At 43.9% G+C, this 72089-nt stretch overlaps 5 long non-coding RNA genes across 5 annotated transcripts; 1 reads left to right on the forward strand and 4 right to left on the reverse strand.

The window, feature by feature from the left end:
- Window positions 1–4310: 4310 nt before the first annotated feature.
- Window positions 4311–8279, reverse strand: LOC307217317. The gene is made up of 4 exons (XR_013839560.1): window positions 8197–8279; window positions 6424–7707; window positions 6074–6332; window positions 4311–4934 (listed from the first exon to the last, which is right to left on the reverse strand). It is a non-coding gene; the product is annotated as an uncharacterized lncRNA (long non-coding RNA).
- A 79-nt stretch (window positions 8280–8358) lies between these two features.
- On the forward strand, window positions 8359–41991 carry LOC307216628. The gene is made up of 3 exons (XR_013839234.1): window positions 8359–8411; window positions 12653–12743; window positions 40790–41991. It is a non-coding gene; the product is annotated as an uncharacterized lncRNA (long non-coding RNA).
- LOC307216626 lies at window positions 12285–13788 on the reverse strand. Its single transcript, XR_013839232.1, has 2 exons — window positions 12795–13788; window positions 12285–12478 (listed from the first exon to the last, which is right to left on the reverse strand). It is a non-coding gene; the product is annotated as an uncharacterized lncRNA (long non-coding RNA).
- Window positions 17139–18792, reverse strand: LOC307216614. The gene is made up of 3 exons (XR_013839219.1): window positions 18664–18792; window positions 18047–18193; window positions 17139–17444 (listed from the first exon to the last, which is right to left on the reverse strand). It is a non-coding gene; the product is annotated as an uncharacterized lncRNA (long non-coding RNA).
- Window positions 41992–53337: 11346 nt separating the features above from the next.
- On the reverse strand, window positions 53338–56500 carry LOC307216603. Its single transcript, XR_013839200.1, has 3 exons — window positions 56397–56500; window positions 55286–55374; window positions 53338–53924 (listed from the first exon to the last, which is right to left on the reverse strand). It is a non-coding gene; the product is annotated as an uncharacterized lncRNA (long non-coding RNA).
- Window positions 56501–72089: the final 15589 nt, after the last annotated feature.

Here is a 72089-nt window from a genome sequence, read left to right on the forward strand (position 1 = left end):
CCTCACGCTTATTTTCAGACTCATTGGGATACACTGTTGTTTAATCCATTTAGCTGTATTGACCCTCATCACTTTTGTCTGCAAGCTTCCATGACAGCATCCCCCTCAGACAAAGAATTGTGGTTTCACCTCCACTTTCCGGAAACAGTTGAAGACATTTTTGTTTCGACAGGTTTTCCCAGCTGGATAAAGGGGTCTTTACCACAAGTGCCCACTTGTTAGGGTTTTACTCCTGTTCAAAGTGGAATGGGGAGTGGTTATTGGTTGGTTCTTTCCTCCAAGACCGTTTTATATTCTTCACCACCCATTTTCTTGTAGAACAATGAAACGCCCATGCACTGTGGCTTAGCTATAGCAAGATGATTCACCTACATATGAACTCAGGTCTGCAGCAAGAAAGCTTCTGGGGAAAGGTGAAGCTTTATAAATATTTGAAATCTTACTGTGAGCACGGGAAAATGTGACACATGTTTTATAATGCAATATCTACTGCAGCACTATTATTTCAGAGCTTGTCGCCTTTTGTCGACACTCCTCTTGCAATATATGCCATTATTTCAGAGCCAACAGTTAGCACTGTAGCGATGGTTGGGCAATGTGCACTTGCCCTGGACATAGCCTGGGCAGGTGCATGAAATGGGCGCCTTAATATAATGCAATATCTTGGACGTTGTTTTGCAAGAGAAGCGCAGTGGTTCGTGCTTCCTTTTCCTATCTGCTGCACTTTATCCTCTGCCCCAAACAACGTTATTTATCTCCCTCTCCCTGTTTGACTTCCTTCCCCCTCTTTCTGAGGTTCCTTAAATTAATTTTTTGATATCTATTCTTCATATCCAAATTCATTTAATTTACTCATTTAATTATTTACTTTAAACATATACTCTTATGAACTTGCAGGTTATTATGATTATCCTGCCATTGTTTTTATCTGTTTGCAGTTTAACTGTAAATATTCAATAAAGCATTTCCATTCTTTTATAAAAAGTTTGTTATCTTGATTTCATATTCTTCTGGTGTCGCCATTTCTGCATATTCCATAAGTTTTTGTAGACATTCTTCCTTTGCTGGGTCTTCTGCTTCTTTCCATTTACCCCATTCATTTCAATGCAAAGTAAACAGAGTGCTGCAGAAGGGAAGGAGGTTGTAATCAATTGCCTATCATTGGAGACTGAAACACCCGCCATTTCTGTTCCCATTTCCATCAGAATTCTCTTAAAACCCCTACTTGCAATTTGCCAGTGGTCTGAAGGACCTGTACAGTGGTACCTCGGGATAAGTACTTAATTTGTTCTGTGGTCCATTCTTAACCTGAAACTGTTCTTAACCTGAAGCACCACTTTAGCTAATGGGGCCTCCTGCTGCTGCTGCGCCGCCAGACCACGATTTCTGTTCTCATCATGAAGCAAAGTTCTTAACCCGAGGTACTATTTCTGGGTTAGTGGAGTCTGTAACCTGACGCGTCTGTAACCTGAAGCGTATGTAACCCGAGGATGTGGAACCTCAGGCCTCGGTGCAAAATGGAACTCTCCCCACCCAAGCCAATCTATCTGGGCCTTAGGACCAGGAAAACTGGGACTGGGAGGCAGACTAGATGGAAAATATCTGGGGGCCGGGTGGAGACTGATAGTCCAAAGGTGTGTGTGTGGGAATCCAGGGACCTTCCACCCTCCACAAATGTCCCACCTCTCTCTTTGCGCATATGAGGTAAACATGGGCACAGCAATCTCAGATTTGCAGCTGAATGTCTCGTTTTGCCCTTAGGTGGATACAAAAAATGTAATGTGTGAATTGTCCCTAAGTTGAACCCTGGGATGTTTAAATTTGGATTACTTGACTTGAGTGTATTTAAGTGCATGTTTTTAAAGACTTTGTCTAAATGTGATGCAAATCGGAGCTGATACTTGAGCATCTTCTTTGCCTTAGGTAAAAAAACGAGAATAAATGTGGTAGTTTTAGCTCTAGGGATTCCCTTGATTTGAAAATTCACTGTGCTTGTGATGGGATAGAAATCAAAGAAAACTGGAGACAAAGTTGGGGGAAACAGTTTCTTTTATAGGTAGGGTCTGGTGCCTTTAACAACCGCATGCCCAAAGTTCAATATATAACACTTTCCCCATCACTGCATCTTCATTAGTGCTGTACTGTATTTTTTTTTTAGAAGTCAGCATTTTTAGGGGAAAGTTACCTTTTGAAGGATGCAAGAAGATGCACTCCCCTGCCTTCTATGATTTTGTGTGTGTGTGAATGAAATGTTCACATTGTTCTCCAAAATGCTGCTGCTTCATTGCCTTATTTTTTTTAATAATGAATTTTATTAGTATTTTCCACACAACAACAAAAACACACAAGATATCAAAAGATAACAATACACAACACACAAAAATCAACATTCAAAAACTAAAAAAGACCAAACAAACAAACAAAACAAAACAAAAGAAAACAAACAAATCCATATCTTACAAGTTAATATTATAAACACTAAAACAACAAGACATTGACTTCCACCAATCCCACAGCACCTCCTTTATCTCTCATTCTGTCTTCCTGTCTTCCTGTTTTCTTTATCCTCTCTATCCTAACATCTAGATATAAATGTCCTTTCACTTCACAAGGTTATTCCCATTGCCTTATTTTTTTCATAAAAGGCCTTCACTGCATTAACTCAGCAGATCTGGAATTATGTAGATGTGATGACATCATAGACCTATGTAGCCAATTAGATTTGATGGTGGTATCTTGGAGGACAAAGGAAGCAGCGTTGCCCATGCTCTCTGACCCAGCCCCATTATTGTTTGTTGAAGCACTTCAATACCTGTACTTAAAAACAAAACAAACCAGAAATTCCCCCAAGGACATAAACTTGCAAATAGTTCCCAAGAAATGGGGTGGATGGATGGATGCGAAACTCATCCCCGGTTTTGGCTCTGTTTTAATTTGCATCCTGAGAAAAGCTTGATACGATTATTATTTTTAATGCAACTTCATAGGCACTCGCAGCAAAAATGATAGTAGCTCTTAAAAAAGAAGAAGACTCAATAGTACAGCAGAATGCTAAGAAAACGTGTCTCGCTGCATTCACATTTTCACTTGGCTATTAATCATGGGACTTCCATACTCAAAAGCAATGTATTTATAATTGGACCACATCTCTACAGTATAAACCCCACTTGGAAGATATCATAGATGCATGTTATTATTGGTGGATGAAACCCTTAGTCTCAAATCATGTTCCAACTGGCAATGAGAGTGACACTATAGGATGCTAATTTTCACACACTCCCTCAACTTCCACCCATGGATTGGGACCTGCTGGATACTTGAGAGTTTCCCTGTTTTTATTTTTAAAGATCCAGGCATACAGTAAAATTGGGAGGTTTCCAGAAGCTGAAATGGGGGAAAGGGCTTCTTTTCAAAAGTGGGATTCCTGCCAAATGAACCTCCTTCTTAGGCTTAAACTATTCCCCACGTTCCATATCACCCGAAACATTTATAAAATGCAGAAAAGGTGAGAGACCATCATGAATAAATAATCTGTAATAGCAGAGATTTCCTGATATGAAAAGAAAAGAATTAAGATGCTCTTGTTTTCAAACAGTACCCTGGCAACTGGGGATTTTTCTAGCTGTGAGCTAGAGAATTACAAATTTTAGACAATGATGTATTGACGAAAACAAACAAAGGCTGAATATCAGAAATACTCCAGGGGCTGACAGAAATCTCAAGAAGGCACTTTCTCTCTTTTTTTTTAAGGTAGTCCAGCTGACAATGACATTTGACGACATATATTTTCAGTCTTTCGGTAGTGAATTATGAAAACTGTGTAGTTTAAGTATGGGTGTCTTTGGATACTGCTGTTCAAAAATGGAGAAGAAAGTTTGGGGTGAAAATTGCTCATAGAACTACAATTTGTATTATTTCCAGAGAAGTAGATGTGTTAGTCTTTTGGAGCAAAAGCAGGGGGGCGTGTCATCTTAAAGATTAAAAATTATTAATAAACATGTAAGTCTGTAAGGTGCCACAAGACTCTTTGGTAATTTTATATTATATTTACTTTAGGATCTAGGGAAATGGTTGTTTTTTAAAAATTACCTTTTTATTCAAAATTAAAACAAAACATATTATCTAGAAACATATCATCCTTATTTCCCCCTTTTCCCCTCCCTCCCTCCCCCTCCCTCCCCCCACAGAACCCACCCACCCCCACCCCTGACTTCCCTCAGTTCCAGTCTTTGATTTCTCTAAAAATCCTGTTTTCTGCATGTTACATAGTTGTATAGATCCTCAAACTATTTAAGTAATAATTATCAATAAAAAGTTTGTGAATGTTTATTCAAAACCAGCCAAAGAGTCCAGTTCGCTTTGTTGCGTCTTCAAATACTTTGTAAAGGGTTCCCATTCATCTTTAAAGTCACAGTTATCCTTGTCCTGTAGCTTGTATGTCAGTTTTGCCAGTTCTGCATACTCCATCAATTTTTCTTGCCATGATTCTTTAGTTGGGGTTTCTTCAGTCTTCCATCCTTGTGCTACTAAAACTCTTGCGGCTGTTGTCGCATACATGAAGATGTTTTTCAGCTTTTTTGGCAGATCTTTCCCTACAGTCCCTAATAAAAATGCTTCAGGTTTTTTAACAAATGTTAAATGGAACATTTTCTTCAATTTGTTATATATCATTTCCCAAATTTTTTTAATTACCTTACAATCTAGGATCTAGGGAAATGTTTAATGGATGGCAAACTGCCAGCTGGAAGAATGGATCGTGCCTCCAAGTTTTTACTTTGGGAAGGACCAAAGCTCAGAGGTAGAGCATCAGTGTTGCATGCAGAATGTCCTGAGTTCAATTCCCGGCATCTCCAGGCAGTCACTGCCAGTCAGAGTGGGTAGTTCTAGCTGGATGGGCCAATGGTCGAATTAAGTAAAGGCAGCTTCCTATGTTTCTAGGTACAACAATTAAATTTGGGGTGTGATCAAATGTTTGCTAACCACTGATAAGGAAAATACATGTTTTCCACAAAGAAGTATTCCACACTTTGATGTGACAGTGCTGTATGTCGCATGCATGTCGCATGTGACAGCCATCTTCAAATATGTCACATGGAAGATGGAGCAAGCTTGTTTTCTCCTGCTCTGGAGAGTTGGAGTCAAACCAATGGCTCCACATTACAAGAAAGGAGATTCCGACTAAACATCAGGGAAAGCTTTCTAACAGTAAGAGCTGTTCAACAGAGGAATGGTCTCCCTCGGGAGGTTGTGGACTCTCCTTCCTTGGAGGTTGGGTGGCCATCTCTCATGGATGCCTTAGCTGAGATTCCTTCATTGCAGGGGGTTGCACTAGATCAGTGTTTCCCAACCTTGGGCCTCCAGCTGTTTTTGAACTACAATTCCCATCATCCCTGACCACTGGTCTTGCTAGCTAGGGATGATGGGAGTTGTAGTCCAAAAACAGCTGGAGGCCCAAGGTTGGGAAACACTGGACTAGATGACTCTTGAAGTCCCTTGTAACTCTACAATTCTACGATTCTATGTAAATACACACATCTGTATGTAGTTCCTTGCCTGAGAGCTCCAGTACTGCTAGACAGTGTTGAGTTTCTTATGGAGCCTGGCAGTCACAAGGCAGGCAGAGTCACGCAGCAAAACAAACAAAGCAATTCTGGCTCCATGACCTCTGTCAAGAGAATAAAACAGCCCTTGAGAATACAGAAGTAGGCTAGCCCCACTTGAGACCAAGGGTATTCACCATGCACGTGGCTTTATAACTCAACTTGGAGAGGATTTTTGACATATAGTTTCCCTAAACAACGACCACAGAGCCAGAAGTCAAAGGCTTATAGACTTTCCTTGAATCTCTTATAAACAAGTGTGAATTGATCCTGATGGGATTTCATTTTTGTTGTTGCTCTTTGAAAAAACTTCAGGGCAGGTATGAATGTTGTTTCTGGATCACAGCCCCTAGTCTGAGCATTTTGAATGCAAAGCATTCGTTCCCAAACTGTGTGACGGAGTATATTGTGGTGCTGTAAGAGAGCATTTAGGGTGCCATGGAAAAGAAATACAGCGAGCCCCAAATGCTCACCCACAAAGGAGGTTGCCACTGTGTCTCTGCATGATGTACTGCTCTCGATTTTCTTCCTTCCAGTCTGGCTCTTTGGGGAGGCAGATTCATTCTGTCTCTCTGCATGGGTGCAGATGGATCATTCAGCCACTCCTGATGCAGATGTATGGCCTACTTTTGGCAAGGTATGTTGAATGGGTTACTGCTCTGAGCTGGCCTCCTCCCAATCAAAAAACATATCTAGATCAATTACTCATACAGAGCAACAGGAAGTGGACTCCTCCTCTATATGTGGCTCATTCATTTCCTGTTGGCTTTTGTTTATTTATGAACCATCTTGGTATTTCTCCTTGAAGTCAAAGGTGGCATACAAATAACAGTAACGATAATATATTTTTTAAAATAAATCATTCCACTATGTAAAGGCCCACTATTTCAGCAATGAGGGTGAAGTGTTTGGCTAATTCTGTTTCAGGAAAAAAAAGACCTGTGGTCCTCACTGGTAGTTTGGGAAATATAACAGAAATGGGGGGGGGGGTCAGTTGGTCAGTTAAGTGGGCCTGCAGTTGGTCAGTCCAGTTCTTCAATAGCAAAAGCTCTCTGATTTTGTAACAGCAAAACTCCATACTCAAAACTCCATACTCTCGGACAGGAGATATAGAAGTAGAATCAGTACCAACAGGCTAAAAAATAGCTTCTATCCGTGGGCTGTTAGGCTGTTGAACGAAAAATAACATAGCGAAATTGACTTGCGAGGTGGTGTGTTGTTCGATAAGAGATTGAGTGGGGTTTTTTGGGAGGGGGAGGCTCGTTTAATTTCATTGTACACAGGTTGTACAATGACAATAAAGGTATTATTATTATTATTAAAAGAAACAGGCCCAAGCACAACACAGCAACAGTGGCAGCTGCACCAAGTGAGAGGCCAAGTTGACCAGCACATAGCTACTGGGACAAAGCTACTGGGAGACTTGAAAGTGCAACCATATTGATTTTGGACCTCTGTGTAATTCTTGTAAACGGAGCTCTCATCTCCAGAGAAGCTAAATTGAGAATAAGGAAGAGAATGAAGTTTGAAGAAGCTATGTAGCTTCATTGCGGATGGAGTCAAACAGGGTTCAGATTTGTATACAAGGTAACTGGGAAAATGCGCTGTTCCCCTGGGTTATTTGGCCCATCCATTATTCACAGCTCAGCTTTAACTTGTGCTGCCTAAATGGAACACGTCAAAACATGAACAATCAGTCCATTGCGGGGAGGAGAAGGGAAGAGGGTGGCTCTGAGGACACTGTGGAGTTCTAAGAGTGTCTTCAGTCAATGGGCCCTGCAAGCAGCAAGCAACCACCCTCGCTGTATCTGTGCAGGCTCCATTTAGCCATTTGCCAGTAGATGGAGTAGTTAAATCATCTGTCTGTCATCCATCTCTTTTGATCTGTTTCTAAACGGCCAATCTCCACAGTTTGTAGGCACTGTTAAATTCTCACCTCCTGGCTTCAAAGTGCCTTGACAGCCACATCTTTCTTCTGCTGGGTGACGAGTTTTAGGTTTTATAGCTAACCTCTCTGAACCAAGAAAGAGGAAATAGTTCAAGGCTTCCCCGAAGGTGGAATGAGATGAAACAATGGCCTGGTGGCAGGCGGTGCTCACCCTTACTGCTGTGGTGGCAGAGGGGCGGGTGGGTAGAAGAAAGCAGAACAAATGAAAGGGGAAAGAACAGAGCCCACAACGTAATTTCAGTACTACTGTTAGAACTAACTTTTCAACAGGGAGCTGACTGCCCACTAACCCAAACCACATCATCCGTATATTTCCGACCAAAATACAAATAGAGTCCCATTGTGGCAAGACTGCAGACTTTTCCCACAAGATCAGGGATGGATAGGAAACCAGTGTAACTCCAGATGCTGCTGGACTACAACTCCCATCATCCTTGGCTATTGGCCAGGCTGTCCGAGGTTGGGTTGATGGTAGTTGAGGTCCCAACAATATTTTGTGGGCCACAGGCTGTAGGCCAGGGTTGCCCAAACTTGGGTCTCCAGCCTCTTTTTTTGGACTACAACTCCCATCATCCCTAGCTAGCAAGAACAGTGGTCAGAATTGATGGCAACTGTAGTCCCAAAACAGCTGGAGACCCAAAGGCTTACCTTGAACCTTGCAATCCCAATCCTTCTGAATGAGCCATCTGTTATCCACCCGAAAATGGCAGCTGCATGCCTTGCTCTTCCTGTTATCTCTGTGACATGTATCTGATGTGATAGCATCATGACAGCCTACCATTGTTAGGACACTGGCTACACCCTGACAACCTGTGATGTGGGGGCACAGGAATGGAATGAAATTTGGAGTATCACAAAACAAGGTAAATTGTACTAAACTTTACAGAGGAGAGAGAGAATAAGGCAAGTGGCCGCCATTTTTGGTGGCGGCTCCATGTTTCTGGCATTGTACTAATGCCAGTGTACTGAAAGAAGCAAAGATCACCATTGTCAAAGCAATGATTCTTCAATATCAACTTTGTTGGACTGGTCATGTTGTTCGGATGCCTGATTATCATCTGCCAAAGCAACCACTCTATTTGGAACTTAAAAATGGAAAGCGTAATGCTGGCTGCCAACAAAAGAGGTCCAAAGACTCTCTCAAGGCAAATCTAAAATATGTAGTATAAACACAGACAACTGGGAAACACTGGCCTGCAAGCGCTCCAATTGGAGAACAGCCTTTACCATAGGTGTCATGGGTTTTGCAGATGCTTGTATTCAGGACAAAAGGGAGAAACACGCTAAGAGGAAGGCATGCTTGGCAAACCCTCACCATGATCAGCTCCTGCCCAGAAACCTATGTACCCACTGTGGAAGGATGTGTGGATCCAGAATTGACCTCCAAAGTCACTTACTGCTTCACTTTTAAAACCGTGTTTATGGAAGACAATCTTACTCGGCTATGAGTGATCGCCATAGAAGACGACTGTACTAGCCTTTGTTTCGCTTCTTATATAGCCCCCAAACCTATGCCAATTTGTGGCAAAATGACTTAAATTAATACCTACCACCACCATATTAAAATGTTTAGAGAAAGGAATTTATGTAAACCATGGGAGGAGTGACTTGTGGACTACTTGACTACATCCCAGCATCCTTGGCCATTGGTCATACTGGCTGGAGCTGATGGGATTGGAGTTCGACAACATGGAGGGGGCACACGGTCCCTACACTGATGTAAAAACCCCCACAAAACCCAAATTTTAAAAAAATAAAACAAAGAGTCATGTCCCACATGCATAATATTTGGGTGGGTCTGAATTTTCTGGCGACAAGAAATAATATGAGCATTTCTTTTGAAGTGCAAATTCCATTCCCTCCTCAATATACGCTTGCCTCGGTGCAAGCATTACACTGAAGGTAAAAAAAAGAAAATGGACATTCTGTGCTTGTTAATGACTCTGAAATCAATCTGCATTGGCTGTTTCATCCGCAATTCGGCTGCAGTTTGAAATTTAAGAGAGAGAAAGGGAGTATACATCTGCTTGGCTGGAAGCAAAGTGCAATTCTACACTGAGGCAATATGCATATCAATGGACACTGGCCAGAAACCAGAGCTTTGTGGGTGGAAAAAAAATCTATTTAACAGACAATGGAAAATCAGCCAGTCTGAAGGCATGTGTTGGCTGTTCCTGGGAAGAAGAAAAGACAGAGTCGTGTGTAGTGGGGAAAATAAGTGCTTTTAGAAGCCCACAAAGCACAGGTAGAGATGAGAAGAAAAGGATCAAACGTTTCAAGGGATGGCTCACAATTGAAATGTGAACCCCAGGCAATTTTCAAACGCCCTCCAAATAAATCCCATCACTGGTATGTGGCACTTGTTGCCCTTATCCTAACGTTTTTTGTTTGAAGACAAACCTTTCAAGCTCAGATCTATGCTCTGCTCATTGCATCAAGCGACTGCTAAACAAAGCTGGCAAATGATCCCTCCCTCCATCTTTTCAAGCAGATTCAATGGCCTGGTGGCTTTTGATGCGTTTCCAGCAGAAGCGGGTGTTAAGCCACCTACGTATATTCCACAGCAGCTCCCACTTAGGTTGTGACCATTATCATAGCATAGGATATGACTCTCATATCCACTTCTGGTCCTCTGAGACTTCACTTAAAGGTAAAGGTAAAGGTACCCCTGCCCGTACGGGCCAGTCTTGACAGACTCTGGGGTTGTGCGCCCATCTCACTTAAGAGGCCAGGGGCCAGCGCTGTCCGGAGACACTTCCGGGTCACGTGGCCAGCGTGACATCGCTGCTCTGGCGAGCCAGAGCCGCACACGGAAACGCCGTTTACCTTCCCGCTGGTAAGCGGTCCCTATTTATCTACTTGCACCCGGAGGTGCTTTCGAACTGCTAGGTTGGCAGGCGCTGGGACCGAGCAGCGGGAGCGCACCCCGCCGCAGGGATTCGAATCGCCGACCTTTCGATCGGCAAGCCCTAGGCGCTGAGGCTTTAACCCACAGCGCCACCTGCGTCCCGAGACTTCACTTACTAGCCAATAATTCCTGGTGGGGTAGGGGCAGGCTAATCTGTCAACTTTGGTTTCTCTCAGTTTTTCAGTTTTCCAATCTTGAGTTCAGTTCTGGACATTTCCACATCAGTTTGCATTTAAAAGATAAATAAATACATCTTTACAAAAATGCATCACATTTTTTGTGTGCAAATTTCTCCCAATAAACACATCATTGTATGCAATTTTGCCTAATATACACATTTTTGCATATCTATTCCTCCACTGTATTCCATTCCCTGAATTTGAGTCTCCAGCCTTTTTTTGGACTACAACTCCCACCATCCCTAGGTAGCAGGAACAGTGGTCAGGGATGATGGGAATTGTAGTCCCCAAACAGCTGGAGACTCACATTTGGGAAACCCTGCTCTAGGTGCTTACTGCTCAGGCTGCTGCTGCCCTCAAAGACTTATGCTATCCGACATTGAACCTTGGAATCCCGGCCTGCAAATCCACCTGCCTGAAGAGGGGCCGAACAGACTTAATAAACAAAAGTAGCTTTCAAAGTGAAGAGTTGTGAGACTTCTCCCAAATTTTCTGCATGTAGGCAACTTTTTGTATGGGAAGAACATTCCCTAATATAAGCTGGGAATGGTTCAGCTTGGACAAATCTCATTTCCTTGATCAGCTCAAGGAAAGCGATACGTTTGAGAATGTGCTGGTCCTATGTGTAAATGAAAACCTCAACTTTGTATCTCTTGGCAGAGTTTTCTTCTAATCTTCTAGTTTTTATATTCCAGTTATTTAAAGGGAAATGTTGACCAGTCTTCATCAGTCTGGGGTCCTCCAGATGTGTTGAATTCCAGCTCCCAACCGCTTTGGCCAGCATAGTTTGCTGGTTGGGATTAATGGGAGTTGTAGCCCAAACTTTCAGGACACCATCTCCAAATGCTTGGTACAGCTTTAAATGCTTCCCAAGTATTTGGCTCACTATGTACCAGGCGATTAAGTATCTCTAAGATATGAAACTGCAAATCTGCCCAGGGATAGGGGAAGGGATTTATGAACAACATTTTTCTGGCTGCTTCCCAGCGAAGGATATGCATAATACTGAGTGGTATCATTTAACAGAGAGAAGAAGAGAGGAAATCTTCACATTCTTTACCCATCCCTCCTTGCCCCATATATTTAAAAAATACGACCGTATATGCATTTCCTCTCACTCAACAGTTTATATGTGAGTCTCTCTCCAGTGTTTTTATTTTAACATTAGAGGCTCCACAATTTTCACATCCCCCAGTCATCCAAAAGCCCTGTTTAAATGACACTACTTATTGTTCATATGATCCCAATATGGACCTGCTGTATTTTTTCTTCTTTTAAAAAACCCTCAATAGTTTTCACCAGGGTACCATTAATTGTTACAAAATGTGGTTTGCTTAATGTACTGACATTAAACAAAGCCAGATGTAGCTAAGGAGTGAAATATCCAGATGAAATTATGATTTAACGGAGAAACTATGTGTGGATTAAGGTATACGAGTGCATGTGTGTGTAGCTGACAACCATTGGAAGATGCAATCCATAGCCCCATCTGTCTTTACAAACCAATTCTCTTTATTCTTTTATTGCTAGGATGATTTTAATATTGTATTCATCTTATACATGTATTGGGAATGGCCTTGGGAGGCCCTCGCAGGGCAGAAAGGTGTTACATAAATGTATAAATAAGATCAATAAAATAAATTTGCCAGTCATTGTCAGATGGTTTTATTTGATGCCAAATCAGTCTTGTGATATGTTTCAGAGTGACTTAAATGCCCATTTACAGAAATTGAGATGTCTCCTTCCAAAGATAGTCCGAGGGTTTTGCAGAAACAAAGAAGGCCTATAACTGGTCCATTCAAGCATGTTACCCCATTGTCCAGAAGAGAAACAGAGTACACCTCTGGGGAGAGAAGAATCAATCAATTTCTGTCACATATGTTCATTCTATCCCATTTTCATTGTATTTTTTTTTTTAAAAAAAGTCTGCATAAAGGTTCACATTCAAATATGAATTTGAAATGTGCTTTTTCTCAAAATATACATTAAAAAAAACCCTTTGATTTATTTATTTTAGCCAAATATTAAACATCTGGGAAGTGTGCGAGTTGGTGGACAACTCAGCCATACACAGCTAAGCGATACAAACCCAGGAGGTGTGGAATCAGGTCAGTCCATTTCAGAATTTACAAGGGGTGAATTCCTTAAGCATCCCTCACCTTCCTCTGGCACGCTGGGTTCTCCTTTCAGACATGCACTGCCCGTCACATCTTTTGCATCCTGTTAGTATCTCCCGTTTCCAGGCTTTCTTCATAATTGCCTTCTTCATCTGGAAGATGAGGTTGATGATATATCTGTCTCTTAATGGAGTGAAGGTGATCTTCTCATTAGGGAAGATTAACTCATAGGTCATATTATGTTAAATTGATTAAAGGAGGTGCTGGCTGCGTGTATAATAATATCGCAGTAATAAGGGTTCAGGAAAGGAAGCTTTCCTGTGTCTGCCCAATTCCAGTGTGAGATTTCTGCCTCTCTCTCATGCATACACTGCTGCCTTTGAGGTGCTAAAACAAAGAATCTCTTGTTAAGTGTGCACAGAAAGGCGGGGATCCATCTTGAAATGTTAGTACTTCCTGCAGATTTGGTCCCATTCACGATAGTGAGTGTCACTACACATGCTGTTTCAGCACTTATGATGGGACAGATCTCAAGTCTCTGGAGCCTTGAGGAGATGATCAAACCGAGCAGAATGTCATGATGACAAGTTAGAGCCAAAGGACCATTCTGTTTCTTTGAGAGCATTTTGCTCTCACCTGTGACTCCACATCCACCAGGCTGCATCAGTGGGTTATCCAACAGTGCCAGCTCTAGGCCCCTTAGCCATAGTCCATTGATAGGCTCTGCCCCCTAACCCATGCAGCTCTACTTCTTTGTCTGCCTGGCTCTGTCTCCTGAATTCACCAACCTTCACCCACTGCTACAGGGTCTGAGCCTCAGTCAACAGAGCAAGACCAATACCACTGCTTATACAGTCGTACCTTGGAAGTCAAACAGAATCCGTTCCAGAAGTCCGTTTGGCTTCCAAAATGTTTGGAAACCAAAGTGCTGCTTCTGATTGGCTGCAGGAAGCTCCTGCAGCCAATTGGAAGCCGTGGAAGCCCCGTTAGATGTTTGGGTTCCAAAGAACGTTCGCAAACCAGAACACTTACTTCTGTGTTTGCGGTGTTCAGGATCCAAAACGTCCAAGTACCAAGGCATTCGGGATCCAAGGTATGACTATGTTGACGCAATGGGGGTCTCTAGTGAGTGTGTATGTTTCAGGTTTTCTTTCAAAGGTAGAGATTCCCATAAAAAGAAGGCCTGGTTCCCCAAGGGATCATAGAATTGCCGAGTTAGAAGCAACCATGAGGGACATCTAGTGCAATTCTCTGCAATGCAGGAATCTCAGCTTGAACATACATGATAGGTGGCCATCCTACCTCTTCTTAAAAACCTCCAGTGAAGGAGAGTCTACCACCTTCTGAGCGAGTTGGTTCCACAGTCAAACAGCGCTTACTGTCAGTACAGTGGTACCTCGGGTTAAGTACTTAATTCATTCCAGAGGTCTGTTCTTTACCTGAAACTGTTCTTAACCTGAAGCACCACTTTAGCAAATGGGGCCTCCTGCTGCCGCCACACCGCCGGAGCACGATTTCTCTTATCATCCCGAATCAAAGTTCTTAACTATTTCTGGGTTAGCAGAGTCTGTAACCTAAAGCATATGTAACTTGAAGCGTATGTAACCTGAGGTACCACTGTACATTATTCCTGATGTTTCGTCGGAATCTCCTTGCTTTGGGATTGTGAAATGTTGGATGAGGGAAAGATTGCTGGCTGTTTCACTAGACTTCTTCCAGGACTTAAAGCTACTGAAGAATGAGGTGGGAAGGAGGAGGTTCCTGCTTCACTTCTCACCTCAGTGCCTCACAGGAAGCCTGAACCTCTAAGAGGGCCCAAGCAGTAGGATGATGGCCTCCTTGATCTGATAAAAAAGTCCATCATTGTCCAGTAATGTGTCCTCACAGTGGCCAAATTGATACCTATGGTGAGCCCACAAGCAGGGTCTGGGTGAAACAGCACTCTGCCTGGTTGCCTTCCCAGCAACTGGTATTGAGAGGCATAATGCCTCAGAGAGTGGAGGGAGAACACAGCCATTGTGGTTAGTGGCCACTGATAGGCTTATTCTCCATGAATATGTCTAACCCCCTTCTAAAGCCATCCACATTGCTGAACATCACTACATCCTGGAGGAGCAAATCCCATAGTTTATGTGCTGTGTGGAGCAGCACCTCATTGTGTGCCCCCTTTAAAGGTGTGCAATGGTCCTTAACTCATTGTGGGTGCTTCTACTTCTCTTGTCGATCACGAACTCCTGGACCACCGCCTTGCCGACGTGGGGATCCAGGGCACAGTCCTTCAATGGCTGCACTCGTTTCTCTCTGGTCGGGGACAGAGGGTGGCGCTTGGGGGTGAATTGTCATCGCGCCACTCCTTGGTGTGTGGAGTGCCTCAGGGTGCAATACTCTGCCCGATGCTTTTCAACATCTTTATGCGCCCCCTCGCCCAGCTTGTTCGGAGTTTTGGGCTGGGCTGCCATCAGTATGCTGATGACTCCCAACTCTATCTGTTGATGGATGGCCATCCTGACTCGGCCCCAGACACACTGATCAGATACTTGGAAGCTGTGGCTGGATGGTTACGTGGGAGCCGTTGAAGTTAAATCCTTCGAAGACAGAGGTCCTCTGGCTGGGACGGGACGATATGGGATTGAGGGGGCAATTCCCATCTCTTGCGGGGGTGCAATTAGTGCCAGCACCATCCGTTAAGAGTTTGGGTGTAATCTTCGATACCTCCCTCTCCATGGAGGCGCACATTGCAGCTATAACAAAGGTGGCATTTTTTCATTTCCGCCAAGCTAAGCAGTTGGCTCCTTACCTCTCTCGCCCTGACCTAGCGACTGTGATCCACACGACGGTCACCTCCAGACTGGATTATTGTAACTTGTTCTACATGGGGCTGCCCTTGAGACTGACTCAGAAACTCCAGCGGGTGCAGAATGCCGCAGCGAGACTCCTTACGGGGTCCTTGCTGAAGAGATCACATTCACCCGGTGCTATACCAGCTGCATGGCTCCCGGTAGAGTACAGGATCAGCTTTAAGGTGCTGGTTTTAACCTTTAAAGCCCTATACGGCCTAGGACCCTCGTACCTACGGGACCGCTTCTCCTGGTATGTCCCACAGAGAAACTTACGGTCTTCAAATAAAAGCATCTTGAAGGTCCCAGGCCACAGAGAGGTTAGGCTGGCCTCAACTAGAGCCAGGGCTTTTTTGGCTGTAGCTCCGATCTGGTGGAACGCTGTGTCACAAGAGACTAGGGCCCTGCAAGACTTGACATCTTTCCGCAGGGCCTGCAAGACAGAGCTGTTCCACCAGGTCTTTGGCCAGGGCACAGCCTGACTCCCTCCTTTGGCAATCTTCACGGAGCTCTGTCCCAATGGTTGCCATTGGTTTGATTTGAATTAATTTTATAATGAATGATTTTAGAGTGTTGTGTTGTGTTGTACTGTTGTACTATTTTATTGTTGTTAGCCGCCCTGAGCCCGGCTTCGGCTGGGGGGGGTGGGATATAAATAAAATTTATTATTATTTTTATTATTATTATTATTATTATTATTATTATTATTATTATTATTTCAAAATGCTAAACGGTGGCATTGGACTGAAAGATCATTTCAGATCTGGGAGTGATGCAAAGGCCCCAGAAGAGTATGTTGATGCGTCAGCATCCTATTGGCTCCCAGAGCAGAGCAAGGAGCAGGAAAGGAAAGAATAGTTGGCAAAACCAGAAAGATGCATTTGTTCCAGCAGTCAGGCTGCCTAGCAAACCTCTCCCCCATGTCCTCTCTGTCTTCTCCAGGCTCTTTCTCCTATCCGACAGCCTATTTCTCTTCTCATTACGCCATTCCTGTTCTCCCCCGTGATTAAGTGCACCTTCTTCCTAACCAAGGAAAGCAGTTGCAGCTTGGCTTCTGGAGACATAAATAAACAAAAAAGGTCAGAGACGCAATCCCTGGTGGAAGCAGACAAGGACTGAGACATCCTGATAAACTTTGGCTGTAGAGTTGCAAAGATGGCAATGAATTAAAGGGGATAAAAACCCAACCCAATTATGTATGCAGATGGGGAGGGAGTCTGGAAGTAACTGAACACATCATTTAAAGGAAATAAAAAGGGGGGCGGGGAGAAACTAGCAACTGATTTAAATGTCTCGGATCCCTGCTGAGACTCATTTCCTAAACCAGGATATGTAGTCTGCCATTCCGTCTGGGTTTTTTCCTCCCAATTTCCTTGGCTTTTTTTCCAATGGCTGGCTTTGTATATGTGGGGGGGAGGGGAGGGGGAGGGGATTGTATCAATTTATGTTTTACTTATTGTTTAGAATCCATGATGTCATACTCTGAGATCCCTTGGAATCGAATACACCCAGATTTCTGAATTTCAGAGCATTCCACCAACATTTTTATTTCACCCCAACCCCCCACTGCCAGCCCCGCATACAAGTTTGTGATGAGCAGTTTGATTCAAAGAGCTCCTTGACTTCACAGCTTTCAACTTTCTTGCTCAGAAGTAAAATCCTCTAGAAAAATTGCTCTCCGGCAAAATGGAAAAGGTAGCAGTGCATTTTCTCTGAACCAGGGAAAGTTGTAGGCAGGTAGAAACCAGATTTCATTGCCAGCAGAAATGTAAGGACCATCCCCATGTTCAGTAGCAGGTCCAGGTTAGGTCCAGGTTGCCACTTCTCTGTTGCAAAGTGCACATGGAGGTGAGATCTAACCCAAGGATATGATCACTTGTTTGGTTTAAGGAAGCGTAAACAGACATGTGGGACACATGTCTCATGTGGGTGAGCGGGTGGCTCTGTGGGTTAAACCACAGAGCCTAGGACTTGCCGATCAGAAGGTTGGCGGTTTGAATCCCCGCAACGGGGTGAGCTCCCATTGTTTGGTCCCTGCTCCTGTCAACTTAGCAGTTTGAAACAGACATGTAATTTCAACACACAATTTTAACATGTAATTTCATTATGTGTATTAGTTTTAAAACTACTGATATTATTTATAATCATTACGTTTTATATGCCAATTTGTTTTAAACTTTTGATTTTATCAGTATTTCAATTATCTATTTTATCTATATTTTATATACATTTTAAATCTGTATCTCACCTGTATTTTTAATAATATTTTTATGTAAACCAATTTGACAGTTAAGCGATCTATAAATCCATTGTGCAAGCTGAAACAGACAGGACTATTGGAAACGTTGAATTCCTCCCTAAGTGTTGAAAATTGTAGTATTCTGAATTGTTTGTACACAGCTTGTGTTGAGTTGGATTCTTTAAAATTGGTGGGTCAGAAGAAGTATTGGTACTCACTTTGGGGAGTTTCCATGATGCTCTGATCATGCCTCCTTCATTACTCACTGTCCCACCGATATGAAACGATGTGATCAATGGAAGTCGTGCCTCCTGTTTGAAAGGAAGCTTACCCAGGTGAGAAGAAGAGGCCCAGAAGATGACCTCCTGGAAGGACAAGTAACTCTGTCACATTTCTGCATTGGACTGAATCATCTAAGAAAGGCTGCACTTCACTTTTGACTCTTGAAGGTGTCTGCCCATCCATTTGTGGGTGAGAGTCACCCCCTCCCCAGTCTTCACTAATCCCATAGACCCATCAGCAGTAATTCATCCTTGGCTGCTAGATTCTATACGTGGCTTTAGCCAGAAGAGACCCAAAGAACAAGGCATGAAAGGTTAATAGAAGGCAGAAAGCTTCCTTGAGTAATCACAAAGGAAAGCCAAGCAGCACTCGAGGCAGATGCTCGTTCGGAAGTGACACCGAACCCCCTCTGGAAGACTCGGCACTGTATCATGCAAAACAAAACACCCTTAATTTAGGATTTAATAGCTCCGAATCTCTGGTGGGTTGAGAGAGGGATATTAATTCTGCCACAATATTGGATTAGAGTGGAGGCAATGGAAATTTGTCTTACCTGTTGTATTGATTTAACTCGAGCAGATAATGGCCTGACATGAAACAGTGGAAATGAAAAGGAATCCGCCTAAGCCTGCAATCCCAGGGCAATTCAGAGGATGTTGCAGCAGGGCTACCTGCAAGTCGGGGCTGGCTGCTGCATTACGGAGAAGTGTTGCCGGCGCTTCTGCAAGGCTGCGCCGGTAAGCTTTGCAATGAGAAGGCTCCATGCATAATTACAGGGATTGGCAGTAGGAGCAGAGTGACTTCTGTTCTGGCTAGGACCATAAGCTAGAACAGAAGCCACTCTGCTTCATGTAAGAGTTGGACTCTTTCAGCGAAGTCCCTCTGTCATGCTACGTTATCTTGTAGTGGCAGGTTTTACAGCGTGACCTCCCAACAGCAACACTGCCCCTCCCTGGGAGATGACGATTTGGGGAAGGGGAAGGACCTACATTGTCCTTCTCTTGAACAAACATTACTTTTAGAATCATACATTTGGAAGGGACCTCCAAGGCCAGCAAGACGAACCTGCTGCTCACATGACAAGGTGCATGCACACCATTTAAATGGCAAGGCCCATCAACTTAGGGGGCAGCCCCCTCAAATATTTTATTGGGGAGGTTGAAGGCCCCGTGGCCCCTAGGAGTTGGCTCCTATGCCTCTGCTGTTGAAAGAACTCACCAGTACGGCAGGCATGAGAGAGGGGGTCAACCAGCCTACCCAAAAAACCTCTAATGCAGGGGGGTCTGCCACCTTTTGTGATAGTCCTGCTTCTTTGTCTCCTCCTGTTCCCAAATCCCTCCTGTTATGTATTCAGACTGGCTGCAGTTCTCACTCTGGGCCACCAGTATGCAAATGAAGGATTGAGAGTTGCTTTCACCGATTGGGTAGTTAGTTTGAATTTGTTACTGTTACAAGTTATTGAGCATTATATAAGGCAGCCAGCTTCACTGTTGTTCAGAGAGACTTAGAGCACTGCTAACTGCTGTAATAAAGAGCCGTTGCTTAAAAGAGCTGTGTCTGTCGCCCATCTTTCCCACTATACAACACCTCCCATCACAGGACACCTCGCAAAAGAAGTCCTTGCTCAGCTTCAGCCCTTTGGAGCACTGCTGAAAAGTGCCATATAAATGTCATTCTCGTGGAAATGCATTGTTTTCCTTGACCCACACCCTTCAATGACTTCTGTTCCTATCAGTTTTACTAGGTGATCTCACATCTACTGCTGAGCATGGTCTTTAAAAGGCTACCTCAATTTTAACTGGAGGTCACCTCTTTCCAAAATTCCATGGAGCAAGAGGTGCAGGGGATAAGCAGTGGTTGGCATCATGATTTTCCAGCAGTTTCATAGGGTACAAAAGTATGGCATGTGCACTGCAAAATCCACACCATCTGTTACAGGGTTAGCCATTTGGACTGAAGCTCAGCAGGGAAGATTATACCATATGAGTGAATCGGGGCCACTGCTTCCTCGTTATTGATTTGATATATGGGTATTTATTTGTTTATTGCCTATGTATCCCACCTAAGAACATCATAAGAGCCTGATGGATCAGACCAGCGGCCCATCTACCATCCTGTTCTCACACTGCCTGACCAGATGCTTGTGGAAAACCCTCAAGAAGGATTCAAACACAAGAGCCCTCTCTCCACCTGTGGTTTCTGGCAACTAGTATTCAGAAGTGTTGCAGCCTCCAGCTTTGGAGACAGAGCATAGCCATCACCCTCCAAAGAGCTCAAGGTGCTTCTGTTCCTCTCCTTTTTTTAACCTCAAAACAACTCTGTCAGGTAGGTTAGGCTGAGAAACTGTGACTGGCCCAAGGTCACCCAGTGAGTTCTGTGGTTTAACAGGACATGTGGGTTCATATGGGAGAGAGCAAAAAAAGACAATTAAAGACTTCCTAGTTACGAGCAAAAAAAGACAATTAAAGACTTCATTGTCCATTATCAAGAGCTGGACTAGTCAAAAACCTAGAGAGAGGACCCTGTTTTGTATATCCAAAGAGCATCCATACTACAGAATCCAACACAGAATTTGGAATTGCGAGAATGGGGGCAGTGTTGGTTGGGGTTTTTTTTTTTAAGGACTGTGTTTTTAGGCCTTATAGAGAGATATTTGAACATGATTAGGTGGTCTTGGTGAAACTAGGTAGCCAGTGCAGCTGTGACATATGAGTTACAACCAGGATGACCTGGCAAAATTCATTACTTGAAGTGGAGATTCAATTTCACAGTGGCTTTGATAAGAGGGGCTCCTGTACTCATGCGTCAAAGTCAATAAGACTTTTGTATTGGGTAAGAGAGTCTCATGGGCAACAGTGTTCGGGTCCTCGATTCCATCATCTCCTGTCTCTTTGTCAGATACTGTTCTGCTAAAAAGGCCAATCAGGAAAAGTTCTGCCAGTCTGCTCTAATAGGTTTTTTCCCTCTGATCTAACCTGACACCTTTGATGACAAGAAGGTGAACTGTGAAATGTCTTGAGAGTGCGATGGGATTATACTTCCTCCCACCAATCAAGCCAAAAATCTCCCTCCCCTTTGATGCTCTGATGTAGACTTGCCTGCTTTAATTCACATCTCCGAACCACAGGGAAATGATCCATGGCACAACTAGGTCACGACAGGCACAAGAAGAAATATGAGTGTGCCTGTGGAACTCTGCCAAAGCTGGAACTATTCATTTTGGGTCTGAGCTTTAGAGATGTTCAGCATTGGATGAGAGATGCAGGTGCTCTCTGACTTGTATGATCATATACAGGCCGGCGTGGAAAGCCAGCGTGGTATAACCCTGGGAGACCAGGGTTCAAGCTATGAAGCTCACCATGAGCCACTTTCTCAGCCTAGCATAACTCACAGAATTGTTGTAATGATAATTAAGGAGGGGGAGAACCATGTATACTATACTACCTTGTGTTCTGTGAAAGGAAGGTGGGGTATATATATTTATATACCAATATCCATATATATGTATTTAAAACTCAATAGTATTTTTTTCCTTTTGTGGGCAAACAAATTGGGCTTGCAGAGGAAAACCTCCCAGTGGATCAGAGCTTGGAGGGCAGCGGCGCGCACCTAGCGGCGCGCGCAGTTTAATCCATCTTTTAGGTTTAGGGGAGCTAGTCTCAAACGTTTGTTGGGGGAGACCTAGGTTTTTTTGGGGGGGAGTTATTTGTCCTGTCTTCATGCTTTTTATGATGGAGGACCACTGTAGCCACCCCCAACGACAAGTTCTCAAGATGGAGGGTGAGGGAACAGCTGCAGTCACCTGCGGTTCCTGCGCAATGTTTGTCATCTTGCCAAAGGATGCAGGCAGCTTTACCTGCAGCAATTGCATGGTGATTGCCCTCTTAGAAGACAAAGTCCAGTAACTGGAGGAACGTGTAGCTACGCTCCAAAGAATTAGAGAGCTGGAGCTCTTCTTGGAAGCAACAGAGCACACTGTCTCCACCAAGGAGGAGACAGGGGACTCCCCTGAGAAGGAGGCTAGTTCACCAACACAGGAGCCAGATATATGGAGAAACGTAACTCAGAGAAGTAGGAGGCCCAGGGTTCACTCTGATTGTTTAGAAATACACAATCGCTTTGAGGTCCTCTCCCCTAGCATGGAAGACGAAGAGCAGACTCCATTTGAGGATCTCTCCCTCATTACAGTCGATCAGGTATATGAAGAAGAGCAGCAAAGTCAGCCCTCAGGGAATGTGCAGGCGACCTTGGAACGGACAGCTCATGGAAGAACCCTGACCAAACCTAAGAGGAGGCGTGTAGTGGTGATAGGGGATTCCCTACTGAGGGGAACAGAAGCAGTGATCTGTGGGCCTGACAAGATGTCTCGGGAAGTGTGCTGTCTCCCTGGGGCTAAGATCCAAGATGTAACTGAACAACTGCAAGGAATCATAAAACCCACTGACAAATACCCCTTCCTCTTGGTTCATGTGGGAACCAATGACACTGCAAGCAATAGCCTCCAGAAGATCAAAAGAGACTACGAGGCTCTGGGCAGGAAATTGAAGCAATTAAATGCACAAATTGTCATCTCATCTGTCCTCCCAGTTGAACGACGTGGCCCAGGGAGAGAGGGAAAAATAGTGGAAGTGAACAGCTGGCTTCGCAAATGGTGTAAACAGGAACGGTTTGGATTCTTAGATCACGGACTGCAGTTTCTTGAAGATGGACTTCTGGCAAGCGATGGGCTGCACCTCACAATGGTTGGGAGGAATGTTTTTGCCAAAAATCTCAGAAACCTCATCAGGAGGGCTTTAAACTGACTAATGTGGGGGAGGGAGACAGTGCTCCTGAAGGTAGGAGTCCATCAATTGATGAAGATGATCATCCAAATGTCATAGACCAAATGGAGCAAACAGCACGCAGACCTAGTGGTGGGAGGAAAAAATCCTTAAATAAGAGACACAGGGGAATGATTAATGGACTTCAATGTCTGTACACTAATGCGCAAAGCATGGGAAATAAACAAGATGAGCTTGAGCTCTTGGTACAGCAAACTAAATATGACATAATAGGCATCACTGAAACCTGGTGGGATAAGTCCCACGATTGGAATATAATAATGGAGGGATACAATCTATTTCAGAGAAACAGACCAGACAAGAAAGGAGGAGGAGTGGCGTTATATGTCAGGGATGTGTATACCTGTGAAGAGATCCAAGATTTAGAACCTCAAAGCCAAAGTGAGAGCATTTGGGTCAAAATTAAGGGAGAGAAGAATAACAGTGACCTCATTGTGGGAGTTTACTATAGATCCCCAAGCCAAACGGAGGACATAGATGATGCCTTCCTGGAACAGATGGCCAAGCATGCAAAAGCAAGGGAGATAGTAGTAATGGGGGACTTCAATTACCCGGATATTTGTTGGATGTCAAACTCAGCCAAGAGCATAAGGTCAAACAGATTCCTCACTGGCCTTGCAGACAACTTCATTGTCCAGAAAGTGGGAGAAGCAACAAGAGGAACAGCCATTTTAGATCTGGTCCTAACCAATGTTGATGACCTGGTTAGTGGGGTAGAAGTGGAAGGATCATTAGGCGCGAGTGATCATGCTCTTCTGAAGTTTACTATACAGCGGAATGGAGCAGCCAAGCATACTAGGACTCAATTTCTTGACTTTAAGAAAGCCGACTTCATAAAACTTAGGGAAGTGCTGGGTGAGATCCCATGGACAGTAATACTAAAAGGAAAGGGAGTTCATGATGGCTGGGAGTTTGTTAAGAGGGAGATAGTAAAAGCACAACTTCAGGCAATACCAATGAGACGGAAACATGGAAGGTGCCTAAAGAAGCCAGGGTGGCTATCTAAAGAACTTTTAAGTGAGTTAACATTAAAAAAGGATGTGTACAAAAAATGGAAAAGGGGGGAAACCACCAAAGAGGAATTCAAACAAATAGCCAGCACGTGTAGACACAAAGTCAGAAAAGCTAAAGCACAGAATGAACTCAGGCTTGCTAGAGAGGTTAAAAGCAACAAAAAAGGCTTTTATGGGTATGTTCGTAGCAAAAGGAAGAACAAAGAAACAGTGGGGTCACTCTGAGGAGAAGATGGTGAAATGCAAACAGGGGACACAGAAAGGGCTGAACTCCTCAATGCCTTCTTTGCCTCAGTCTTCTCCGATAAAGAAAACAATACCCGACCTGAAGAATTTGGAGCAAATGATTCAGCAGAGGAAACACAGCCCAGAATAACTAAGGAGATAGTACAAGAATACTTGGCTAGTTTAGATGTATTCAAGTCTCCAGGGCCAGATGAACTGCATCCAAGAGTATTAAAAGAACTGGCAGATGTGATCTCAGAACCACTGGCAGTCATCTTTGAGAATTCCTGGAGAACAGGCGAAGTCCTGGCAGACTGGAGGAGGGCAAATGTTGTCCCTATTTTCAAAAAGGGGAAAAGAGAGGACCCAAATAATTACCGCCCAGTCAGTCTGACATCAATACCAGGGAAGATTCTGGAGCAGATCATTAAGCAAACAGTCTGTGAGCACCTAGAAAGGAATGCTGTGATCACCAATAGTCAGCATGGATTTCTGAAAAATAAGTCATGTCAGACTAACCTGATCTCGTTTTTTGACAGAATTACAAGCCTAGTAGATGAAGGGAACGCAGTGGATGTAGCCTACCTTGATTTCATGTTCAAATATATAAAAGGATGTCACATAGAGGAGGGAGAAAGGTTGTTTTCTGCTGCTCCAGAGAAACGGACACGGAGCAATGGATCCAAACTACAAGAAAGAAGATTCCACCTAAACATTAGGAAGAACTTCCTGACAGTAAGAGCTGTTCGACAGTGGAATTTGCTGCCAAGGAGTGTGGTGGAGTCTCCTTCTTTGGAGGTCTTTAAGCAGAGGCTTGACAACCATATGTCAGGAGTGCTCTGATGGTGTTTTCTGCTTGGCAGGGGGTTGGACTCGATGGCCCTTGTGGTCTCTTCCCACTCTATGATTATGTCTCCAAACCAATTAGCATTAAGCTCATAGAGATGTGTGTGTGTGTGTGTGTGTGTGTGTGTGTGTGTATACACACACATACTAAACAGAGATGTTGCAAACTTAAATGTTTCAGCTGATTGCCAGCCTTTTAACAAACTGATCTAATCTATCACCTCTTTTTATAAAGCAAAATATATATATTCTGCTTTTCCACCCACTGGGACCTCCATGCAACTAACAACAATATAAACAAGCCAACACAATTAATAAATAATGTCCCTAAAGGCAGATAGATTATTTATATCTTTCTCACTGTTAGGAGATTCTGAATGTGCACCCTTGCTTTGTAAATTTAAAACAAGGTATTAGGCCATGGGGATTCTAATAACCAACAAAATAACCTACAGACCTCAAGACTGAAGTCAAACCATCCTTGGTAGAAAAGGCAAACACCACTCACTCCTCTTGTCAAATATCCAAGTGAAATAGAAACATCTCCATAAATCTTTTTAAAGTGCTGACAATAAAGCTGACCTGGGAAATTTTTTGAAACAGGGCACTTCAAAACATGGGAAGGGCCATTCTGTCCCACTGTGTCCCCATTTCACCACCTCCTTTTTTTGTTTTGTTTTTCAGGTCCACAATAACTGCCCCAAACCCCATTGCTTTAATTCAGGATTTGCAGTCTCATAACTAGTGTTGCTTGGGAATTCTAAGAAAAGTTTGGTCTGCCATCTTCATTCAAAATGGTGCCCAGTTGCATCCAAACAAACAGGAAAACCTGTTCCTTGATGTCAGGAATCTTCATGCAAAATTTTGTTATGAAAACACATAGCGAACAAACAACTTTCCAAAACAGTGGCTATATCCTTATCAGTAGTTGTGTGTATGTGGTGCTCTTTCAGGAATTAAAAAACACATCTACCCTACAAATATTATTGCATTTCTCCTCTTGTTTCAGGGGCTTTCTTCCAGAGAGGGGAGCACTTTCTTGAGGAATGCTTTACGTATATACTGGAGAAATCCATCTGGTTGTGAATTCTCCTCTTGTATCAAACCAAGCGCATGCGTGCAGGGAGATTAAAACATAGCTGTATTTTGGTCTAGGCAACATATTCTCTTTCCATTTGGAAGAACAACAAAGCCAACTGTCAGCTGTGCAAATAATAGGACATTTATTTTTGCAGCAATCAACATCTGAGAAGTTCTATCCAAGCCACCCAAACAATATTACAATTCAGTGCAAAAATAAGCATCCCACAGCCTTTTCCGGGAGAAAGGAAAATATGCTGATACATCGGCTCGAGGGGGGAATTTAGACGGCTGCTTCCCTTTCCATCCACCATGGGCAGATCCCAGGAACAGGGATGTCTCAAGAGATCTGGTGTCAGGTACCAGCACCTGAGAGAACAGAACACAGATTTCCTCCCACCCCTTGTCCAGAGAACACATCTCCCCTGTCTAAACTCCCTTGCCAATTGAGATCCCTGGATGGGACCCTACTAATGATATCATCTTCAAAAGAAAGCAGGCAAGATCCAAACACCTCCATGCACCACATTTATGCTCACACAGATAGTGCCTTCTTCTTTTGACCACTCCTTGTGCCTCACTAGCTGTCACTCTAGAAGACCCCTGTCTGGGGGAAACTTGCTGGAAAGCCAACATATGCAAACCATATGCAAACAACAGTCTATATTTCAGCCAATGGCAGACAGAAGTGGAGGTTGGGCTTCTTAGCAGCAACACCAAGGCTCAGGAATGAGTGACCAGAGGCGGCGTAACGTCACTATGATGTATGTGGCCCCTCTGTTTTGCCATACCATCACAAGTTGAAGGATGGATTCAAAGATTCTTAGCTGCATTCTGGGATCTTTATGTGTTCATTGTTTCTTGTGGTTAGATTTTTTTTTAAAAAAAGATTTCCACTCACTCTAATCGTGACAGTTTTTTTTTTTTAAGAAAAATAAATAAATTATAAGCTGCCTTCAGCTTGTGGGGAGATAGCTAAATATTAAAAGTAAACAAATCAGTATTTTGTGCTATGCAGATAATGATAGATTCTTCCCATTTCCTTAACTCATTGGATGTTTATCAGGCTTTCATTGGTTCTCAGTCTCCAGGTCCTGTTTCTGATTGGCTGGGAGGACTGAATTGCTTTTTCAGGCCAAAGGGAACCGCCCAGGCATGAGCATTCTGTTATCAGTCAATAACCAGTAAGTAAATGGAGACCACATATCAAGGAGCTGAAAACAACTCTGGAAAGCCTGGACCATGGATGGAAGACTTCACTGGAGACCACATTCCAATGAAGTCTTCCATCCATACCCCCAGACTTTCCAGAGACCTTTTCAGCTCATTAGGTTCTTTTTGTTGTTGTTTTGGCTGAGCCCAACTCAAAGGCATGGATAGTGGTTATTGTCTTCCATCCAACATACCAGTCTCAATGACCCCATGCAGGTGAGCTGTTCCCAGTTGGCAATTGGTGGAACTCAGCCCACTGTGAGAAAGATGGAGGAAAGCAGGGAATGTGGTAAACTGAAACCAGGAGCAAAGAGGGAGCTTCCTATCAGAAACATCCAAAATGGATTTAGGAGGTGGAGTGAAATAATCATGCGGGGATTCGGTCTCTTGATGGTTTGCTACATTTGTATACCATGCTTCTTGCGATACAGCAGGGGTGGAGAACCTCAAGCCCCAGGGGTCAAATGGCCCCTGGGCCTGTCTCTTTGGTCCTTGGGGGTCTCCCCAGGCAACCCCCATCACTAGCATTGCTTCACAACCTCCTTGAGTGTTTCTACTTGTGTCCTTGAACTCTGACAACTACTCTTGCCTGCCTGGGGGGGGGGGCACAGAGGAGAGTGTGTGAATGTCTGTAGAGATTAGCCTACCATGCAAAGCACATTCTGTATACCATACAGCACATTCATTGCTCTGTCTGCTTTTTCCTCTGGCCCCATTCATCACTGGGAAGTTTGCCCAGAAAGTTTTCCCACCTCATCTATAGAAAATTGTTTCTGTAGAGGACCTGTTGCTTGTCCAGTGAAAGGAGTAAATCTTCAAGAGCTTTGGGCTCCCCAAAAGGATAAGAATAAATAACCGTGAGCTACAACTGCTGAGCAATAGCGATAAAGTGCCTGCTTAGGGGGTCAAGCCCTTAATCTGAGCAGAAAACGGATAGTTCAGTTGCAATAGGGGTGCATGGAAATATAAATTGGTGGTCTTGGGGTGTGCGAGTTTCTGTATGCATAACCTGAAATAATGAGCATTTTTACATGTTTCTTTTTCATAGAATCATAGAATGGTAGAGTTGGAAGGGACCACGAGGGTCGTCTAGTTGAACCCCTGCAACCTAGGAATATTTTGCCCAACATGGGGCTTGAACCCACAATTCTGCTATTAAGAGTCTCATGCTCCATCAACAATTTTTAACTATCGCTAGGACTTGAGAGCAGGGGAAGGAAGTTTCCATACAGAGGACTTCCGGGTTAGCGCGATCCGGTTAATGGTGGGAATCGGAGGGAATCGGCTCCATTGCAGACGGCTCCATTGCAGACGGGTCTCACCGCGACGGCGACGCGGGGACCCTTACAAACCACAGGCGCGGAAGCCTGCGGACCTGGTGACTCGGCGGGCACCTAAAGCGCCCCCCCGACCCACGAAGAGCCTTTTTAAAGGCTTCGGAGAGGGTACGGGGAGTGGCGTGGTGCTGTGAGTAGACCGCTACTGCAGTGGAGCGAAGCCGCGAGCCATGGCCAGAGACCGCTGACTTTCTTCCCTGAAATTTGGACTTTAATTAATCCGTGAGTAGATTGGAATTTGGACTTTAAAAATTTTATCCTTGAATTCGGCACGATCGGGGGATGTGCTAAAGGGAAGTCCGCACCCCCCTGCCTACAGAAAATTTAAAGCAAAGATCGGAGAACTAAGGTGGAGAGTTCTTTCTTTGGTGTTTTGTAAAAGATAATATTTGCACGAATTTGACAGAAGAAGATTTGTGCTGGAGAGTAAGAGTGGAATTTTAGAAGTTTTCGTCTAAACCTCCCCAGACCCGGGGGCGTCCTCTATGTGAGCTGGAGAAAAAGGAACGAGGAGTTTGACAGCTGTCAAAGGAGCTGTCAAACGGGCAGTGAAAGTTAAAAACTCTATTATTTAACACTTTTTTGGACTTAATTGATTACATTTGAACTAAAGTGGTTGGAAACAAAGTAGGGAAATAACAAGGGAAAGGACTATTGGGAAAAGACTATTAAGTAACCAGAATCCCCCTAGGGGAAACATTGAAACATTACAATGGCTGCAGATGGAAAATTACAGGCAGAGTTAGAAAGAATGTTTTTTCTTGTGGGAAAACTGCAGGAGCAGACTATGGTGATGAGTAAACAACTTATAACCTTGAACTCTAAAATAAGTGACTCTGCTGAAGGCACAATGGACTTGACTGGGAAAAAATCTGCAGCTGAATCAGAAGAGATAACTTTGGAACAGGGGGAGAGTGAGCAAGGGCCAGTACAGATGGAGACTACCAACCACAAGCCTACATTGTTAGAATATAAAGAAGAAGACCCTTGGATTACAAATCTGCGAAAGATGCGAAAGAGGAGGGAGGAAGCCCCTGGAACTTTTGGAATATTTGAATTTAAAAGAAACAAGAAATATGACTGGGGCTTCCTCTTCGAGTATGGATTGGTTGACTTTCTGCAGCAGCTGGTGTCAAGTACTTTGGATGGAAGAAATTCTGATGAGACCGAGCTGGAACTTCCTCGAAACCCGAGGATCAATGAGGAGGGCTACCAACAAGATTGGCAAAGAGAGACTGACAGGGACTTAAAGGCCTCAGATGTGAGGAATCCAGGCTAAAAACTATTTTTGTGGACGTGGGGACATTTGGAAGGGACAGAAACCGGGGCTGGGGGGGGGGAGGAGAATTTAAAAAAAAAAAAAAATCTTTATGACTTTTGTGTTTGATTATTATGATTTATTTTTAAGATAAAAGGGAAATTCGTGGAAGGAATTCGAGTCGACCTTAGAAAAGGTTTTAATATTTATAAGAAAATTGTATAAGTAAAATCTGGCCAAGTAAAAGGTTTTTTTAAAAATATATATATATATATACAATAATAATATGTAAAGGATGAGAGATATGAATTTGCTGAGTTAATTTAATTGAACTAGGATGTATGAAGGGGGGGTGGGGGGAGGTCAAGAACTGGGGTTAGGAAAGTAAGGTTATGAAACTTCATACGTGTTGTCTTTGTTTATGTGTGTGTCTGTTTGTCTTGATAAAATGTGAAAATTTAATAAAAATTTTTATTAAAAAAAAAAAAAGGAAGTTTCCATACAGATTTGGAATTTGGGCATGTTGAAATCAGGGTATCAAAATTCCTGATACCCTTCAGTTTGAGGAATTCAACAGATGGGGAACGTACACGAAATTTCAGTTTGGCTCAACTGCCCCTCACTTCCAAGATGCTTCTCCGTCCGCAGCAGTGGGAGGATGAAAAAGGCTGTTTGCTTCCATGCTGGAAAAGCAGGCTCTCAAAACCTGGTCTCTTGAGCCAGCATCCCAGAAGCTGTGCCTGTTCCCTCCCAATAAACCTTCCACAATAAACTGTGTGGGATTGGCTTTCAATTATGTAAGCATCGCCAGCCAAGTCAGCTTGCAGATAAATTATTTATGCCAAGTCGCTGAATGCACGGCTGCATGAACAATGTGTTCGCATTAATAAACCCAACTGCAAACTCAAAACAGATCTGAGGCAGGAAAATTGAAGCAGAAAACCCTACATACCACTAGATATAATGCCATCAAATTTCAATGGCATTGCCTTTCTGCTTATTGCATTTTTTCACATTAGTCTCCAGTGTGCTAAAATAAGGACTCATTTTGCTCTGCCTTATCTTTTATTTGGTTTACAAGGGTTATGCAGAGCACAGCAGTGGCTGTCTTCAACCAAGTGCCCTCCAGATGTTTTGAACTACAACTCCCATCAACCCTAGCTATTCTGTCTAGGGCTGATGGGGGCTGTAGTCCAAAATAACTGGATTATTTTATTTTAATTTATTATTTATATGCTGCCCCATTATTATTTATATGTTGCCCCAGCCACTCTGGGTGGCTCTCAACAGAATGTTAAAAACACAATAACATATCAAACATTAAAAACTTCCTTATGCAGGGCTGCCTTCAGATGTTTCATAAAAGTCAAATAGTTGTTTATTTCTGTTTGGAACCAGTTTGGCTAAGACTTCCTTAGAGGAATTGAAGACTGGGGAGGCTGTAAATTTTGGTGCAAATACAAAGTTGCTGCTTTCCCCAATCAGTGTCCTGGACATGTTTTTTATTTATTTACATTGTTTATATAATGTAAATAAACATATTGATTTATTTTAGTGTACAGTGGTACCTCTGGATATGAACGGGATCCACAGAGCGCAACTCGAACGTGCTCAACCCGAAGCGCATTCAACCCGAGGTATGATTGTAGTGTAAATAAATATATTTCTTTATTTAAGTGTAAACTAAAAGAGACAATGAGATTCAAAAATGCAATAATGCATACTGATAAGAGCTTGATACTGCTGGTAATGGATATGCTTGTGTTTCTATTTTACTCATGTGCAAACTTGCATGTTACACATGTATTCAAGGAAAGCACGGCATTGGGGGATCTCTAATCTAGAGACAGTTGCATGTCCCAGTGCTTAATGCACTATGTAGCTACCAATTTAGAAATGCTGGTGTAGTCTTGCTTGCTTGGGAGAATTAGCAAGCACCGATGAATGTCAATATAAACACAGGTCTCCAAATTCACAGTTATGCATGAATCTAGGGTGTTCCAGTACTCCAAAGCTCACCCTGGGTGTTCCATCAGTTTTCATGGCAAATTAATGAGTGGTGTTTGGCTCTGCATAAAAGGGAATTGTTATTCATAATGTAACGACATAGTGTACGGTATGCTGATGTTACTCCTTCCAAATGACATCCCTGACCTTTAGCTACTATGGCAACATGTGTCATTCCAGGGCACTCTGGGGACGAAATGTTGGCTCCCTCCCTTCTTCTCTCCCCCACCCCTCTATAGTGGCAAATATTCATAGAGGGGGGGGAATATGCAAACTGGCCTTTTTCTAAGGGGTGAGGAGGTGAGAAAAATGGGGAAAATCAGATTTTTTCTAAGAAAAAAAAAACTTCTTTGAAATTTCAGCTCCACTCCATTAGGGACACTTGTCTGTTTGAGATGTTACAGCCCTATTTCCATAGATAGCCTTTGGCATGCCATGGAATTCTACTGGAAATGGAAATTGGAGCAGAAATTGCTGCAATTTGCATGTTCGTCTGAGGTGCAGGACAAAAATCACACAAGCCAATATGTGTGGTATTATTATTATTATTATTATTATTATTATTAATCTGCAAACATTATGTAAATAATCTCATTGTTTTTTACATTGTTGTTGTTTCCCTTCTGTTGAAATGCACTGAAACTAATTATGTAATCTGGTAGCAAGACAAATAGTACAGTGGTATCTCTGGATGCGAATGGGATCCGTTCCGGAGCCCCGTTCACATCCTGAAGCGAACGTAACATGTGACTGCGCATCTGCGCATGCGCGGGTTGCGTTTCACTGCTTCCGCGCATGCGCGTGATGGAATTTTGAGCGTCTGCGCATGTGCGAGTGATGAAACCTGGAAGTAACATGCTCCGTTACTTCCGGGTTGCCGCAGAGTGCAACCTGAAAATGCTTAACTTGAAGCGTATTCATCCCAAGGTATGACTATATACATTTTAGCAGAAGCTGAACTGTAGTAGAAGAGAAACAGCGCTGAATTTGACAAAAACAGGATAGGATGGAAACTGCTGCCTTGTCACATTCCTAGTAAGGATGACACCCCACACATTATGTGTGCCTGCTGCAGAATGCATATTTATTCATTCTGAAACAACTGACCTCATAATGTCCTATCAAATGGTGGGTTGTGCACTATGCAGTGCTTTAGCGCTCAAGCATGCGTTATGTGACCTGCATATGCAACTAGACGAGAGATATGCTGGGGTCTTCCCCTCCCCACCAGATTTAACAAGATTCCAAGAAAGGCAAGAAATGAATTGGATACTTGAAGGTTAACCACTGTAGTTGCAGTGTGTGTGCTCACACTCACACTTTTTTAAAATGGCAATTCAGAAATATTACCCCACTCAAAGCACCACAGAGCCAATAATTTACCTGGGGATGGGACCACAAAATTGGGGCTGCCACAAGTGAAACTACCAAACTATAAAGAGCCATTAGAATAACCAGTCTAATAGTCCTGCATAACTGTCTTCCCCAGAGATGATTGCAGCCCACCTTGGTTCATACTGTGCCATATTCAGCTGGGAACACGTGGAGTTACCCTAACAGAATCACTGCAGTTTTGAATGAACATTGGGGGGGGGGTACAATTTTTCAACCTGCTCATTCTCATGCCTCTTCAGAGCTGCAGCTCAATTTGACTCGGCTTGGGGGGGTCCATTCAGCAGCTACGGAACTAAAAGCCATTGGACGTTTGGAAATCATATTCAAGGCAGTCAGGTTGCAAGGTGTTAACTTTACTGGCCATGCAAATCCCAGCATGAGAAATAGCTTCCATGCTTCTTTCCTAATGTGACTTCATTGCACCTGAAATTACATTGCAGAAATAGTATTTTGAACTCCCGTTTCCCAACGGAAAGCTTAGGTCAGGCAAAAGTAGCCTGGAGGGATACATTTGCCTGATTAAATCTGATATATTCTGAGTATCCTGCCTTGCTTTTAGCTTTTTTCCTAGTCCATTTATTCTCGGCTAGTAATCAACCTCAGCAGCCACCTATTAGAATGATTACTGCTTTACAATATGTAATGTGTAATGCGTCGAGCTGACTGTTTCTTGCATATGAAATATAAGAGGGGAAACAGAAAGATTTTGACTTTGTCATTTACTGCATCCAATCACATCCAGGAAAATGCATTTTTCAGTGGGGGGAGAACCCCACCGCACAAAAGTGAGCTGTTGGAGAGTTGGGCCTGCAAGACCAGTTGAGCCAGGGATTCGATGGCTGCACATCACAGGCCAATCTTGATGTAACCTGAGTAGTGTCTGTTTCCCTGCCACTGCTTCGCCTGGCCAGGGCAAAGGCAGCCATCCTCTTATATACCTGCTGGGATTGACAAGGCATCTGATCCTCACCTGAATCTCATAACTCTCCTGACAGGTTATTTGGTCTGCAGCCACAGTGTGGAAATAAAGGATGAGATTGCCCACCAGATACCAGGCACTCTACTATTCAAATTAGGCCCCAGTGTTTTTGTTACAATCCCCATCTCAATTAAGTAATCGATTTTAATCTAGAATTTAAACTACATGGAGCAGGGCCTTTTCACTGGTGGTGCCCATTGTATGCCTTGCTCTTCCCAGACCTGTTCTCTCTTGGCCTGTATTTTGGAGCTTTATAATTTAGGATGAACTGGTTGACAAATCTTATCAGTCGCTAACATATGAACAGTTTTTATTTGCTGCTATTCTGGGCTTCTGGTGCACCAGGGTTTACACCAGCATAATAGAGTTAGCCAGGATTCCAGAAGGGATACAGATTTTGCAGACTTTGGTTGTGAACTGTGGCCCTACAAAAAATAAAGTAAAAAAAGGTTGCGCCTCACTGCTTCAATTTGGGCCCGACTGGCTATCCCTGAGTCTCATAGTTGCTGGGCCTGAGTTGCCCTGTCCTTGCATGAAGTCTTGGGTTTGCAATTTTGGGAGAGGGGAGTCTTCGACACTGGGGAGCGGGCAGGCTGGTGAGGCCCCCCTAGATTTAGAGGCCCTAGGCATCAGCCTACTTAAAGGTAAAGGTAAAGGGACCCCTGACCATTTGGTTCAGTCGTGACCGACTCTGGGGTTGCGGTGCTCATCTCGCTTTATTGGCCGAGGGAGCCAGCGTACAGCTTCCGGATCATGAGGCCAGCATGACTAAGCCACTTCTGGCGAACCAGAGCAGCGCACGGAAACACTGTTTACCTTCCTGCCGGAGCGGTACCTATTGATCTACTTGCACTTTGACGTGCTTTCGAACTGCTAGGTTGGTAGGAGATGGGACCGAGCAACGGGAGCTCACCCCGTCGCAGGGATTTGAACCGCCAACCTTCTGAATGGCAAGTCCTAGGCTCTGTGGTTTAACCCACAGCGCCACCTGCGTCCCACAGCACCACCTGCGTCCCAAAGCGCCACCTGCATCCTACTTAGCCTATACATAAATCTGGCACTGGTCCCTCCTCCCGAAATGAGGAAGAATCGGGAAAGAGGGAATGGTGACAAGGGATGAATTTGACCTGCTACAGTTGCAGTTAGGAGAAATGGTTTGATTCCTTGAGCAGAGCAGGATAAAAGGAACAAAGGTGATACAAGGCTATACAGTGGTACCTTGGGTTACAAATGCTTTGGTTTACAAACGCTTCAGGTTACAGATTCTGCTAACCCGGAAGTAGTTCCTTGGGTTAAGAACTTTACTTCAGGATGAGAAGAGAAATCGCACTGCGGCGGCGTGGCAGCAGCGGGAGGCCCCATTAGCTAAAGTGGTACCTCAGGTTAAGAACAGTTTCAGGTTAAGAACGGACCTCCAGAATGAATTAAGTTCTGAACCCGAGGTACCACTGTATTAGCAAAAGCTTTTGTGGGTCCTGCATTGGAGGAGTTGTTGTTTCAGGTCACATGGCATTCCCCCAGCCTTGAAAGGCTCACCCAAAAGGGGAAGTTCTTCTGATATGTGCTGTGAACTGCCCTGTGATCTTCGGATGAAGGGCCGTATTCTAATTTAATAAATAAATAAATAAAAATATATAAACTGCAGCACAACTAAGGACCTCAGTGAGGATCTTGAACAAAGTGGACCATTTATATTTAATAAAGCAGTTGTTGCATGTTAAGTACCCATGGCCTGTAAATAAAGCATCTATTGAAGTCTAATTATCTTAAGAGGTGCATCTAGCTCTTTGTGTAATTAATTGCACATTACACATTCAAATCAATGCATTTGCTAGTGGTAGCTCAGCAGACTGGCGATGAGTATTCTACTTATCAATTAAGTGCCATTGCTGTATCAAATTAATTAGATATCAGCGAATGTGTGAAACAGCTATTCATGTCTTGGGCAATATCAAATAAGTGACATTTCGGCAAGAGGTCTTTATGCTTGCAGCTGATCCAAATAGTGTGTTTTTTTTTTTGAGGGCAATTTCACACAGACCCTCCTGCAGTCCAACTTTCACACAAGTGCGTTACTGTGCAGATGCCATTATAGTAGGAGTATATGAGGCAGATATGAGGCTACAAGGGTACCAGGAGCTCTGTTCAGGCATTGATTACCCATTGCAATTCGAATTGTACTAGGAAGAGTGGCAATGTGCTGAGTCCTTTTTGTTGGGGGTAATTCAGATGGAAATTCCCAGGTGTCAAAAAAAAGATTATTTATGTATGCCACTATGGTGACCCATTTTGTTAGCCCCAAAATGGAAAACAAGTGAGGTCCCAGCCAAAGAAAAATGGCAACTTAAACTGAGGACCTAACTTATAGAATACGAGAAGAACATTAATTTAAAGAAGATTGGAAAATGTTTATTGAATATATGGGGGGAAATTGTGTACACTTGAAAACTTTGGCAGCATTAAGATAAATTCAACAGTGTAAATAAGTTTTGATGGAAGTAATAATGGAATACTGAATGGTTTAGTTTATATAAAATACGCAGGGATTTATGCTATGCAAAATGAACCAGGGAAAGAGAGGAAGGGGAGTCATTGATATTGTTTAAATGAATATTCTAAATTGTAAAACTATATATATATACAGGGGACGTTATATATATAGGGGACGTTAGTCCTCTGCCCTCAGAAGCAAGAGAAGGCACTTTTTTGACACCTGAGATGTATATTTTAAGGACACATCTAATTTCGCTAATTTTAATGTTGCGTTGAATTGCATTTAATGGTGTGTTTTAATTGTTGCAACCAGCCCTGGAACCTTAGACTGCAGGGTGGGTAATTAGAAATAATTATAATTATAATTATTATAATGGCTAGGCACAGCTTGCTCCCCCAATCAAGGTGTATAGTCCCCAAGGCTGGCCAAGTTATTTCAGTACTGAGGTAGAAAAAATCCAAGCACCTTTCCCTGGAAGTAAAGACAGAATAATAATAAACAACAATGCGCCGCCTTTGTGTGACATTCAGAATCAGCTGCCCAAGGCAACTGCCTCACTCTATTTAATTGTAAGACTGGCCCTTATTCTGACCATGTGGTGGGATTGAGTGCAAAATTGGGTTGTAGGAAACAGAAAGGAAACCCAAGTCCAGAAGAGCCACGGTGAACCAATGTCTTAAGGAGGCTCTTGAACATAGTAACAGAGGAAGTGTGTTCAATATCAGGTTGAAATATACTCAAAGTGATTTCATGCTCTTTATTCAGCTCATAGTGGTGAGGAGGGAATGGAAGTCCCCTCAAAGTATCTGCTTTATATACATTATTTACACAATGGGATGCACGTGATTGGCTAATTCCTGAATTCTCCTGTAGGCCAATCAGGTTGTGGATTCACTTCTATCTGGAGCTGGATTGGGTGGCTCCTGCCGACCAATCATACTGCTGCATTGTCCTAGGACCAATCAGACTGCTGCATTCTGAATCCTATCGTTCTAGGACCAATCAGACTGCTGCAGTTTGGATCCTATTCAACTCAGTACATAACACAGGTACAAGGGCATTCCAGGGTCAGGGAGCTGCAAGTTGAAAAGGATGCAGGCGGAGAACAGAAAAGGTCATCTTAGGTTTAACTAAGGGATTGGTGCTTATTGTTGGGAAAACATTTTCAGCCCAGTTGGAAACAGAGTACTGGATTTGATGGAGCATTGGTTCAGTCTAGAAAGTTCTAAGCTAGCATTTGTCCTGAAATGCTAGTATTGTATGTGTAGGCAGTCTTTTCTTCAAGGGGAGGATTTCAAAGATTCAACCCATTATTGCTTGTTGTCTGAAATAATATAAACTGGGTGCAGATAAATCACATACCTTCCAACATTTCTCCGATGAAAATAGGGACATCCTATTCCATCATCGTTGTCGTGACAGAGTTGCCCCAGCCACTTTGGGCAGCTTCCAACATATATAGAAACATAATCAAACATTAAACATTTTTTTAAAAAAAACTTCCCTACACAGGGCTGCCTTCAGATGTCATCTAAAGGTTGGTGTAGTGGTTAAGAGCGGTAAACTCGTAATCTGGTGAACCAGGTTTGCGTCTCCGCTCCTCCACATGCAGCTGCTGGGTGACCTTGGGCTAGTCACACTTCTCTGAAGTCTCTCAGCCCCACTCACCTCACAGAGTGTTTGTTGAGGGGGAGGAAGGGAAAGGAGAACGTTAGCAGCTTTGAGACTCCCTCGGGTAGTGATAAAGCAGGATATCAAATCCAAACGCTTCTTCTTCTTCATCGTTACTTATCTCCTTGGCTTGGGGATCACATAACTCCAACATTTCTCCAACGAAAATAGGGACGTCCTACCATAACCGCCAACATTTCTCTGATGGAAATAGGGACATCCTAAGGAAAAGCAGGGCACTCTGGGATCAGATCAGAAACTGGGGTGCCGTCTGTAAATCTGCGACTTTCCCTGGGAAATAGGGACACTTGGAAGGTCTGCAATCATAGTAGCTGACCTATTCATCTACTTTAGCTCTGAAGCAAAGACAAAGGGCAGTTGGCTAGCCGCAAGCAAAGCTATAAATTATTTCTTCTTTTATGCAACACAGATGCTAATTCTTTAGGTCCTGGGGTCAGGGCCTATGCAACTAGAACGCTATGCAAATAATCCCACAAACTCTCCAACAGTTTCTCAGGTGTGGGGCTCACTCTGAGCTGTGGCTGCTGTAGCACAACTTATTTCTTTTTTCCTAAGGTTTCGTGGGGGGAGGCTGTTGCTATTACAAGTAGCGGAACTGGGTGCCATTCGAGCCTAGCCAAAATTTTAATTCCACAGTGCCCTAGGCCTAGAATCATTCTGAGTCTCTCTCTCTCTCTCTCTCTGGTGCTACAAATAATGGTTCCGAATATTTGGTTAAAAACCTGCAAAATTGCTTCTTTTTACTAAAGGTGTGAGGAGAAACCTCAGAAATTTTCTCAGGGGGGAAATGTCTTCTGTGAAATTTCACATCAGGATTTCTGAGAATTTCAGATTATCCCCTTGGACCACTGGTTGCCTCTTCTTACAAGAGAGAGTCATAGCCTGGAATTTCTCAAGGGGCTATGGCACATCTTTACTCAAGCATCCTTAGCATGCTTCCCCCCTTTCTTTTGTTCCAGCAGTGTCCCTGCTGAGTTGTTCCTTTTCCTCATGAAGGTGTGGTAGGATGAGACCCCTGAAACTCATTTTCGCTGGTGACCTAATCAAGGCTTTGAACCCAAGTGTCCTAAGATGAAAGGCTATTGCACATATTTTTCATTTGAAAAGCCATTTGGAGAGCACATAGACCTTTTCCCCCTGAGAGGAGGTGTCAGATTGATGTACTGCAGCACAAAATGGGAGTGTAAATGTATGTGATGTTCATGGACTAGTGAATAGGGCTAGTTTACTATGAAATGAATTACTGGCAAAACAAATGGGTCAGCTCCTAAGCCAGACACTCTTTTTGCTTTTTGACTTTTCGAGGCACCGTTAACCAAAGGAAGGCTCCGAAAGGTGTTGATTCCCGACACTTTTCTAATGATCCTGTCATTTCGCTGAAAAATGTTTTAAGTGCTGCTGAAGATTTGTTCTCATTTTTATTTTAAATGGAACAAGGACAGAGAAAAGAGCTCGAGAGGGATGGCAGGCTCAGAAATGGCTTATTGCTATATTGTCATAATGGGAAGAATTCATTTGGTTAAGGGCTTTGGGGGTAATAAACGCAGCCTCTAAATTAAAGCAGCCTTCAGAGTTAATAGCCGCAAAGACTTACTCCGGTTCTTTCTGTCACAACTGTTAAAGTGCAAATAAGCATGGGGCTGGTTTATTGCGTGTGTGTTGCTAGCTCAGGACATGCCAGTTTCTTTCTAAATATGAAATGGTGCAGCTACCTGCATATTCTGAAGCAATAACCTCTCAAACACTTAATTGATGGAAATACCCCTATGTAGTAGAAACCCACCACTGCCAGTATCCTATGACTGCTAGGATCTGCTGTGTCTTGAAGCAGCATCCCCAGACCCATCAGCATGACTGTGTCCCTTGTGGTGAACCACTTGAGGCTATCCACCTCCAGCTCAAATATCCCAGATAGCCTCCTGAAATGGCCGCTCCATAAATATCTCTGAATATGGGGTAGATCACGGGTAGGCAAACTAAGGCCCAGGGGCCAGATCTGGCTCAATCTCCTTCTAAATCCAGCCCACGGACGGTTTGGGAATCAGTGTGTTTTTACACGAGTAGAATGTGTGCTTTTATTTAAAATGCATCTCTGGGTTATTTGTGGGGCACAAGAATTCATTCATACCCCCCCCCAAAATGTAGTCCGGCTCCCCACAAGGTCTGAGGACAGTGTTAAAAAAGTTTGTTGACCCCTGGGATAGATTGTTGCTTGGGCATATTAGCTCAGGCCTTTGTGTCTCAATGTTTTCTTATATCCACCTCCAGCCAGCTTATCAGTTGCCTTTTTTTGCATCCAGTTCCCTTTGGATTTGAATTTGACTCTGACCAATGAATGATGTGACAGCCCTGCATTTTGTCTTGATGACCAAGTTCCCTGGGAGCTCCCTGAGGATGTTAGTCCCTCATCCTACACATTTGGCTCTGCCTTGGCTACCTATGGCCAGTGCCCTGTGGGTACTCAAGTGTACGCAGAACCGGCATCTTTTTTTTCTAGAAGAAAAGCACTGGTTAAAGGTGTGGCACTTACTGTAACAACTTCATGGTGAGTACCAGCAACATTTTTTTCTAGAAGCACTGCCTATGCCTCATGACTAATATCGACCAGATCCCCTTGATTTCCAGAATCTCATCTGTTCACCAGTGGAGATGTATCAGGGATGCCTACTGCCTCGAGAAAATCCACTAGTATTTTCCATGAATTTTTTAAAAATATACACATATTGGTATGTGCTTGTGCCCAATGTAGACATTTTTGCTCAGGAATTTCCCATAATATAATGAATTTTTTAATATTAGTTTCACTAATATGTGCATTTTTATACTCACTTTACCAGTGTATGCATTTCTGTACCTATCTCTGGGCTGAAGAACTGCACTGAAAATACAGAGGTATGAATTGATTTCTGTTCTCGCATTGTTTCAGAACGTGTAAATTCAGTGGGCTTGCCTTTAGACCTGAACTGAAGCAGAAAAGAGGTGTTTTCTTCCTTATGCAGTTATTAGGAGGAAGGAACTTTGTGGAAGGCTCTTTCCTAATGGAAAGACTGTAGGTTCCCCAAACACCTTATCTTCCCTCTAAACTTTCAGATAGGCTGCACCTAGACACATCAAAGAGGTGCTTCAGTTAAACGCATTACAAACTTTGTATGAGAAATCGGGTTGGCAAAACTGGAACTCCACAGCACCCTCTGGTGTCACAGTGTTAGAATGCATAAACAATGCATATAAAGTACCTTTTCTTTGCCAATGTAGCTGAGTCCATAGTTGAGTCAGATAAAGTAGCTTGGTAGGCGAAGGCAGACAAACAGACAAGGTTTGTAGATGTGTAGGTACTGAGAACCAATACAGATGTCTTTATTGGTTGTATATATATCTTTCTTTATTCCTATCTCAGGGAAAAATTTTATGTGAAGATATCTACCAAAATCTTTTTTATCGAACCCTTTCCAGGCTCTCCATTATTCCAAACTTGCTCTTACATTTCAAGCAGCTATACACATGAATGTGCTCTCTTCTACTGTAGACACTTTCCCCTCGAGGTCTAGGAGGGAGCTGGTGAGGTGCAAGAAGCACAGAGTAGACTGCATTTAGAGCTAGACTGAACAATTGCTAGGGGATTGGGGTGGGGGGAGAGGAGGGATCTATCTGCCCAGTCCAGTATTCACAAATTCACTTGTGGAATTGGAATGCCGCTCCCAGTCTGATTACACACTTCTCTGGATTTTGCAGTGCACAGAAACTGAGGACAAAAATACGTGTCATATGTAAAAGATACAGAAAAATGCATGTAAAAGCAATGAAATGTGCATATTTTACATGCAAAGTCTGCAGAAAATGGATATAGTAGAATGGAACAAGACAGAATGGACCTACATTGGAGTGCCTATGAGACAGAAACATGCTGCAATTCACTATTCATTTCATCCTTAACTATTGCTTCTTGTAATGCTACCAGTTAAGGGTGAGGGAGAAAGTTGTGCATTTTTATAATTACGTTTCTGAGTGTACTTGCAAAATGTCCTTGGGGTCCACCTTGAAATATAGTAAAGGAAATGAACTTAAGCCTCTGTTAACCTATCCAACAGGGTTGTTGTGAGCAGGTCCACCCCGGGTGTCATGCAAACTGTGACTGTGAAGAAATGAGTTGAGGAACGACACATCACACCACATAATTCATCAGGAATAGAACCAAGAAGTTATGGGATCTCCCTGTATTGCTTCTTTAGCCAAACTACAGCATATGGGTCAGAAACAGACCGTTTTACCTCCACTAGGCCTGAAAAGGAAGCCGTTCCAGCCTTCTTCTTTTTTTAAAAAACCAAACAAACACACAACAATCTTAAAATCCTGCAACGATCCTTCCTGGTTTCCTCCTCTACTCTTTTTTGGTGCGTCTGTATTTACTTGAAAACATTGCTTGTCTTTGAATATCTGGCTGTTTTTCTTTCCATGAAGGGTATGACTCATAATTGATGGCTTCATAACAAAAGTAGTTGTTTCCCAACTTGCTTCCAAATCCTTTAATATTGTTATTGAAACACAAACGCCTCGTGGGATGCTTTCCACGCACTCACCGCTTCTCTGGTCTCTGGAGCTATTTTCTGTCATTTGAAAGCGGGTCTCTAGCATTATCTTTAATGTGCCAGGCTACTCTGTAGGTCTCCCGACTTGACGAAAGTCGAAGTGTATTTCAGTGCTTCATTTATAGAAATGAGAAGAGCTGAGTGTAAAGTCTGCCTGAGAGCCACATTCCCTGAGTTTTCCTTCTCCCTGGCTTCTGAAGTGCAGCTCAAGGTGAATTCACGTGTTTTCCTGATTCATCAAATGGCTACCTATGTTCGAATCTGGTAGGTTTTTTTTGAATCTGGTAGGTGTTGACATGTTTATTGTAGGTCCATTCCATGATCCAGAACAGGGTTCCAGATGTTCTGGGCTTAGCACAAAGCAGTCCACCACAGACTTCCAGTAAGCAGACAGTGGTAGGAGGAACTCTGGGGGAAAAGAACACTAGATTTTACATTACAGTAAGCAAGCAAGGAACTCTAAAATAAACCTGCTCATCTAGTAAACATAAGAGTCCTGGAGTCCAGATTCTTATTTCTAAGAGTCCTGGTCCTCTGGATGCAACATGTAAGTAATAGTAATAGTAATAGTAATAGTAATAGTAATAGTAATAGTAGTAGTAGTAGTAGTAGTAATAATAATAATAATAATAATAATAATAATAATAATTTATTATTTATACCCTGCCCATCTGGCTGGGTTTCCCCAGCCACTCTGGGTGGCTTCCAACAAAATATTAAAATGCAATAATCTATTAAACATTAAAAGCTTCCCTAAACAGAGGAGGATCACTGTAAAGTGGAGACCTCCAGAGCCGCACTCTTGGGTAGGGGGCATAAATATTCAGTACCAGGCAGAGGGCCTTCTCGGTAGTGGCAACCACCCTGTGGAACGCCCTTCCACCAGATGTCAAAGAAATAAACAACTATCTGACTTTTAGAAGATGTCTGAAGGCAGCCCTGTTTAGGGAAGTTTTTAATGTTCGCTTTTATTGTTATTATCGTTGATATTCTGTTGGGAGTTTCCCAGAGTGGCTGGGGAAACCCAGCCAGAAGGGTGGCGTATAAATAATAATAGTAGTAGTAGTAGTAGTACTGAACACCAGGGATGTGGAACTTACAACCCTCCAGAGGTTGCAGGACTACAACTCCCATCATCCCTAGCCATTGGCCAAATTGACAGGCCCTAATGGGAATTGGAGTCCAACAATACCTGGTTCACCATCCCCACTTCAGAGGGAAGGGAGAAGAGGTAGTATTCTTCTTCCATGTCCCAATATGGCAGTTCATTTGATTCCCCCCACACCCACCCCGACAAAATGAGAGAAGTATGAAAAGTGTATCAGATTATTTACACAGAAAGCAAGGAAAGCTTCCAATTTAAAATTTATGCAAGGATTCTGATTTCTTGGCTTCATATCACATTTGCCACTCCAGCAAAAAAGAGACCGGTGGGGGGGGGGAGAAGGTCACATATTTAAATCATTACAAATATATTCACTCCACATCTGATTGTAAGGACGTCCACAGGAGTGGATTCTGTTGGATTCTCCATTCCAAAATTGTACAAAGGGATGAGCAGTTTCCTTGAAATGTGTCTAGACAATTATTTCTTCCTTTCCCAACACACTTATTTATTTATTTACAGACCATCATCTTCTTGATAAAAAATGATATTCCATATGTCAGTCCTTTATTGACCAATAGATGGTAAGAGCCTCTTTCCACTCTTTGCCTAATAACACAAAGGCTGCAGTTCGCATATTTACAACACACAAAACATGCTCTTTCCTGTTGTCCTTTCATCCTTCCCAGTAAAATGGTTGAGGGATTCAATTGAATCATATATCGCACTATATCTCTGATACTGCTTCTGATGTCTGACCAATATTTTTTGACCTGAGGGCGTTCCTGCCAGATGTGAGCTAATATGCCTCTTCCTCTGTTACCTCTCCAGCATTTATTTGACAGATTTGAAGACATACTTGCTATTCATACTGGTTTGTAATACTGTCTATACAATATTTTATAGAAATTCTCCATTGATGCAACATCTGCCAGATGTTTGTTTGTTTTGCACATACATATTTCCACTTGTCTTCCGTTATTGCAATATTCAATTATCTTTCCCAGTTTCATTTTACAGAGTCTTTTAGATTAGTTGGGTCCAACAGTATTTTGTATATTTTAGACAGCAGCCCTTTGTCTTTCTCTAGTATGATAGCTTTTCAGAAAGTGCTAATGCCTCTCTGCATTTATTTCTCTTGCAATGTTCTGAATGTAGAGTGATATCCAGCATTACTTATACTCATCCATTAAAATCAATGAACTTAAGTCATGAATTTCAATTGGTCTCTTCTGAATATATATTTATTATTTATTAAATTTTCATACTGCCCTTCATGCAAAGATCTCAGGGTGGTTCACATTATAAGAACATAGTAGATGGCGCTGTGGGTAAAACCTCAGTGCCTAGGACTTGCCGATTATATGGTCGGTGGTTCGAATCCCTGCGGCAGGGTGAGCTCCCATTGTTCGGTCCCAGCTCCTGCCCACCTAGCAGTTCGAAAGCACTCTTAAGTGCAAGTAGATAAATAGGGACCACTTATAGCGGGAAGGTAAACGGTGTTTCCGTGTGCTGCGCTGGTGCTGGCTTACCAGCTGCACCTTCGTCACGCTGGCCATGTGACCTGGAAGTGTCTTCGGACGGCGCCAGCTCACAGCCTCTAGAGCGAGATGAGCACGCAACCCCAGAGTCGGACACGACTGGCCCGTACGGGCAGGGGTACCTTTACCTTTACCTTTTAGAAGATCATAAGAACAGCGTAAATCATATAATATAATTAATAAATCACCAATAAAACAATTACAATGTTAGCAAACCAGCAACTAAGAAAACAAGCTAAAGATCGTAATTACAGCATAAATCGGGTCCTCCCTTAAATAGGGCATGTGATGTGGTGAGACCTGGCAACCAAACCCTGTGTTGTGGGTGGCTAAGATTGGATAGCCACAACACCCAATTTGTAGGTCCCTTGATGCTGGGTTTAATCAGGCCAATGGGATGCAAGCTAAACAGATCAAGGGACCCATATATACCTATGCTCGTGACCCAGAGCTTCCTCTTTTGGTTCGTGCATCGGAACACCCGCCCACCTCTCTCTATACGTAGAGCTGTGCGCTTGAGCTTGCTATGCCATTGTGTGTCATCTGTCATTGGGGCAGGGGCACAGCAGGAATTTTCCCCACTTGGCTGATTGGCTGGTGCCATTTGGGTTTCGACTGCCACATAGCAAATCATCACAACTTGTAAGGTTGCGGATAGGCTCTGGTTCAGGTAATAGGGATGGGGGGAACGCTCTCGCCATCCATATGTGAGGGGTCTTCTGTTAAAGGAATCTAGGGACTTGATGGTTTGGTCAACCCCCTGTGAGGGGGTTGTGCCCGTGCCTGAGTCCAGGGGGGCTTTTGGGTGGCGGAGATAGCCTGTTCCCGGCTTTCTACTTATCCAGGTGTTCACCCTAGGCTGACCTATGCTGGTGCCCTGGGTCAGCGCTACCTGCAACGGTGCAGGGAGCTAGTCGAACCAGAGCCTATGCAACCACTCACTTGCTGTGATCAATAAAGTTGTGGCATAAATTCTGCCAAAAACCAAACCAAAATTTGAGTCTTGTCTGAATTTATTTAAGGGGGAGGTTTAAAGGTCTGAACATGCAAGTCATATTATATGATTAACAAACCAATAAGGAATTTATAATCTATAAAACAATATTAACAATATGGCAACCAAAAACATAAGCTAAACACTATTAAGTTCGTACACACACTCCCCTCTGTACACACTTCTGAATATGACCTACTTGGATATCAACAATCATTCCTAATTTTAAGTACTGAAACAATGGTAGCGGAGCATTGGGATTTTGTGGTTTCAGCTGATCATTTGATAAGATTATATTCCTAAAAAATAAAGACTTTGAACTTGGTAATACTGCCTCTTGTTCAGTTATCGAAGCCTAATTCTTTGTTTTCTGAACTCTAGCTCCATTTGTTACTGGTACTAACAAAGAGATATCTGACCTGTACATTACCCAAATCTTAGGTTTTATTATTTTTGGATCCTGCTCAAATACACTGATTCTGAAAGCTTCCCCATATCCATTCTGATAGTGGTATATCTACCTTTACTTGTTTTATGATTCAAGTTGGTGTACCCTGGTATATTAAAAAGCCCCACTGAGCTAGTGCTATCAATGTCGAAACAGGATAAGACACTGTTATATTTGGTGTTTCTATCCCCCCCTTATTATAGGGTTGCCATGCTTCAAACAGTAAAAATCCAGACAGAAAAGTTGTTGAGCTTTCTTTGGCAAAGTTGTTGACCTTTTTAATTTTTTAAAAAAATGCTTTTCAGATCTATACGTTTCACTTTTACAATCATTTTAACATTTCAAAACTTGACTTCCTTCCCCCAATTTCTGCGTTTCCTTAAATTAATATTTTAATATTTCTGCGTATCCAAAGTAACTTAATTTGCTCATTTATTCATCTACTTTAAATATATACTCTTATAAAACAGCAGGTTATTGCAATAATCATGCCAATGTTCTTATCCGTTTACAGTTTGTTTGTGAATATTCAGTAAACCATTTTCATTATTTTATATATAAAAAAGTTTATCTTAATTTCTTATTCTTCTGGTAAGTTTCGCCATTTCTGCATATTCCACAAATTTTTGTATCCATTCTTCCTTTGCTGGGACTTCTGCTTCTTTCCATTTTGGGGCAAGTAACATCCTTGACGCTGTAGTAGCATACATGGATAAGTTTCTATACAGTTTAGGGAGCTGTGCTTTCTGAGCAAAATCACAAAAAAACAATAATTGCATTTTTGAGCTATTTTTAATAGAAAATCAGCAAAAATAGCATGGGCTGCCATACACCCATATTTTATTGGACATTTTTAACAATTTCCATCCAGACACTGCTACCGACTGTAATATTCCCTACATTAGTTCTTATTCACCAGGCCTTACAAATTCTTCCAAATCAGACCTGGCTTTTTGCTTGGCCAACAGTCAGACTTTGTATAGTACCCATATCTTGTTCTGCCTGACTGCTCTTCCGCCTGCTCCTTCTCCGCATCCTTGCTCTAATACATGCTATGGTTATTTCCAGTTTGGACTACTGGAATGCACTCTACATGGGGCTACCTCTGAAGGTGACTCGGAAACTACAACTAATCCAGAATGCGGCAGCAAGACTGGTGACTGGGAGAGGCCACCAGGACCAAATAACTCTGGTCCTGAATGACCTACACTTCTGGGGGACCACAGGTTGTCCAGCAGTGCACCAGAAAGTGAACATCCATGTCAATGTGTTGACATCTCCTTTTTCGTTTAGTGAGCTGGGGGGAGATGAACTTTGTCTCCGATTAAACTTTGAAGGGAACATACAAACCAGGCTTATATTAGAATGCTGGTATAAATGCCGGCCTGTTGTCTTTGTCCATGGAGACAGCATCTTAAAAAGGAGAGACATCACCTTGACAACAAAGGTCCGTATAGTTAAAGCTATAGTTTTCCAGGTAGTGATGTATGGAAGTGAGAGCTGGACCATAAAGAAGGCTGATCGCTGAAGAATTGATGCTCTTGAATTATGGTCCTGGAGGAAACTCTTGAGAGTCCCATGGACTGCAAGGAGATCAAACCTATCCATTCTGAAGGAAATCAGCCCTGAGTGCTCACTGGAAGGACAGATCCTGAAGCTGAGACTCCAATACTTTGGCCACCTCATGAGAAGAGAAGACTCCCTGGAAAAGACCCTGATGTTGGGAAAGATGGAGGGCACAAGGAGAAGGGGACGACAGAGGACGAGATGGTTGGACGGTGTTCTCGAAGCTACCAACATGAGTTTGACCAAACTGCGGGAGGCAGTGGAAGACAGGAAGGCCTGGCGTGCTCTGGTCCATGGGGTCACGAAGAGTCGGACACGACTAAACGACTAAAGAACAACAGCAATAAATGCCAACAAAAAGTTGGTTGCAAAAAGCTCTGTTCTATTTTCCACGATAAAACTAGCATAGCTCCCCACTTAATTGCTGTGTCCCTGATTCAGAGGGAAAGCTGGAAGTCATCTCGCAAGCAGAGGTGGATGATTCTGACACTGACCACAATGTTCATACCTAGAGGGAGAATATGCTTCAGTGGCAGAGAGGAGAACAACAGCAAAATTTATCTCTGTCACTTGCAATTAGAGAAGCTTGACTGAAAATCCTTGGACTGGGATGCTGTTTTATGTCCGGTCATCACACGTCATTTAACACATTATGTCCCAACTTTCCAACCTTAAAAGAAAATTCCAGGCACAATCCTGCTGGAGTTTTGTAGGCTCGTTTTCAAGTGGAAAGTTCAGCAAATACATATATTTCGTGCAATGAATACAATGGGACTGGAAATTGCTTCCCTTTAGCTAGATTGTGCCCAATTTTTAAATAAAAAGGTTAATCTTTAATATTGAGGACAGTCAACATCCATGTTTCATGGACCAAAGTGTGTTGCTGCAAAACTGAACTTATTCTGAATGGTCGAGCTCCATAATAGAGTTGGGACCATCAAGCAAGAAGGGGTGTACAGAACACACACCCTGAATTATAATCTAAGTAACAACACCCTGCGATAATGAATTCGGATGGTGAATGCCACCCTCCCAAAAACATCAAAATTTGCAACCCTTCCCCAAGTAGCCCAGCAAGAACTGATGTGGAGTGACACTGGCATTTGGTGGAAGTGAATTATCAGCAGCTCCCTTGTGATCTCCCCCAATCTAACAGGACAGTAGCAATGTGGGTCAGAGCCAGGTGGGAAAAACAATCACACCACTCCTATAAAGTAAAAATGTACCTAAAGGAACGTCTCCACCCTGTCCATTCAGCCTGGACACTGAGGTCCAGCTCTGAGGGTCTTCTGGCAGTTCCCTCAATGTGAGAAATGAGGTTACAGGGAACCAGGCAGAGGGCCTTCTCAGTAGTGGCACCTTACCTGTGGAACACCCTCCCATCAGATGTCAAGGAAATAAACAACTATCTGACTTTTAGAAGACACCTGAAGGATACCCTGTATTGGAAAAATTTTAAATGTCTAATGTTTTGCAATTTTTTATGTGCTATAAGCCACCCAGAGTGGCTGGGGAAACCCAGTTAGATGCATGGGGTATTATTATTATTATTATTATTAAACTCAAGTCCATGCATTTTCTCTTGGGAGTGAAAAGGGCACATCTCCCTACTTCTGCACACCCCATTTTTGCTTTTAAAAAGCTTCCTGTCCCTTCCCCCATCTATTGTATCTAATCCAGCTCTCAATCCTGCCATTTTTAAATGGTTTTAAGGTGCTCCTGACATCTTTATCTTCGGGTTTTAGTGAGTTCCCATCTGTATGATTCTTGGCTTGCATCGCGGGGTCAAGTCCCAGGCGCCTGCCGTATTTCATGGGCTTTGCAGGTGCTGCCATGCTGGTGGAAACTAGAAACGCCAGCCTTCCCTGGGAAAACCTTTCGAAACAAACCTCGAATGTTTTCATTCTTTCCCACCTGCCAAGATGTTTCCGTTCGGGTTGCAGCCAGAAAAACCATTACAGATGAAGATTAGATTAAAAGAAATAGATTTAGAGGCTAACAGGATGCCTTCCTTGGAGAGATCTCAATAGTATGCTGTATATATAAAGATTTATGCCTAGTATTTATGTGTGTGTGTGTTTTGCCCATATGGATAGTAAACACTGAAACAGGATGCAGTTTGCGGGGAATGGGAGGCAAAAGGGTATCAGTGAGGGTGGAGAACATCTGGTTTGAGGTGTGTGTGTGTCGAGGGGAATGGGAAGGAGCGGGCACAGAGCTCGAGGGCGCAACCACTTCATTTCTCGCATAGACTCCCTTCAAGTGCGTCAAATGTCTGCATGTAAAGGCTGTCTCTGCAGACACCGAGAACCGTCTGTGCCATTGTTCAATTTCCAGGCTTGTCTACAGATCCGTGAATGAAATGAAGCTGTGCTTGTACGGTTCCCATTAGAGATGATGAATAGTTCTCTTTCTTTTCGTTTGAGTGGGTGTTGTGGGGAAGCTTGACTGGTTATTATGGACTGTTTCCATGCATGCGCTGAGCCACCCCAGCTAAGGGGTGGGTACACATTTGATAGCAAAGTCTTTATTGGCAAAAGAAGCACTTGCAGCAACTTCTGCATTACTTTGCATGCCCCCCTCAAGTGTCCCTATTTTCCAGGGAAGTCCCTGATGTAGAAAAACTGTCAGTTTCTGACTTGATCCCGGAATGTCCCACTATTTCTTAGGATGTCCCTATTTTCATTAAGAGGAACGCGGGTGGCGCTGTGGGTTAAACCACAGAGCCTAGGACTTGCCAGTCAGAAGGTCAGCTGTTTGAATCCCTGCGACGGGCTGAGCTCCTGTTGCTCGGTCCCAGCTCCTGCCAACCTAGCAGTTCGAAAGCACGTCAAAGTGCAAGTAGATAAATAGGTACCGCTCCGTTGGGAAGGTAAATGGCATTTCCGTGTGTTGCTTTGGTTCGCCAGAAGTGGCTTAGTCCTGCTGGCCACATGACCCGGAAGCTGTACGCCGCCTCCCTCGGCCAATAAAGCGAGATGAGCGCCGCAACCCCAGAGTCGGCCACGACTGGACCTAATGGTCAGGGGTCCCTTTACCTTTACCTTATTTTCATTGGAGAAATGCTGGAGGGTATGGAGTTACCTGATATGTTTTTTCACATTTTTATATATGTTGAAGCTGCCCAGAGTGGCTGAGGCAAGCCAGTACGACGTGTGGGGTATGAATAGTAAAATTATCATTATGGAATGGGACATCCCTATTTTCATGGAGAAATGTTGGAGGGTGTGCACTTTCAGGCACTAGGCAGCTGTCCCTTAGTCCTCCACCCTGTGGAGCAGATGCAGCGACAGGGAGACCTCACCTCTCTGCTGGCTTATGTACCTTAAATACCTTCCCCCGAAGGGCTGCACACCCACAAGCTGAGACGTCTCCTACACAAAAGTCAACTCTGTTCTTCCCGTTTCAAGCCCCTCCTGGTTCTAGGAAAAAGTGGGGAAGGTGGGGAAGCTACTGACCCATACCTCACCTGAACCATCCCTTCTTCCTCTGCCACATCCTGCGTGCCTCCCTCTGCCTCGGACTGCCCTGACTCTCCCTCCTCCCCCCTGCCTTTGCAGGCAGTGCCAAACCCCATCAATCACTGGTCCTCTATCCTGGGTCACTCCCCAGTCTCCTGCCTCCACTGCACACTCTCAGGAGCCTTGTCATCAACTCTTCTCTGCCCCTTCCCTATCATGCCACTCAGCTATGGTGGCTAAATAGTGAGAATCACCCCCCCTCAAGTCTATGTAATATATCCTAGCCTAACCTACCTCAGGGGACACGGGTGGCGCTGTGGGTTAAACCACAGAGCCTAGGACTTGCCGATCAGAAGGTCGGCGGTTCAAATCCCCGCAAAGCGGTGAGCTCCTGTTCCTTGGTCCCTGCTCCTGCCAACCTAGCAGTTCGAAAGCACAAAGTGCAAGTAGATAAATAGGTACTGCTCCAGCGGGAAGGTAAACAGCGTTTCCATGTGCTGCTCTGGTTCGCCAGAAGAGGCTTAGTCATGCTGGCCACATGACCCGGAAGCTGTACGCCGGCTCCCTCGGCCAATAAAGCGAGATGAGTGCCGCAACCCCAGAGTTGGTCATGACTGGACCTAATGGTCAGGGGTCCCTTTACCTTTACTTTAACCTACCTCAATTCATTGTTCTGAGGATAAACTGGGGAAAGGGGGCACACATCATGTATAACACTTTCTTGCCAGGGCGGTGGGTGGGGGGGCAGTGGGAGAGATAGGATTAGGGATGAATGGACCAGTTTATTTCAAGCCTGTGTCAGTTTTGCATGAATTTGTTCATAAATCAATTCTACCATGTTTCTGTATTAACCAGGTAATATGTTAACTTGAAAAACCTACATGAAAATTCACATTTTCCTATTTAATCGCAATGTATGCATTTCTAAATGTATTTTATCCTAATATACACACTTCTAATGCATTTTGGCATTCATATATATATTTTTATCTGAATACAGTTTTGTAAAATTCAAAGAAGCACAATATCTGAATGATAGTTATGTCCCAGACCAAGAGGTATGAATTTGAGCAGTTTGCTTAAAAAAGAATTCTCCTCTATCCCTCTATCCCTAGCTGGAATGTAAATGTAATAAAATGAAGACACGTGAGATACTGTCTCTGTTTCCCCCCAGTACTATATATTCTTACTCCGGAGAAATTATCATTGAACTTAAAAGTACGTACTTCTGAGTAAACATGCATAGGATTATGCTGCAAGGGACAGAAAGGAAGATTACAACATTAATTGTGTAAAGAGATTAATGTGGGTGTGTATATCGAGAAAAAGGAAAAAGAATGAAATGTGTACACAAATGTCTGTGTGTGCAAAGAGAAAAAGGAATTAAGGGATAAGTGAGGAAGTGAATGACTGCCTAAAGGGGAAGGGGAATCTGAATTTGAATGCGCCAGGCACCAAACACATTCATTTTTGCACAGGCTCATTTGTTGATTTCTGCAACCCTTTGCTGGCCGAAGGAATGAACCTTAATGCCCGATCTTCAGCGCATATGCATGTAAAATAATGGCAGCCTCATGGGGCAGTGTTTTGTATCTGCTTCATCCTTTCCTTGCTCAACACCATTCTCACTCACTGTTTAATGGTCAGTTCTGCTTCCTACAAGTCAACTTGGCCATTTTCTCTCAAGAGCACTATTGGACAGAAAGTGGGTGCTGTTTGGCAAGTAAAAGTGACCTGGAGTTGGAGGGGCAGGGGAGAGACACGGAGAAGAAAATTATAAAGGGAACCGTTTACTGATTTCCATTCATTGTGTGTTTTACAGAGAGCTGGAAGGAAGGAAGGAAACACAGGGAGGGAGTGACTAGGAATAGGTTGGAAAACACAGCCTGGGGCAATTAGAGGCAAGTTGCCTCATTGCCATAGACTTTCTTACAGTCCTTTGCCACATTTCAGAAGTATTACTAGCTGTGAAGGCCACTTCTCTTGTAGTAAAGCAGCAGGCTTTGCTTGTATGAAACAGGCTGGTGGGAGTGGCCGGTAGCACCACCAATTCTAAGGGTCACCGTCATAGCTGTCAACTTACAGATTTGAAAATAAGGGACCAGCAGCCTCGAAAATAAGGGATCAGCAGCCAAAATAAGGGAGCAGCTTGCATTAACTAGCCTTACACACACAGCCTCCCCTCCTCGCCACGAGATCGTCACCCGCCATTTTAGTCAACCAGCTCCTTTCCTTTCCCCCATAACAGTCAACCGAAGGAGCCTCCAAAACAAATCCAAAAGCCCCCCCTCCCACGAGATCGCCTTTCCTTTCCTCCCACCATGTGCCCCTGCTCCAGACAGACCTTTTCCCCGGCAAGGGTGAGTGGGCCGTCAATGACGTATCCATCCAATTCCAAGCACAGGTATGTTCAACTTCTGAGCCCCTCCGAGCCAAAGGCAGAAAGCCCAGCCAGCAGCCAAACGAAGCCTCAAGTGGTGGTTCCCACAGCGCAGCAACCTGGCAAAGGGGATGCAGCAAGGAAAACCACTGTCACCTCTCCACTGGGAAGCACTGAGCAAAGGCGAGTCCCCAGGCAATGCGGCCAATTTGATTGGCACAAGGCATGCAAGCTCCACCCCCCAGTCGTTCTGAGACTCCTTATTGGGTGAGCAATGCAGCCAAGCAACACAGTTGGAGCCTCCCTCCTCCCTGGCCGGCAGGGAGGGAGGGAGAGGAGCTGCTTCCTTTGAAACCCGGAAAATTTAAGGGACATCATCAGTAAGGGACAGCAGCGGGACATGGCGCTGGGATAAGGGAGTTTCCCACCAAATAAGGGACGGTTGACAGCTATGGTCACCATCCACTCTATTTATTCATTTGGGGCTTTTATCCTGTGCAGCTTTTTATTCTAGAGACACCATACACATGTGCACACACAACAGAGAGAGGACAGCAGGGGTGAAGGGCCAGCCCACCTATGAGGCAAGGTGAGGTAACTGCCTTAGGCAGCGTGATTCACTGGGGCAGCAGATTCCAAGCTCAATCTTCCTTCACCGCCTTGTTCCCGATTATTCATGTTCATTTATTATATTTGTATGCCGCTTTTCACTCACATGAGTCACATGTAGCTCTTCCCTCACCCCTTCTTCCCTGGTTCACCTTGGGTGCTAAAATGTCTTGGGCCAGCCCGACCATGTTATTTCTAAAAACATAAGAGCATCAAGAAGAGTCATGCTGGATCCAGCTAGTAGCCCATCTGGTCCAGCTTCCTGTTTGCACAGTGGTCAACCAGATGTGTGTGGGGAGCCCACAAGCAGGACCTAGGCCCAAGAATGCTTCCCCCCTTCTCTGGTTTCCAGAAACTCTCATTCAGAAGCATACAGTCTCCAACAGTGGAGGTAGAAGATAGCAATCAGGCTGAGTAGCCACTGGCTATGCAAAGAACACCTTGAAATAATTATAAATCTCCACTAAAGGTAAGGGTGAATTTCATCCAGGGGGGGGGGAGCAATAATTATTTCTCTTTTCAAAGCATTATAACAGAGAGGACCTTGGAAGATATTGCTGAAACAAAAAAAAAAATGCAAAAAAAAAAAAATCCCCTCTGCCAATTTTCACAGCATTCATCCTGTGGACTTCATTTTTTAATTGTTTTCCTGTGTTTGTTTATTAGTTTTGGAATTAAACTCTGCCATGGCGACATCTCAACTCAGTTGCTCCCTCTGCCTATGGGGCTCATGGAAATTTTGGCAGAAGTATGTTAACATCTGTTCCTTTTATTTGGCTGTAAAGAAAGAAAGAAAGTTGGAGGAGGGGAGACAGACTGCTGTTGAGGGACTCACTTTGGAGAACAATTTCACTTTGTCATGCAGCAATTATTTGTTATGAGTTTTGAATACTTTCCTGATTGAATAAGGTTTTATTTGTGTTTCTATATTTAAAAGAGAGAGAAGAGAAGAGAAAGATAGAGGAATTACTCTGGGAGTCAGTTCTGTAAGATGATAGGAGGGAAAGATCAGCTGAATGCCTTAATTGCAATTCTTTACAGTGCCAAGTCCAACCTTACCCATTAGGGATGCTCTGCGCACCACATGCCATTATTCTGCACCGTCTCCTGAGCATGATCCAGTGTTGCCACTGCCCCTTCCTCCTTACTTTTAAAAAGAGCACTCTGCAGCACCAACTCGTCTCAGAGCATTCACTGCCCCCTTTCTCATTACTTACCCAGCATGCTACAGATATCGCCTCTGGTAGACCGGCACTTTCAATCTTCTTGGCTACTGTCAGGTCCAGGGGATGAAGAAAAACAAGTTGTTGCTGCTGCTAGGCAACTGCAGAGCCCACAGCATCCAGCAACTTCCCATTGTTGATGATTGGAGGATGAGTCCTGAGGTTGCCTAGCAACAGCAATATGCTTCCCCCTGCTCAGGCAGGGCAAGGTGGCCATTGTGCAGAGAAAGAGCAGCAATCTCTTTGTAGGATCAATCGAGTCAAGAAATGCCAGTTGCTCTAGTTTCTATTATATGTATCTATTATATGTATCTATTGTGGCCTTAGTCATGGTGCCTAAGTTCAGAAATTTTTTGGGGGGGCATCATAAAGTTTGAGGTCATAGTTTGCTTCCCAACTAATTATGAGCAAAGACCAAACCCCAAGGAAGTTCAAGCGTAACTTGTAATCAACTGGTGGATACCACAACCCCTTCCATTTCCGCTTGGCAATGGCAGCAGTCTAGACACCGAGGATTCTGGGAGATGTTGTTTTCTGGGTACCTGATGGCCATATTGAGGATTCATGTCCCTTGTGTCTCCGTATTTCCTTACACCCTGGGGCACTGCTGTTGTAGCAACATTCCAAACATCAGGGAAGGAGGGAAGAATGGAAGTTTCTCTGATACTGCTATTCCTGCCACTGCTAGGTAAGTTTTGGGAAAGGGAAGGGAGCAATAACAGGGCAGGGGACCACAGCCAGCTAGAAGGGGCATTTGGAAATCACTTGGTTGGATACTTGCATTGACAACGAAACTCACAAAAATGACGGAGCATGAGATAATAAAACGACAGTCTCATCATTGTAAGTGCAACAGTATCCACATTTTAGAACTGGGCTTGGGGGCTTGTTTTCGAATTTTGGTGGGGAAAAATTCATTTTAACAAAGTCAAGATGGAAGAACTTTGGCCATTGCCATTACATGATGAACACCAGATTCTGGGGTGAGGAAGCTCAGATTTAGGGGTAAAATGCAGCCCTCTGAAACTCTCTTTCCTCTGGACTCTCCTCAGCCACACCCCTGTCAGCAGCAGGTTAGCAAGAACTCACATGGCGTCAGTGAAGTTAACTCTTTATTCGAAGAAACAAGACAGCTCAGGCGGCCAGTCCTAGTCAGCACAGCAACTCTTCCTGGCAGAACTTAGAACAGCAATGGCGCACATCTGAGAGGTGCCGGGAATGAGTTCTTGTGAGCTCCAGCTGAAAAAAATCCCCTATAGATAGCAGTAAAAACAATGTCATATAAGCACCCTTTGGGCCATTCTCTGTGTTCCCATTGGACCAAGTTCAGTGCCCTGGCTCGTACTTCTTCCTGGTTGGATGACATTGTGTATGGTTGTGACATTATACAGCCAATTGGATTTGACTGTTTGACACCACTGAGAGGCCAAAGAAGAGTGATTTAGCTAGGGTTGCCATATTTCAAACAGTGAAAATCCAGACAACTTTTTGGCCAAAGTTATTGACCTGGGCTGCTATACATCCAGTTTTTCCCAGACATTTAACAGATTTCTACCCGGACACTGCTGTCAACCTGGACATATGGCAACCCTAAATTTAGCAATGATGATGACGACGATGGTGATAACGTTTTAGCCAGGAATGCAAAAAAGAATCCTCAAAAGGGGGGAAACTGTTCAGCATAAACAAAAATGTTTGCAAAAACAAATAAATCCTATTAGTAACTTTGACCCAACTCTAATTAGGACCAGCCAATGTGGCATGTAAATTTTCAAGTCATGCAGAACTTGTCCTCAGACTAGATCGTTGCTAGAACTTGAATTTCAAGTGAGTAAATAATAAATCAATATTAAAATAACAACAAGTGGACTGAAAATCTTTTATTGGTACAAACCGGCAGCCATAATTAAAAAATCACAACAAGAATTTAAATGGTTGTGAGAAACTACGAGCGTCGAACATTCTTGTGTGCTTTCAAGCGACACACAGCGGCTGATGTGTGGGTCTTTTGGGACCTGAAAGAGAGTAGGCTGAGGGTGTAATTGGGGGTATAATGGGGCATAACAGGTGGGGGTCCATATGCACACTCTTACGATGTGCACGGGGGCCAGGAACCCCCATACAAATCAGGGGGTTGTCTGTATTTTAAAAACTTGGAAAGTAAGAAGGATCCTCACCGAGCACTGTAAAACAAAATACAGAGTTGGTGCCAGGAGAGTCTCCATGGAGAAAGAAGCCCATGACACCCCTGACCATTAGGTCCAGTCATGACCGACTCTGGGGTTGCAGCGCTCATCTCGCTTTATTGGCCGAGGGAGCCAGCGTACAGCTTCCGGGTCATGTGGCCAGCATGACTAAGCCGCTTCTGGCGAACCAGAGCAGCGCACGGAAACGCCGTTTACCTTCCCGCCAGAGTGGTACCTATTTATCTACTCACACCGGTGTGCTTTCAAACTGCTAGGTTGGCAGGAGCAGGGACTGAGCAACGGGAGCTCACCCCATCACGGGGATTCGAACCGCCGACCTTCTGATCTACAAGTCCTGGGCTCTGTGGTTTAACCCACAGCCCCACTGGCATCCCCACAGCCCATGACACAGTTTTCCCCAAAGTCCAGGAAAACACACATTGCAAAGCCCTAGGGCAAACTTTTGTTAAAGAAAAGTTGCTCCGGGAGTGGTGGAAGGGAGGGGCTTAACCCTTTCCCTGCACATTGCTTTTCTACTGCAGCAAAGGAAGGAGGCAAAAATGAATTTTGTTTCCATTTCATTGCGAAATGCAAACGTTGCGCTTTTCAAAACAGTATGTGATCTGAAACCCAGCCATCCTTTAAAATTTGCACCGCTCCTAATTTTGTGATGCAGTTCTCCAACCAAACAGAAAGTACAAAAAATGTTTGTATTTGGGGGAAATATGCATGAAGTCGCATTAAAAAAGCATACAAAATGCATTATATCAGGGAAAATGGCTTGCATAAATTAGTCAAAACTGCATACAAAATGTATTTTTTTAGGAGACATTTGTACTAAAATGTTGGTGGATTTTCACGAGAACAGGGGGGGAAATGCAGATTGCTGTGTAAATGTGGAAAACCGAATTTAAGATTGGAAAAATCAGAAACCAAGAGAACTGAGCTGGCAGATTCACCTGTCTCTATTTGCAGCTCCCCTCCTTGGTTTTCTCCCTACAAGTTTCCAGAAGGACTTTTCTGTTTCTGAGGGTAGACATATGTCTAGAGCAACTGGTGATGAAAGGGTTAAGCAGACGCCTGCACACACACACACACACACACACACACACGCACGCACAAACACCCTGCTGCTTCTCTGCTTGAAACTGCTCCCCAGTGAGTGGCACCTGAACTGATTAAGAAAATATCTGAGCTCCAGGTGAGCTGCCCGGCAGGAGGGCTTGCAAATTTATTCTGGGTTCTGTTTGAGAAAGGCAACGTGGATTCCTCTTGTCTCCCTTTTCATGGTGAGCTCCGCAAAGCTATCCCTGGGAGGGGAAGCAATAAGCTGCTTCCATCATTGGGCTACAGGGCTGCCAGTCCAAACTCTGAGAAGCTCCTATACCTTTAAGAGCTGCTATTAAGTGCTATTTTCCCCATCACAGATATGCCCTGAGACACTGCTGCAACCATATAGCTTGCCATTTTGGTTCCTAGCCCCCATTTGAGGTGATGGGAGGTGCTGTATTTGATTTGTGATATCTCCTTCATACATGCAGGTCCCCCACGATGTGTGTACAGTGGTACCTCGGGTTACATACGCTTCAGGTTACATACGCTTCAGGTTACAGACTCCGCTAACCCAGAAATAGTGCTTCAGGTTAAGAACTTTGCTTCAGGATGAGAACAGTAATCGTGGTCCAGCGGCGCAGCAGCAGCGGAAGGCCCCATTAGCTAAAGTGGTGCTTCAGGTTAAGAACAGTTTCAGGTTAAGAACGGACCTCCGGAACGAATTAAATACTTAACCTGAGGTACCACTGTATATGTGGGAACCTGTACTATGTTGATGTAGATCATGGGATGGGTGGGTGCCTCTTTTTACCCAGTGTGGTGTAGTGGTTAAGAGTGGTAGACTTGTAATCTGGGGAACTGGGTTCGCGTCTCTGCTCCTCCACATGCAGCTGCTGGGTGACCTTGGGCTAGTCACACTTCTCTGAAGTCTCTCAGCCCCACTCACCTCACAGAGTGTTTGTTGTGGGGGAGGAAGGGAAAGGAGAATGTTAGCCGCTTTGAGACTCCTTCGGGTAGTGATAAAGCGGGATATCAAATCCAAACTCTTCTTCTACCCACTAGGATTTATCTTCCAGGAGAGAGGAAGTGTGGGGTGGAGGGTGGGGAGAGGCAGAGGGATTGGAAGGGGTTTCCTCCAATATTCAAGCCATGTTTCTTGTTGACTAAGGATACAATGCCATTCTGGTGACTCAGCCGCTGGAATGCAAATCACTTTGCAGTCTGCTTAAGCTACAAAAACATGCCTGTCAAGAGATGGAGACGGGCTTTAATTGCTACTTCTGTCTGCTTATTTCTCCATAAAGATAGGTGTCAGGATTCAGTCTTGTCTGCACCTCAAACCAGAGATCTGCTCAGAAAGGAAAGCAGATCTCTACACTGGCAGTGACCCTGAAAGGTTGATGGAACCACATATCCCTGCCCCACACCAGGAGCTCACCACCCCAGTTTTCAGAGGTGGGTTTAGGGGAGGAGACTCTTGAGAGTCCCATGGACTGCAAGAAGATCAAACCTCTCCATTCTTAAGGAAATCAGCCCTGAGTGCTCACTGGAAGGACAGATCCTGAAGCTGAGGCTCCAATACTTTGGCCACCTCATGAGAAGAAAAGACTCCCTGGAAAAGACCCTGATGTTGGGAAAGATGGAGGGCACAAGGAGAAGGGGATGACAGAGGATGAGATGGTTGGACAGTGTTCTTGAAGCTACCAGCATGAGTTTGACCGAACTGTGGGAGGCTGTGGAAGACAGGAGTGCCTGGCGTGCTCTGGTCCATGGGGTCACGATGAGTCGGACACGGCTAAACGACTAAACAACAATGAGCCTGGACTAAGCGCCAATCCAAGTAGGTGCCACAGGGGGGTGCCACAACAAGGACTTAGAACGGAAGGTGAGAGGTGGGGGGCACCAAACTTTGGCATCGCCCAAGGCGCTGCTGAAATTTGAAAGCCCAAAGTCTGTTACCCATACTTCCAGCATCTTCCCTAGGTCCACAGGAACAGAGGAAATGGCAAACCTGGCACCAGAGCCACCTCTGCAGTGCTTGGCTAGCTGTGCATGGAGCTACTCAAGAAGAGAGAGAAGCATATAGGATAACATTTAATCCACACAACAGCCCTGGGAGGTAGGCTAGGATGAGAGAATGTAACTGGCCCAAGGTCAGCCAGTGAGCTTTGTGGCTGAGTGGGGATTTGAACCCAGATCCTAGTCCGAGACTCTAAGCACTACACCACACTGGTTCTCGATACTCAGAATGCAAATCCCATCAGGCTCTGTTCTGGAGTAGTAACAAAAATTAGTGCTGTTTCCAAACCTGCACTTCTCAAATCCCCCTCCCCCGCATGCTGCTGCCATCAGAAGAGGGTTCCAATTTTCTGCCTCCTCCTCAGAGCACTTTAGAGTATTATTATTATTATTATTATTATTATTATTATTTATTAATTTCAATGGGCCCAGAATTTTGAGCTTATTTTATAGCTGAGAGGTGGCAGAGGGTGCCATGGATGTTTTATTTTCTGCTAAACATTTCTCCAGCATTCTGCAGCCTCCTCATTCTGCAGCCTGCCCTCCCTGATCTGAAAAGCCCCATGAGAAGAGTTACCTCATGGTGTCGTACCCTGGATTCGAATGGTGGGATCCTGGGAAGGCTGCTGAAGGCAGACCGCTGGGCAGATGATTTATGGAACAAAATGAAGGATCTGCGCAAACACCCCTCATCCATCTCAGAGGTAAGGTAAGCGCAGCAAAACCCCTGCATGCACCTTTAGGAATTTCACCAACATTTTCTCCCCACTTGGATAATTTTCTAAGCTTTTCTTCTTGGCGGATGGAAAGCGGGGAAAGAGTGGTGGTGGGAGAGAGAATGCCGGAGACATTTTCTGCGCAGCGCTGCCACAAATACAAACACACTTCTTCCTGCTTAATGAATAGTCACCCTCCCTTCCTATTCAATTAAAACAATGAAGAACCCGGTCTTCTGCAAAGATAGCAGCCTAGTGACGTATCTGGAAATATCTGCCTTCCAATTCTCCTGCGGGTCATCAGAAAGGTTGATTTGAGCAGTTAGAGGCCCCTTGTGACTTATAGGTGAATAACGTATCTTCCTTTTCCATTAATAAAATAAAAGAAGGAAGGCTGATCACTTTGTGGATAAAAACGCATCACTTTTGGGTTGATCCAGATGGTGGCAGAGACATGGGGAGCTCCTCATTTATTGAGCATCCATCCTCATTTGTTTGCCGGTGGATCAGGTGATGATGGCTATTTAATGAGCATTCATTCTCATTCACATGCAGGGAAGTCAGATGATGTTGTGTCCAAGCAAGTGTTATTATCCCACACTTTCCACTGTGTTTCACTATCACTTTCCTTACAGCCGTCGGTTATTTTTTGTTGTGCAAGACCTCCCAATCAACAAGGAATGTGATATCTTTATTTTTCAGGGGTGGCAGGAGGTGTAAGCTGAATTTGCCAGCATGTTGTTGAAAGTAGTGATGGTCTGGAAGCACCCTTGGAGACAATGCTGCTCCTTGTCTCTTTCTCCCTCTTTTTTGGGTGAGGTTTAGCATAAACCAGCTTGTGACACCAGCACCATAAATCCAAGGCTTGTCAGGCTTCGGGAAATCGGCTTCCTCCCCCCCCCCCCCCCCCCCGTGGCAGTAGATAAGAAGACCAAAGAAAGGAACGTCTTACCAGTTAGAAACGTTAATAATCACAGTGAGAGAACAAAGAACACATATCCTAGAAATGGTGATGCTCCCAATAAAGAATCACACCCCCTTCCATCCCTATTAATCTACGTCACTCCTACGTCTTGTAATCTGAATTTGTACCATCTGCGCTTTCTGTTCTGAGACTTTCTGAGCTCTTCTTGACCTTGGGCTGAGAGGAGGAATGCTGTCCAGAGACTGTGAGTCTGTTAACCCTCTCTCTTCCAGTGTTCCTTCACCTAGCTGTTCCCCATCCAGTATTTCCCAGCTTCTGCCTTCTGAACTATGCCACTCTGCAAACCACTGTTCCAAATCGATACTGTCCTCCCGCTCCTGGGAAGATTCAGGATCCGAATCAGGAGCAGGGGGAGGCTCCCACCATTCCTCCTCAGTGCATCCCTCCTCAGCACGGTCCCTGACAAGGCACTGCAGCAGTATACCATTCTCCAGGCATGGAGAATGCTGGGAAATGTAGTTTGTTAAGGGTGCAGGGGGTTGTAGCTCCACAAAATCAGCACACTTAGCAAACTACAGCTCCCAGGATTCTCCATGGCTGTTTATGAGATATAATAGTGCTTTGAATGTATGGTGTGAATGTGATTGTGAGGTCACAATGCTGTGCTTTTCTGTCTTTGCCTCTGGCATCAGTGGGTGTGGGGAAACACATTGGTTGGTGGTGTTATCTGGTAGCAGCTGGTTGTCTTTTATAATATCTGGTATTACCCTTAGAAGCACAGGATCATGGGGATGGGAGGAAAATGAAGGCCAATTAGCCCAGCTAAAGATTACTTTCATCATCATAATGTTAATCATTCAGGGGGTGGGGGCGGGTGGAGAACAAAGAGGCGTTATCCCAAGGGAATGATCCACTGTGGTGTAGCAGATGGCATGCAGGATTTGGGTGATGTATGTTCAGATCTCTCTAGGTTTGAAGTGCACAGGGTAGCCAGGACCAAGTTGTTATCCCATCTCAATCAACTTTGAAATGGGTATTTATTATGGGATCCCCATGCACGCAAGATTTTTTGGAGTCTCCACGTAATGTCATCATCAAAATGCCAGCCCCTGTATATTGTTTTTCCTTGTTTACCTTCTCCCAGCTCTCTCCATCCCACATACATGGTCCTCTGCTACAGCACCATTCCTCCAGAGCAGCAAGCTGTGTGGTTGATGGGGATAACTGGGGGTGGGAAGAGCAGCCAGGTTGTTCTCCAGTTTAATATCTGATGTGTAAAAGAACTTTGGGGGCTGCAGTGTTTGCCTTGCATTTGAAGCAAATGCCGTTAACTGCCAAAATCCGTATTTCTGAGCAGAGGAATGTAAAACTCAGTGAAACACCATCTCTGTAAAGTCTGTGCCCAGGGCAGCTGTCTACCAGTTCCATTTGGTACTCTGTTTGAAACCACTGTGGTGCCAGAGTGGTACATGTGCTGGTTATCTCCCGCTTGGACTACTGCAATGTGCTCTGCATGGGGTGACCTTTGAAGGTGACTCAGAAACGACAATCCACAATATGGCAGCTAGACTGGTGACTGGGAGCAGCCGCCAGGACCATATAGCACCGGTCCTAAAGAATTGACACTGGCTCTCAGTACATTTCCAAGCACAATTCAAAGTGTTGGTACTGACATCTAAAGCCCTAAACGGCCTCAGTCTTGTATTACTGAAGGAGCATCTCCACCACCATCGTTCATCCCAGACACTGAGGTCCAGCTCCAATGGCCTTTCCAGTAGTGGCACCCACCCTGTAGAACACCCTCCCATCAGATGTCAAGGAAATAAATAGGTATACAACTTATAGAAGACATCTGAAGGCAGCCCTGTATAGAGAAGTTTTAAATGTTTGATTTCTATTGTGCTTTTATATTTGTTGGAAGCCGCCCAGAATGGCTGGGGCAACCCAGTCAGATGGCCAGGGTACAAATAATAAAAATATTAATACTATAATTATTATTCTGTATTTGGTAACTTTAGTCACTTTTTCAGACTGTTGGCTTATTCTGTTAAAATATCCTTCCCTTCTCAACAGACCTTATTTGATATCATCATACAGCCACATCCAATTGTGTTGACCCAACTTTTTATCAACTGGCAGTGAGTTGATGTCATTGCATCAGGTGCAGTGAGATGACATCACTGGAGTATCATCATTGGGTGCCTCCTTGCTTTCTCCTCAGGCATCGTCAATTTACCACTAGAAGCCTAAAACTTTGCCAATATAATTGTTTTCCATATTACTCCTAGCTAAATTGACATTAAAATGTATTTCCTCCCTTGGTGTATTAAATCCAAACGGATGGCTTTCCTGCTTTGCCTGCCTGCTTTGATGAAGGGAGGAGCTCTTAGGCTGCTTTCTGTTCCTTTCGCTTTAAATCAGAGGCCCAGCCGAAAATTATTTTATTTATAACAGCAGCGGAGACACCTGCTCCTGACATGTGAGACCATTTGGATGACACAACTGGCGACCAACAATAGTAACAGCACTCTGGGCTTTCATTAGAAGCCATGTGATGCTGCTGCAGCCTTGCCAAGTCAAACATAATAATTCCACCCACTGAGAAATAAATATTCCCCGGAGAGCAAGTGAGAGCATGAGAGAGGGAAAGGAGGCTGACAAAGAGAGATTCTAGTTGTTTACGGGGAAGGAATGGCATCTAAATATCTCTGTGTATTTGTTTCTCTATATACGGTACCTACATCGATGAACTATACAGCCAGATAAGACAAACGTGCTCTCAGTTCCAGTGGTTGTCTGTGTCTCCTGTCTATAAAATCCAGTTCTCTGTCACATGCCAGAAATACGCGTTTGTGACCAAGAAATGGGCTATGCAGATGGGAGGTATTCTCAGATCACAATGCCCTCCCTTTAATTTCTGTTAGGCAAAATAAATGGGACTGCAGTCTGAGGCACCATTGACAGAGGGGTGTACCTGCCTATGGGCCGCCATGTTTTCCCATATTGCCTCTGTTGCTACACAGTGTTGCTCCAGATATAGTGTGTGTGTTTTTTTGGGGGGGTGAGTTACGTAGGGCTCCTGACTGTGGCTTTACTATGGAGAAATTGGTTTAAGGGGTATGGGACAGAGCAAGAGAGAACGGTCGCTTCTCTCCATGCTCAGCCTGAAAATTTAAGAACTCCATGTCACAAATTTAGAGGAAAATTACTCTGAAGAATCCTCAGATCAGCACTTGTTCACACCAACATACCATCAACATATCTTTCACACCTAGGCAATTCACTGCCCACTGCTTCTACAACTCTGTTTCCTTCGGTGCTGGAAAAGAGCTCTGAGACTTAGGCATGCGTATGTCCAGATATCTCACTGGGCTCGGTCCCAGCCATGGCATTATTAGTTTAAGCACAATAGTCCGAGACAACCTATCCATCTTGGTTCTAAAGAGCTCAGCCAATATTAGCCCCAGACCTTGAAAAACAGTTCAGCTGCCAGTCCAGAGACTGTCGGTCATTCTAGGCATAAATGTTGCTCATTTTCATTGCCGCTGCCACTAAATCCTCTAATGCTTCACAGTGTCAATTATGACCTAAGCCGTTTGTATCCTGCTTTCCCAACTATTCCTTCAAGGGCAATCTGGTCATTAGCATAGTAGGATATGTGGCATTCTCATGAGTGGACAGGTAATTTACAGGAAAAGCTGTAAGTGTTAGGCTTCAAAGTGATGCCTCTTAGTGCCCGTCAGTTGACTGGCACTGAGAGACATTGGCTATGAAGTCCGTTTGCAAATAGTTTCAACACAAACCACTTGCAACTGGACTCAACATCCTGACGGACACACCTTCGCCTGTCTTAAACCCAGTATCACGTACAATGTCAGGGGTGGGGCAGACAGGTGTGGCTTGGGGGAAATAGCCTCACAGGCCAAATTAAGACCTCTGATTAGGCCCAAAGTGTTAAGTTGTGGGTGAACATATCAGACGACACAGCGATTCTTCAACAGCTCTTGTTTATTCACAGGCCAGAACAGAACTGAACTGAAGGGTTCAGCCAGCCTGCTTATATAGAGCTCCACTAGAACGCATCAGTAACCATTTTCTGTAACTATCCAATCACTGAACGTCACTTTCGATCCCTTATTTGCATATGTGGACCTGAACTACCTACAGTATCCCCCTGCTTCCCCAGGGTGAGAGCTTCAGTACATAACACAAAGGTTGCCCACTGTGGGTTACAGAGACTTGAGAGACAGGTAAGGTTATTGATGAGTGCTTGCCCCTAAGTAAAATGAACAATTTTATCTTTGTCCATTCTTTTTCAAATTAGCAACTGGCCTCCTGACAGTTCTAACAGCACTGGTTTTCTTTCATACTCTGATTAGTAGATCTACAGTGCACTTCTAGGGAAGAAAGAGAACTGCACAAATGCACAAAGAAAAAAAAAATGCAATTGCTAACCCCCTTGTGAGTATCTGTACATGGAGGTTACTGCAGTGGAAATGAGAATAAGTATGTCTATGAATCGAAAGACAAAACAAATGAACAACTAAATTAGATCTGAGGAAATTGTCTGCAGCAAACAGTATAATGCCTCTTACTCTTAATGCCTTGTTTGTTATTGCCGCTTTGATTTCTATTAATCTGTTATGTTGAATAGTTCAACAAACATTTTGAATCATGGACTGCCTACAAATAGTGTTCACCACATTTGCTGTTAGTGGTAACCTCTGGATGTTGCCATAGCAACATGTCTGCTTCCTGTTTATATCGTGACAAAAATTAAAATAAAAGCGGAAGAAGGCTTAAGTGCCAAATGCCCATGGAAAGGGTGGGAACGATTCATTTAGCACGTGGAGTGGAGAAACAACAACAACTAACAATTATTTACCAGGTATCTTTTCAGATAGTACTTGCAGAATTTGCTGCCACAATATCGAGATCAAATAACAGGCACAAACAACATGAGCTTATCCCAAGGGTATTCCAGCTGTCCGCTGCCAAAATGCTGGATTACACAGAGTTTAGGAGCCATCTAGGAAGACACTCTTATTCTATACAAGGCCTGTATTGCAAACTAGCCCTTAGTTACACAGGGCATTAAAAATCATAAGATAAAGAAGTGGCTTTATTCACTGCCCAAACTGTGTATATGAAGTTCCCCCAAAAAATGCAGATAAAGGACTGCACCTGATCTCGGAGTACAGATTCATACTTTCCAACATTTCTCTGATAAAAATGGAGGCGTGCTAAGGAAAAACAGGACATTCTGGGATCAAATCAGAAACCAGGAGGGTTTCTGTAAATCTGGGACTGTCCCTGGAAAACAGGGACACTTGCAGGGTTTTATGCTAAATTACTTTTTAAAAGCAACTTCCTAACCTGAAGGTTCGTGGACAATATGCTGGTGAAATCTCAGTTGAATAAGATTGTGTGGGGCTAAGCAAAAAGATCTGAGGTAAGGAATTTTGGCCCAAGGTGTTTGGGAGGAGTGTGGCGGCGGGGGGGGGGGGAGATTGTTTGTAAACTTAAAAGGGGTTTATTGGGGTTGGGAAGAAAAAACCCCCACCCACGAGTTTATTGGGTAACAGGAAATACCGGTAACTTTATTCTGTCATGCAATCACAAAAGGCCACAATTGTATACCCTTCCCCCACAGTCTTTCTGAGCAGGGACGAAACTAGGCTCTATTTCACCTGGGTCAAAGACCCAGTTTGACACCCCCTCATGTGCATTTGCACACACACAGAGGCTGGAGGCGTCACATGGGGCAAGAAACCTGGCTAGCCTCCCCCCTGCCCAGTAGCTATGAAACTGCTGAGATGGCATTATGGGGTTATTGTTCTGAGATGGTCTGCTGCCAGGAGGAGTTGCGTGGCAAGGTCCCAAACCCTCCCAGGAGGTGGAATAAAGACACATGAAACAGTATTTTAGATTAATGGGCGAAAAAGGCCACAACTTTATTGGTTACAGAATGTGAGTGGTATTGGCTTAGGCATTGGAAACCACACGACTATATCAGACTCCTGCCCATCTGCAGGAGTCTTGGAAGGGTTAACCACCAGTAGGTGGAGCCCTGCTGATGCACATTAACTAGGAACTCCCCCAGGGTCACCGCTAGGGGTCGTGCCATGGCCCTGGTCTGGGGCTTCAGCTGGAGACCACGTCCCCCGGATTCCTTTAACGGAATACACTTGAATTAGGAGGGGTAGGTGATAGCCACTACCTCCCCTCCCCTTCTTCTTCTTTTAAATATTTTTTATTGCTCAATTTCCACATAACTAATTATCAAACCATATAATCACCTACATAATTTCCCCCCTCCCCCCCAAGGACTTCCCTCAGCTCCTCTCCCTGATTTTGCTGCACATATTTTCTCTGCATATTATAAAACTGTATATGTCTTTACATATCTATTCATCATGTTATCAACAATAAATTTGTGTATGTTTAGTCAAAACCTGCCAAGGAGTCCAGTTCATTTTGTTGCGTTTTTAAATAATTTGTGTAAAGTCCCCATTCCTCCTTGAAGTCACAGTTGTCTCGCAGTTTCTATGTCAATTTAGCCAGTTCTGAGTAGTTCATCAATTTCTCTTGCCCCCAAGCACTTTCTGCCTGAACCGTGTCGTTCCTTAAGCGGACGACATGGAGCTCACCGCCATTAGCCTCTGCAGCGAACCGGAAGTCCTACCTCCCCTCCCCTTCAACCTAATATTCCAATGCCTAACCGCCAAACCTTACAAAGTTGTGACAATTTACTACGAGGCAGGCGGAAAAACCCAACAGCCAATTTGCCAAGTGGAAAAATTCCTACCAGGCCCCTTGGACAACCAAGGTGACCAACCGAGGTCCATAGCAAGGTCAAGAAATAAAAGAGCCTAACTTAAGGGAGGGAGGGCAGGAGAACTGACCGAGAAGGGAGAAAAACAGGGGCGAGTCCTCAGCCACGGGCAGTTTAAATATCCCGTGCCACGCCCCTGGACTGTCTCAATTGGACGGCCTAAGGATGACGTGGCCGAGGACCATCCAATGGCGCAGGGGTGATCCTGCCCTGTATGTGTGGGGAAGGCTTGCTCCCAGCGCACAACCTCATCTCCCCGGAAATGGGAAATGGCTTTCCTGCACCAATTAAAGTAGCAAACCAAAGTTTGAAGTCTAAAAGAAGAAAGATAAAGTCCTTGCCACTACTGCTACCCAGTAAGTCTCCCTGAAATTTGTGAATAAATCCCCTGCCCCCAAGGAGCTGGGTGGCAAATTTGTGGGGAAGATTTTTACTGTGCACTGAGCTTTTGGAGGTTTAGGTGAGGTACCTCCACATTCCCATCAGCAGCGGGGCTGGAATAAATTGTGCAAAACTGTATCCACTGCAGAACGATTTTTGCAAAATAAGAGGCAGTGTGTAGTTCTGCTGGATTTGCATGATTTATGGAGATTGCAGGGTCCAGCTTTGCAGAGTGCAGGGTTACCCCAGTGATTAAGCTTGATTATTTTATATTAGCATCAAGGACACCTGACCCTGTGCTTTACCCAGTACTGAGCATTCCCCCCCCCACCTTCCTTAAGAGCTGGTTTATTTCCTTAACTCTGGCAACATGAGGGAGTGATGCCAGCTTTCCCCCCAGGAGAGATGGTTGGAATCCACTTGTCAGTGGCACTCGCTTATCTTTAAGATTTCTGCCTTGGGACCTTACTTTGCCAAGCGACTCTTGGAAGCTCAAGCAAATCCAAACAAGAACTAAAAATAATGCATCACCAGGGACGCATTAGTATCTGAGCGCCACGCTTCATTCCCTCTGAGGAATCATTGGGGATTTAAATGATCAGTGCTGCATGGTCACAAGTGGCTGGAACTTTAATACTTGAGATAAATGGCTCCCCAGTTCTAGTGAGGATCTTGCTTAGTGAATGAAGCGCCTCCTTCAGCAGTCCAATGGAATGAAACAAAATTGGACTAATATATACAACAGAGAGGGTCTGATAAGTGCCTTGGTTAACTCTGATTCTGGTGCTAATGAGATTGGTTCCAGGCTTTCCATCATCACCTTTTCCTTGCTTCGTAAACACTGAAGGCAGCAATGCAATTGCAACATAGCTGCTGCTTCGATCCTTTCCATGTTGGAAACAATGTCGGCTTGTTTTTGAAAGGGAATCCTTGGCTTTTCCATTCAGATAAGTGGGATGTCGCTGCAATCTTAAATACAGCTACCTGGATACTGTTCTTTGAACACACTGGAAGTCATTCTGCGTAGATGTGTATAAGGTTGTGCTGTTGCATCTTTAACTTCAGCTGGATGTAAGTTTTACAGGACTAAAGAAACAGGGATAGCTGAAAATACATTTTTTCCATTATTATTTTTTTAAAAAACAAACATACCATATCTCATGGATCACAGCAGAACATGGGAATTTATTACAATTTTTGTCCACTTAGAAAATTATGTCTATCTGTGTGTGTTTCTTGCAGTGAGACCAGGGCTGCTTTTTCTAGCCGGAAGTTGCCGGAACTTAGTTCCGGCACCTCTTAGATGGGTGCCATTGCCTTTATAAGAGAGCAAGGGGGTACAGTGGCACCTCAGGTTAAGCACTTAATTCTTTCCGGAGGTCCGTACTTAACCTGAAACTGTTATTAACCTGAAGCACCACTTTAGCTAATGGGGCCTCCCGCTGCTGCCGTGCTGCCGGAGCACGATTTCTGTTCTCATCCTGAAGCAAAGTTCTTAACCTGAAGCACTATTTCTGGGTTAGCGGAGTCTGTAACCTGAAGCGTATGTAACCTGAGGTACCACTGGATTCC

This window comes from Podarcis cretensis, assembly GCF_951804945.1.
Source record: "Podarcis cretensis genome assembly, chromosome: 5".
In the NCBI taxonomy this organism is placed as follows: domain Eukaryota; kingdom Metazoa; phylum Chordata; class Lepidosauria; order Squamata; family Lacertidae; genus Podarcis; species Podarcis cretensis.